Source organism: Pholis gunnellus, assembly GCF_910591455.1.
Source record: "Pholis gunnellus genome assembly, chromosome: 8".
NCBI lineage: Eukaryota > Metazoa > Chordata > Actinopteri > Perciformes > Pholidae > Pholis > Pholis gunnellus.
In genome coordinates, this window is record NC_136534.1 from 197,360 (window position 1) to 269,448 (window position 72,089).

The window sequence follows — 72,089 nt, forward strand, 5'->3', positions numbered from 1 at the left end:
CCAGTTATTAACTGGTTTATGTTGGAGTGCGTAAAGCAGGTGTGTTCAAAATTCAAAACCAGTTAATCTCGCACACCGGCGCTATTTTGAGCCCCGCAGGGTGGGAGTTAGCGGGTCTAACCCTGCACTTGCTGTCGGGGGAATAAGTGTGCCTGCTGGTGCTATGGGCACTCACTTGCCTTGTTAAATGTTTATCCGGGTTTTGTCGTACAACTGTCGTGGCCTGTGTGTGGGCCAGAGAGTAGGGGATAAAGCTCGCCGCATGATTGTTGACAACCTTTTGGAGAATTCTGACATACTATGTTTACAAGAGACATTCTTACCAAAGCAAGACTTGGAAAAACTGAACTCTCTCAATAATAACTTTCATGGTGCTGGGGAGTCTACAACTGACCTTGGCATGGGAACAGTCAGAGGAAGGATACCAGGGGGTGTGGCTATTCTCTGGAATAAGAAGCTTGACTCATTGATAAATGTGGTCAGGCTTGGTGTTGACTGGTGTGTTGCAATACAGTTTACTCATGATGATAAGGAATTCATTATCCTAAATGTTTATACACCTTATGAGTGCAATCACAATGAGGATGAATATCTAAATAGGCTTGCCTTCATCAATTCCTTCATTGAAGATAATACTTCTTCTAGTATATATGTCATTGGGGATATGAATGCAGATATCGCAGACACAAGCTCGTTATTTGCCAATCACATGGCTCAGTTCTGTAAAGACAATCACTTTATATTGTCAAGCGAAGTGCTTTTACCTACAGATAGCTATACATACATTAGTGATGGCTGGACCATTGTATTAGTACAGCTGATGCACATGCTTCATTGGGATGTATGGGCATCCTTTATGGGGCAGCAACAACTGATCATTTACCTTTTGCTATGTCGATAAATGTAAACATCTACCGGCACTATCTAGAAATGGAAATAGTGTCAACACAGAAAAACTTGACTGGTCAACTCTCACTGAAGAGGACGTCTTAGTCTATTCTGCTCGTTCAGACCAATCCTTCAGTAATATTCATCTACCTAGAGATGCAGCTATGTGGACTGACGTTAACTTTAAGGATGTGGTGCATAGGAGAGATCTCTGCGTCATGTATAATGATATAGTAAGTGCTCTGTATAAAGACAGTAAGCCCTACTACAAGCATACAAATAAAACCCATAACATCAGACCTGGTTGGAACAAGTATGTGGCTGAGTATCATGCTGAAGCCTGTGAAGCTTTCACATCATGGGCTATAGCTGGTAGACCCAGACAAGGGCCAGTGCTCGAGTACAAGAAGCTCACCAATGCTAAATATAAGTATGCCATTCACTTCATTTGTACAAATGAGCAATCCATGAGGGCTGACTCCATGGCCAAGAAGCTGCTAAGCAACAACGTTGTTGATTTTTGGAAAGAAGTGAGAGCTCTTAACTGTAAAACATCTTTACCATGCACTGTAGATGGAATTTCAGGAACAGACAACATTGCTGAGTTATGGCGACAGCATTATAGCACCTTATTCAACTGTATCAAAAGTGATTTGTATAAGGTGGACCATTTTAAGAGTAATGACTCAATGGCAATTACGTCATATGAGGTGCACCAAGCTATAAATAGGCTGTCTGAAGGCAAGGCAAGTGGTTTAGACCATATTACTGCTGAACACCTTAAATATGCTAGTCCGAGGTTAGCTTCTCTCCTCGCTATTTGTTTTACTGGCTTCATGATTCACGGCTTGTTACCAGACACAATGCTGTCTGTTCTCTCAGTGTCAGTCATTAAAGTATGGAGCCTAGATCATTACAGGCCCATTGCTTTGGCCAGCGTACTGTCAAAAGTCCTAGAAAGAATCCTGCTGGACAGAATGTATGAGTTTATCAACTCCACAGATAACCAGTTCGGCTTTAAAGCCAAACATGGCACTGACTTGTGTTTATATGCCTCAACGGAAATTGTCATCAAATACAGAGTTTAAAACTCATCCGTTCTTATGTGTTTTATTGATGCCTTCAAAGCTTTTGATCGTGTTAATCATAAAAAGTTGTTTTTCAAACTGAGCCAAAGAGGTGTCCCCACATACATTGTGAGAATTCTGGCTTACTGGTATGCGCCAGACTATGCACGTAAAATGGGGTAAAAGTGTCTCAGCCCCATTTGGGGTTAGCAATGGTGTCCGACAAGTTCTGTTTGATCTATATATTGATGATCTGTCCAAGCAATTGAAAGCCTGTAATACTGGGTGCATGATCGGAAATACTCTGGTTAACCATATCATGTATGCAGATGATCTGGTGATTTTTAGTCCATGTAGCGCTGGTCTTCAGCAGATCCTCACTATATGTACTGTGTATGGTGTGGAACATGACATCAAATACAACGCCAGTAAGAGTGCTATCTTGATCTGTCGAACCAAAGAGGACAAATGTCTAAACTTCCCTGACTTCAAATTGTCTGACTAAAATCTTGGTGTCTGTGATGAAGTAAAATATCTAGGTAATTTTATAACAGAGCACATGACCGATGATAAAGACATTTCTAGGCAATGTCGTAGGATGTATGCACAAGCAATTGTTGAGGCTGAAGTTTCTGGAGGAATCGCAAGGCCGCTGCTGTGTTTACTTCTTTCTGCGCAGGCGCTTCAAAAAGTAACTCGATCCGGTCCAAATTCAAAACAGTATTTAATTAAACGATAACTATAAACTGATGACAATTACAATCTAAAATACACTATCGATAGTATGCTTCTCGAGAGCAGAGACCACGTGCAACTCCACTCACAGGTCCGACCTAGCTGGGTGGCTGAAAAACGGATTTTGCCGTGAACTCCCGCTCGCTCTCTCAAACATTCCTTTTATGTTCTTTGATGGTCGGAAAGCGTCTGAAATCTGTCACAAAACACAAAGGCCGTCTTCCGGGGTCAGTGATTGGTTTCCGATTGATCTGACCCCTCCTTCATCGATCCGCTGGTCATCTCTGTGGCTGGGCTCCCTCTGACATCTCCTCTGACATCACCTCTGACCTGCCCTCTGTCCTGCGGCCGCATGGTCTTTCCCAGGAGTCCTCTCCTGTTGTCTTACGGCAGTCTCTGCTTCTCATCAGTTGTCTCAGCTTCTCCTCACCTGTCTCTGAAAAGCCTCTCCTTGAATAATCCCTAACTTTCCCTGATGGCTATTCTTCACAGTGTTTAAGTCCTCCAGTGTTTATGCTTTCATGATTTCAATACATTCAATGTGTCAATATACTGTAACATATAATATCCTTCATGTAAACATATTACAAACATATAATTCATTCTTTAGTAAATATATTGTGACTCTAACATATTTTACCTTTTATTATTCTGACACTTCTATTCACCACTAAGGGTGCTATAAATTCTACTACTAATACTTTTTAATACTGCAATTCTGCACACAAGTCTTTCACGCAAGTTTGGTCTGTGTACAGATGGAGTGAAGATGTCTCTGTTCAGAGCATATTGTACACCACTCTACTGCACACTTGTGGTCAAACTACAAAAAAAAAGCTTTACAGAGACTTCAAGTAGCTTCTAATGACGCCATGAGAATACTGCTGAAGACACTGTTGACGGCTGCGCCGGTCAGGATATGAAAACACTGACTACCCAAATTTGGTCAACCCCCACCTTTGTGCTGCTCCTGCACTACTCAGCTCAGCCCCCACCTTTTCTGATTTTGGAGCAGCGCTCGTCCCTGTGTCCGCGGCCACGCAGCTAGAGGCAGGTGCTTCCTGCCCACATCCTTTTCTAGCGGAGGACTGAATATAAACAGTGACATTCGTTCTGTCTTCTGTTCAACTTTTGCTCTCTTGCTTAAGCTTTGGACCTCACGATTTAAATAGGTATTACCTATTGTATTGTGATTTCACCCCTCTTTACACTTCTCTAAACTTACATTTCAACCTAACACGACTCACTGGAGGAACTTTTCCTCCAATGGTTTGACTATCCACTTATTTCATACTCGTTGTTTGTCTGTAACACAGAACGATTCTCTGCGGGTACTTCCCATGGTAGGAGTCTATGTGTGACATAACTTGTATGTTATTTGTTTGTCTGTAACACCGAACCGAACGCCGTACACCATAACTTGTATGTTATTTGTTGTTGTGTAACACAGAACGGTTCTCTGCGGGTACTTCCCTTGGTAGGAACCTATGTGTGATATGTGACATAAATTGTTTAATTTTAATTTGTAATAACCTGTATTTTACTTTCATAAAATAAAACCAACAACCTCTGAAATAAGAGGTTGTAAATCCACAAAACGAGGGGAGTCCAGTTTTTAAAAGCACTTTTAAGTGCTTGGTCCACAGCATAACAAGGCACAGAACGCTCCGGGTGGCCTCACTCTCTGACGTCCCTGCGGAGAGTGACTCGGAGACTTCAGACTAAAAGACATAACAAGTAAGTGATCACAACCAGGTTGCAATTTGCGTATGGTAGATCCACCGGTCTTGTATACAATAACTATGATGATGAGATAGGCATGAATTAAATGTTTCGGCATATCTTATCCCATAGTGAAAGGACTTCATAAAGCTTAACCTGTCATCCCACTGCTTCACATAACGTAGCACATGGAGATAAATAGGATTCTAACGCGGGTTATTCAGGGTTACGTGTTAAAGCAGAAAATTATCTGTAGTAAAGTAATCTTGAAGCTGGAGCTTCCCCAGGCAGTATAGAATGTAAGTAAAAAATAAACTTTCAAACACTAAACTGTACGACCAGTAAGCCGACCCAGGGAGCTAGTGGCTGGTAAAACAGCATAGCAGGTTGCATCCCGCTACAACACCGAGATGGAGTAGTGCCAGTGAATGTTTGTGGCTGCACGAGTCAATACTTTCCAAACTGTTTTAAGAAATCTCATGTATAAATTCATTTGTAGACTTAATGACTCTGAAAATGAGACCATATTGGTTTTAACAAACATAAGGTTTAGTAGCACATGCTACCAGTCCAGCTGTGGCGACATTGGTACAGCTGTCTCTTTGTAAGGCATTGCTAGGCCGATGTACTGTTATTGTTTTTGTTTGTAATTTGTATGTATTTGTCTATCTGGACCCTGAGTCTAAAATAAAGTGTATCTATCTAATTATGAGATAAAAAGTCATAATTATGAGATGCTAAGTCATAATGCCAAGTCATATTTATGAGATAGCAATGAAGTCAACAATTAGTAAGTCATCATTTTGAGATACTAAGACATAATTATGAGATGCTAAGTAAGTCATAATTATGAGATGCTAAGCCATTATTTTGAGATGTTAAGTCATAATAATGACCTACAGGATGTTTATTTTTTTCGTCACAGTGAAGAAATGGGCTTCCATACCTTAGTGATCGAGTGGTAACGTCAGAACGCAGCGTAAGCTGCTACATTACGCTACCCTACGTTGCTGACGTGTTGGTAAGGAAGTGGCTGTCGAGCTGTCTGGACCTAGCGTTTCGTCTACGGTAGCCACTAACTCTTAGCACTCCCTCTTCATTGCAAGCCTACTATGAAATCCTCTGATTTGGTACTTCGGTAACTATCTGCTCAAATAACAGAAGACAAACCGAGCCAATTGCACAAGTAGGTGACTCTTAATTAAATCACTGGCAAGCGCTAGCAGGATAGCACAGCAGGCTGTAGTGCTAACTGTAGCCATTAGCTTCAGCTAAACGATGTTGACATCTTCGTTCGCACATGAAATAACTTATGGGTTGTAAAGTAGTTTGCGTTTTCGGACGTTATTGCTGAAAACAGAAAGGTTTATGTTATTCACAAGTGTTATATTTGGTGTTTACCCCATGAAGGCGCTGACAGTGCTCATAATGTTAGCCTAGCTGCTGAGACCCAACTTCAACTTCACCAATTAATTAGTTACAGTAACGCTCCTCTCTACAGACCAGACTACAGCGACACCAAGCAAAGACGGGCCAGTTTCAGTCTGACACAGTTAACGTTATATTCAAGTCTCAGTTCATACAAACTAAATCTGAATTCATATACAGATTAAATCCATGTGACGTATTCCTAAATATTTCTTACACGTCGTTGTCTCTTGCAAAGGCCCGTACAGTGATAGAGTATCATAGGGTAGTACTGTAAATGTTCAGTAGGTAACTTCCAACAAGCATAAGCTAACACAGTGCAACACAACAGGCCTACCTTCTGGAGGGTTCTATAAATAGAATAAAACCCTGAACTAGACAACTGACACTTGCTGTCCACTTTCTAAACCAGATATTGTGATATCAGTAATAATAAGTAGACTTCTGATTTATGTTTCCATTATCTCCAAGCCCTACGTAGGAGTAAAGGCACAACTCGGCTCAAATCATGTGTGTATCATTTGTACTTTAATAATATATTTATTTTTATTGTTGATTCATCTGCTGAGTCTTTTCACATTAATCTGTTGGGCCATGAAACGTCAGAAAACAGTGAAAAAAGTGACATCACTATTTCCCAGTTCCCAATATGGTGTGTGAAGATGTCTTATATTTACTCACCAATAGTTCAAAATCTAAATAAATAAATAAATTCAATTCACCACAGAGAAAAGCAGCAACCAGAGAATGGTTGATATTTCTGTTTGAAAAATGTCTAAAATTTGTTTTGAAAGTAATTTTTTAAAACAGTCATTTAATTTGCTGTTGATTGAGGAATTGATTCCAGAGGAAAGAGGATGTCACAGATAAACTAACACTCTGTTTTCCTCAGGTGTTGTTGATGCAGCAGTTTTATGAAGACGTGTGAGTGACTTGCACAACAACAATGGGGAAGAGGAGGGTGCCAGATCTGTACAGAGCCCCCTTTCCCTTATACTCCATTAAAGTGGACCCTAAAACAGGGCTGGTGATCACAGCAGGGGGAGGGGGGGCTTCCAAGACGGGCATAAAGAATGCTGTGGTAAGTACTGAGGATCAAGTGTTTCAGGGTTTTGGCCAAAACAGTTGTTAGGCTCGGAATTGCGAGTCCACCTTAAAGGTGAGCCCACCTAAAGGGAGTCTGAGCCCAAATTGTTGCTAACTTTGAATCAGCAGGTTTGTGTCTTGAGCACTGCTACGTTCTATGTCGACCACACACCGACACTAACGTTAAGCACACAGCCAAAAAATAAGTAAGAGTTCAAAAACAGGGTGTGTTTGTGTTTTCTGAAAATATATTTTTTCTGTTATTTCAGCTGTTTTCTAAACGCTCTATGCTGTCACATTTTCTTCAATTGCTTTTGTTTTAGTCTATTTTCATGGGTTTTCTTAAGTTGTAGAGTGTTGAGTTTTCAGAACCACCGTAGAATACAGCAGAAGAGGTTATGATAGGATTATATAGGAAATGTGTATCGCACAAGTCATGTTAATGGTACTCAAATTGCAGTGTCAACACTAGAACACGTTTGGTTTGAGTGTATGAATGGGATTCTGGATTCCAGGTGTTATGAGAGTAGCAGCAGTAGCAGACTCTTGACTGTGTGTTTCAGCACTTCCTGGATCTCCGGCTGGTTGGAGATCACCAGTACAGTGCCAGTCTCCTTCACTCCCATGACACGGACACCCGGGCCACCATGAACATGGCTGTAGGTAGTGGTGTGATTGCTGCAGGACAGGACGGGACCTGCTGTCTGATGAAGTTTAAACACTGCTCCCAGAAAGAAGAAGGCAAAGATGCAGCTAAAGATGGTGAGTCTTACTGCTCCAATCTGAAATACAGTATACCTGCTGTCTTGAAAATAAATCAAAAACCTGCTACATATATTGCGTCTATTTGATGGGTTGCTGATTCATTTGTTGATGGAAGTACATATGTGCACATCTTCATTTACTTAGCAGTGCATCGTTTCTCATTAATTATCTCAAGTGTGGCAGCCCACCACAGTTTCATAATTAACTGATGTTGGGATCTGACCATGTGGCCTCAACATGTGCTCTGAAACAAAGAGAATCAGGCCTTCCCTTTTTGCAAGGCAAGGGTTCATCCTGATTTGAGATTGATAAAAACCAAGACACCCACTAGCAAGAAGTTCACATTAAGTCGTGAACTCATCACGCAATGCAACACTGCGGTCTAATTGGATGAGATCAGGGATGCCGAGGCAGGACTTCCGGTTTCATGGCCGGAAGCAGCTCTCTTACAAAACTACCGAGCCCCCTTGAATGCACCGCTTTTTCTTGACCACCTCGGTCCGGTGCACTAAAGCATGCACGCAACGTTTGCTATTTCAAAGAAAATAGCATCGAGAACTGTGTATTTCATACTACTATCGTGTTGAGTTAATTCACCGCTCGCGGAGGCAAAAGTTGTTTCTCATTAGTTCAGAGGTCAGAACCGCGGCTGTGGCAAAGAGTCGCCGGCTGTAGTTCTGTAGCTGAGAGAACAATCTTCCGGACTCCACCACGGCGGGGAGGATCTTCATCTGTTTTTGCAGGACCCTTTTTGTTTTGTTTGCTTTCTCTCTTCTTTTACTAACACACACACACGTATAGCTTTAAGCTAATGTAGCTACGGGGTGCGCTAACGGCTTCAGACACGTGTAGCTAACGAGGTCTCTATTATCCGCCATTGTAGAGCCTCGTGCCATCTGGTGGTCTCACGAGAGACGTCGCCACGTTTCAGATTACGTCATATGTTGTCTGAGCTGTTATCTCGCTCCTTCCCCCTTACACACACACAGCATGCACACACACACCTACATACACACACATACTCCCACCCCCCTTTCCATAGTTGTTGATTTTAGATAGCGTGCTCATAAATGTAGAGTTGTTAGTTTCAGATATTAGTTGACTAGATCATTATTATTGGAATTTAATAAACTCTGTTATACTTTAAAGAGCAGCTGTCTGTGATTACTTTGTGCATGTATTGTGATAATATCTGGATATGTGGCCTGTGCTCAAACTTAAACCTTCACTTTCACTCTGAATGTGTAATAGTACTCAGACTATTGACATTGTGAATGAACACTAATTATGAGACTTAGTTTATCGTTTGGTTATTGGTCCCTGTTCGCAGGGTGGTGACTCGTTATTATTAATAATTCTATTGATGTCAGTAATTTAGTTTTCTTAAATGCTGATAACTCAAACACGCTTCTTTTTGTGCCCATCACTGATATCAAAATATATGTCATCACCATTCATATTTATACAACCAATGTATTTATGATTAAATTATTCACTAAAGCATAGTGTAAAAACAATTGTTACAAGTAAAAGTCCTGCATTCCAAATGTAACTGAAGTGAAAGTACAAAAGTATGAGCATCACCGCTGCGTCTCCTCCCACCACGGCTCCTCCACCACCGTGGAACAGGAACAGCCTGCGGGAGCAGTTTGGGGTGAAGTGTCTTGCCCATGGACACGTCGACATGGACTAGCGGAGCCGGGGATCGAACCTCCCATCCTCTGATTGAAGGACGACCCTGCTCTACCACTGAGCCACATTCGCACCAAGTTGGCTCAGGTTGGGAAGCTTTTAACGGCTTTGCAAGCAGATATGACGGAAATTAAAGAGGCCAACGTTGGGTTAAGAACCGACGTCGACGGAATAATGTTTCTCCTGGATGAAACGGAACATCAAATCTCTCAGTTGGAGGATGATAAACCACCTGCTTAGCTAAAAAGCAGAGAGAAGCACTGAAAGGGAGGAACTGCTTCAGGCCGTTGAAGATGGCGCTTATAGAGACAGACGCCAGAATCTACGGCTCATCGGCCTGAGGAAGAAGCTCCAGAACAGTAAACCATCAGAATGTGTGAGGAAGGTCATGTCCGAAGCTCTCAGGGTTGAATTGGATGGAGCGTAGCTGCAACGAGTGGCTTGACTAGGCCTCTTATATTCGTTTATGGTGGCCTGCCAGGAGTAAATAGAATATAGAAAAAAACATTTTAATCTCATCATGTACAAAATATAGGGTTTGCCCGGCCCCACAAAATTATACAATATATGGAGAAATCAGAATGTAGGAAACAGTTGTAGAATGGTAACAATTATTTTCGTGGGCGTCTGTACGTCGGAGTTGTTGGTATAATGTTGGGATTGCAGTTTGGCTGAAGTATTCTCGCCCCATCGAGACATAAGGTGACCTCTAGTCCCGTGGTTTAATCATGGATGTGACTTCCTTCTCGACTGTCTGTAGCAGGACCGTGTCCTTCAGGGGTGGATTGTTGTTGCGTTCATACTGTCGCTCCACCGCTTCCTTTTCCCGTCATGTGCAGTGTCTCATGCAAATGTCTCTTCGATCGAAGTCTGACCTTTGACTTCACTGTTTCACTGGCGCTACTGACGGCCTCGAGTCCGACACGTTCTGTATTGAGGTGACGGGCGTGGCTAATGTTAGCGCCACTGGAAACAACAGTGGCTACTTAGAATGATTTTAAACCAAAAACAGAGCTCCTCTCCAGGACAGAAGTTCTTCTAGAGAGCATCTCCGGTTTCTCTTTCTTCATCCTCCACCTCTCTTTTCTGTTCTTAAATGTGTAGTAGTGACAGAGCCTCTCCAAGCTGTTCAGACTGTTATGCTGCTAGCTGTCCGCTGTAATGTTACCCAGCATGCCGTTAGGTGTTGTAAATGTGTACCATGGTGTTTTATGCTGTTAAAGAGAGTTAGTTTTGGGTTATAGATTGTTGTTTATGCAGTTCTAACCATAAGTGAGAAGGGTACGCAGTTAGTAGAGTACTCTTTTAATACCATACACCACGTGTATTCAATTAAAGTTCAATGAGATCCAGTTAGAGAGAAGTTCCTCCTGCAAAGGTCCGGAACATCACAGTAATATCTAACTTGCACTATGATTCAGTCCCAAATATATTGAAGTAGCCAACAGTTGTATTAACGTCTGTCAACATTGTCAGATTTCAAATTGAAATGGATGAATTATAAATAATACATAATCTAATACTAAATAAATACTCTCTCACTTCAAGTAAAATAAGGGATGTATTCAAGAATATATTACATAACAGAAAGCTTTTGAAAAGTGTGCATCTTAAAATAAAGTACTTCATTTTTGAATAATGAACTGAAGTGATGTCAATCAAAAAAGCTAAGATATTATATTCTTGTCATCTTCTAATAAGAGTAATTAGTGTGCATGGACTTTGTCTGTGGTTATTAAACCACTTGTTTCAGCTCTGTTCCTCTCTGTTAACATCATTGTTGGTCAGTGAATTCATGTCAGGATTCTGATCATTTTGGGCTCTTAGATTGTTTATTTTCTGTGACTTCATTTCAGATGTGAGTGGGTACGTTTGCTAAAAAGAGTTGTGCTTTTTCTCTTAGTGGAGCTTCACATTACTGCTTTTAATGATCACATGTGAGACATCCTGGTTTTAAACTGCCTGTAGGAAGAATTCACCTCTTAGTAATGGTTAAAGACTCTGGTCTCCCTGACCACTCTTCTCTTTTGGAGAAGGTCATGTGAAATAACTTCTCTGATTCACGTATTCTTTGAGCTCTTTCCTCGTCTCCCCCGTGTGTGTAAATCTCACTCGAGTCGGGAAACTTATCAGAATACACATGTTTGATTGGCTGAGCAGCATCACGTGATGTGATTTACAACGCATGTGATTGGTCGGTGTGTTTCCTGGACCGCTGAGCGAGTGCCGTAAAGGCTGGAAAAGCTGCGGCGGTTAAAATAGAAGCACTCCGTCAAAATGTTATAATCCTCAGTTATCTATCTGTTTTAGGTCCAGGGTCCGGATACAACAGCGGGCCTATTAGTGACCCCTGCCGTACACCCTCCCATCCATAGTGCTTTGCACAGCCATGCTTTAGTCTGGCGGTATATGAAAATTTATATTGTAGGAAATTATAACTGGTATACCGTATTAACATAATACCTCCAGCACTAATTATGTGCACATTGTGTTTATTTATTTTTTTCTATTATTATTGTTTGCTTTGTAGTCATTAAGATTGTAGCGGTTTTTGAATGTGCCATACAAATAGTTTGACTTGACTCTGACTCGACTTTCCTTTATCGATTATTAGTAACATTAACAATCAATCGATCGATGACTCGTAATTTAAAAAACAAGAAACCTTTGCTTGCACCAAACAATACTAAAAGCATTTTTTCCCCCTCAGTTAAAGCTTTATTTCCACAGTAACATATTGCGTGTTCTGTGGCAGCATTGCATAGCCTTTGAAACATAAAAATGTAAACACATTGAATATTATTGAATATCAAATTAAATGGGGAGAAAACATATACAAATCTTCTCAAACATGTAGTTTTATAATGACGCTCAAAACAACTAAATTTAACCCCGCAACAAGGGAATAGAACTTAACAAATATCTCACAACGATCTTATTTCTGCTTTTGTGTTCTTTTTGGGGAAAAAGCATGTTGACATGTTTGACTGTAACACTGGAGCGTTTCCAGGTCACAGTCCGTCCAGAGGCTGAAATCGCTAAGTTGATATTTTTTAAAGGAATCAAGCCCACAATGGTACAGTCCCCTCCTTTGAGGGTCTGGGGGTGAACAACACAACCCGATGTGGTGTGGAGGGGAGGAACGAGTTGGCCCTGCTGGACTGACCCTGCTGACCCGTTCTGGAGCTCCCTGATGGTGACCCAGCCGTGCTTCACTGCCCTTAACTTTGTTGTTATGGTGGTCTTATTGTTATTATTATTCCCTTGTTGTTCTGTTACTGTATTGTCTTTTGTTTTGTAAAAAAATCATGCGTTTCCAATTCTCCATTAAAATGAGTATCATCTGTGCAGCAGGGAACAGTGTGCAGCAAGGGAATGCCAGGCGACGACCTGGAAAAGGAGACAAAGGTGGACAGGATGAAGCTGCAGGGTCTGGAGATATGTCAGAAATGAAGGATGAGACGACTCGTATCTCTGTGACTGGTTTGGCTGAAGTGCTGTCAGATCTGAACCCCCAGGATCCGCTCCAGAAGGTGGTCCGGTTCAGTCCTGACCTCAGCCTTCTGCTGACAGGAGGCACAGACGGACACATACGAGTCTGGGAGGTAAACACTGTCTTGTTGTTCCTTTTACTTTGAGTATCTTTAGACCTGAATCTCTGGATCATAAACTGTTTTAGTTTGATTCATTTGCGAGATGACGACAATGCTTTTGAACTTCAGTGTGGGTGTAAACTGGATGTTGTGGTGTGTTGTAGCCAGTTGGTGGAAATGCTCCTTCCTCTAGTCTGTCCTGCAGTATTAATGATTTTTGAAACAATAAAGCCATTAGTCAGTCCACAGAAAGTGAATCTCACTTTTTGATCAGTGATTAATAGTTGAAACAATTTACCAAGATTCTCCAAAGTTCTCCAGTTTATCTTTGGCACTGTAGCTCATCCACTCAAAGGTTGGAGTTGAAGTGGATGAGCTCCTGGTTGCTCTTTTGCACACAACTCAGCTAATAATTTGACACCGTTGGCCTTTATTTTGGATTGCAGAAAAATAGCTTTCCATAAGCAGTACTTTATATATTAAGTTTTGATAGGTTTAATAAACAAGTGGTCATTCACTATGCATACCAGTGGACTGCAGATTAATTCCACAGTTTAACCATCAAATGTGAAAACGTCGTATTGCCACTGCTATCGGCCCATATTCAGTAAAGATTTACAGCCAGGGGATCAGCATTAATGCTTTCTAGTCGCTGATCTCTGATCATGTTACATTGTGAACAACAATCAGCAGGAGAAGAGCTAATAACGTTAGCAGAACCGGAGCTAACAGCTAACAGTATGATGATGTGTTCAAACGTAATCTTGACATAAATATTTATTAGAGATGAATTATGAGCTATTCAACTTCCTAATACTAGCTCTAATCTTAACTAATCTAAAAGTGAAAATACAATCTTCTCTACAACCTCATTCATTTGAATTGTGTGTTTTCTTTTGTGTGCAGATAACCACTATTGATGCCTATAAAAATGTAAAAGAAAAATACATACATTTAGTATTTTTGATGGAAAAGTAGTCTGGAATCTTGTAGACCAGCAGCTATAACAAACAATGATCTGGATCGGCCGATATTGATCAGCAACGATTGGCAATCGGTATAGGCGGCAAAAAAGAAGTGATCTGGGCATCTCTAGAAGTTATTTTTGCCCACCTTTGTTTTTGGGTTTTCTTCTGATCTGATCCATGACTCAAAACCTTGATACGCGCCGAACTTTGTGAGCTGTTGCACCCGTTACCGGTGGCAGCAACTTGGCGAAAGATTCCCTTAAAGCTCTGCATGTTCCATATACGCCGAAGAAATATATAAATGAATTATCTTTATTTACTTTGCACTTTTACAGCAGTCATCACTAAAACGCATTGCAAACACACATTAAACAGGCAATGTTTTCAAAGGAATATGAGGAAAATGTATGTATGTTTTTATTTTTGGCATAGATTTCTTTTAGGAATAATATAATTTGAAACCAAAACATAGGCTAAATAAGACATGGGATAAAAACATGTTCACCCTTAAAATAACCTTGTTTATTTTCATTGAATAAGAGTGCATTTATGTTTCTAGTAAAACAATACATCAACTATCATTGTTGCATGTCATAAACCTTACAGTAAAGGTGTCAATAAATACATTCAAATAAGGTCTAATGATTCTTGATTACAAAAGTTCTGATCCGTCAGGAATATGTTTGTTTTTAATTATTAATAGCTATTGACGGACTCTGTTGGCTGAAACGCACAAAAAGCCTCTTTCTCCTTGACAATAATATACTACATGTTAACTATGCAATAATTAGGATCAGCTAGCTGGCATTGTCCATGTTTTATTCATCATCATTAGATCATTTTTAGATTATTACGAGTAGCCTTCTTCTACCACTACCAATACCAACATTCCCTGTTAGAGAAAGGGTGAAAAGTAAAGCAGGACAGCGTTTGCCTTGGGCCTCCAAATCACTAACTCCGCCCCTGAAAAACACACCCAGGTTGCTGTTACTCAGTCAGAAACATTGGTCAAATACACTTCGTGGAGGTAATTTCCAAATAGGCGTATTAGTCACTTGTTTTGACAGACCCACAGCAGTTACAAAGTAGAGCGTGATTTAATTACTGGAGGTATTTTGCTGGCGATACCGTTATTAGTGTTATAAGTTAGTATCAGCTATTACACCAGGAAATAGTCTTATTCACGAGGAAAGTCACACCCAAATCACAGCCTACTCACATTTACAGCGGTGAAATACACTCTGGTTTGATTCTGCTTCCAGCTGGCTAGCAGCCCCTGTTGACTCCAGGGAAGTGAAGAAGAGTTCAGTTGTGAAGGGAACTTCAGTCAATGAGCCCTGAAGCTCAGCTGCTGCACGGAGCCATTGTGTTCTTGTTTATTCATCAGACAGACGACATATGTATTGATGTCCTGACTTTTATGGTATGTTCTTAATTCTTCTTCAGTTTCCATCCCTGAAGAAGAAGTTTGACTTCAAAGCACATGAAGGGGAGATTGAAGACTTGGACATGAGTCCAGGGAACAAGGTGAAACATTGACACCTCCTGATGTGGATATTTAATGTAGGTTAGGCACTGACGCTGTGCTCTTGAGCAAGGCACCCTAACCCTTTTGCTCAGGTGTGTGTGGAAAATAAAGCAAGGAACTTTAATTGATTTCCCAATGAAAGTATTTATTTTTCTCATGCAGCACCTGGTGAGTATTGGCCGGGACTTTTCCTGCAGTGTATGGAGTGGCAGCCAGCTGGCTATGGGTCTGAAATGGCTTGAAACCATGCCTCAGATAGCTGAGAAGACTTATCGCTATATGGCTTGCAGGTAAAAGAAAAAGACTTCATCTTCTACGAAAGAACTTTCCAGCAGTTCACCTCACCATATCCATCCGAATGATGTGACAGTGACTATTAATGGATGTATTTTCATGTATTTCAGGTTTGGAAAGGTGGAAGACCAAAAAGACGCCCTGAGACTTTACACAGTTCAGATTCCTCATAAACGAGACAGAAAACCTCCTCCTTGCTACCTCACCAAATGGAATGGCAAGAGCTTTTTGCCCATGCTGACGGCTTCTTGTGGCACTGAGGTCATCTCCAGTCTGGCTGTCAGGTAACTGATCATTTCATGTTATAACATGTTAACTATGGATGCTGAGAAACCCGCCTCAGACACGGGTAAGGTAGGGTTTGGTCTCACTTTCCTTACTCTCTTGTACAGGCACAACTCAGTCACTACTAAGAATGCATAATGGTTTCATACTCAGCCTTAAAGGACCATACTAGTGATTTTTTATGTTTTTAAAAAAATATATATATATATATATATATATTTAAGTTTTCATAACAGATTCAATAGCCTTAACAGTCTGTTGTATAAATAACTCATGGAACAAACATTGCTTCCATGAGATTGTTATGATAGGATTTAAGTCAAAAGGGCCGTTTTGAAGTACAACTATTATTTTAAACGGCTGAACATGCATTAAAAGCCTGACTGTTTGATTTTGGAGGTCAAATGAGGACCCAGCAACCAAAGCCGTTTTTTTTTTTGCACGAGCGGTAGCTGTTTGGAGAGAGCTACAGGGAATAAATAGCAAAGGATTTTTCCCCAGAAGCTGATATTTTATGAAAGAAATGCACCACTTAAGCCCGAGCGCCCTCTTTTTTGAGGTCTGTGGAGAAAGTTTAGCGTCAGAAAAAATGCACTTATCACGAACAAATATAATGATGTTGCACAGCAGATTAAACAGCAGAACCTGGGCTACAAGAATATGTAAGCTGTTTTTACATGCTCAAAACATAACTGAAACAACAACAACTAAATCAATTACCAAATATCAAAATCCATATAGCGCCACCTAGTCAACCCACTCGCCACATTTCTGGCTCAACCGCTGTGGTATTTTATGCAATACGCACACACGATATCTCTAAAGAAAGCAGATTCCGCATCAGCAAGATATGAGCCAAAGAACACCAACAACAGAAATCGCGTCAAACGATAGTTGTAAACTTTCTCTTACCTTTGCTGTTTTTCATCGATATGTTTATTTTCCCGGTAATTCCAGACAGAAATCCGTTAGCTCTACGTCCTGTGTTACACTTAAATCATTCCGGGCGTTTCTACGTTGCTGTGAGTCGAAGCAGGAAGTCTGAGAATTGCTAAAGACTAAAACCTCTCTAATTTAGTTCTGCTTCACATTATCAAAGTCAAACTTTGCAGAGAGACTGTTCACATATTGTGCTATGATTTGGGAGACCTGCAGCTGCATCATTCCAAATAAATAATAAACCTGTAAGTGCTTTTTATTTTTAGGCGAAGCTGAAACGTTTCAATTTGTGCTGTGTCCCATGTTCATTTACTCTTAACCAGTAACATATATATATATATATATATATATATATATATATATATATACTGATATTTACACATCTGAACAAATCTCACAACATTATTAAAATAGACCTTGTGGTTGCAGAGATATCTTTTTTTTAGTATGGGTATGCAATTCGATCAGAGGCCTAAAAAATAGGTCCGTTTTGAACAGGTTAATTAGAAGCCTAATAATGATGGCTTACTTCTGTCACTTTCACGGGTTAGAATGACGAGCGTCGCCGGTAGAAGCTCTCATCAGCTCTCACTACTTGACATACAGTGTACACATCTTTGCCAGCTAATGTTGACACTTCAGCCCCAATAACTGCAGCTATTGTTGAATCTTGGGCTAAGCCAGTGGTTCTCAAACTTTTTCTGTCACGCCCCACTTTGGAGGAAGAAAAATGTTCATGCCTCACCGCCCAACAAAATGGTCCATGTTGAACTATGATTGAAATAACAACATTTTGTGACTCCTATCTGTGCTTTTTCAAATAATAGAATAAAGAAAATTGCAATCACTCTCAAGTAAACCAGATTGCTCCATCAGACAAAAACAAATACATTGTGCAGTCACTTAGTTAGAACAATGCAAATAAAGTTCTATCTGTGCAAAAAATAAATATTTGGCAAAAAATAGCTTATTGTGGCTGCAATTAACCTGTTTTGCACTGAATATCTTTTCACGATAATAACAATAAAGTGCAACCTGTGAAAAACTAAACAAAACGAGTTCAAATATTTGGCAATAAAGAGTTTTACTGAGTTTTACTCTGCATATCTTTTCAAAACAACAATAACGTGCAGCCTGTGCAAAACTAAACAACATGAGTGCAGATATGTGTGATATGCTCACACATACCAGGAGAATTTTATTTTAAATATGAGCTTTAAAATGTAGCATTCTGGTGTACTCTGAGAAGAAAATTAAGTGATAAAACATTTACTTTAAGCAAAAAACTAATTTATTATTCAGCTATTAATCAGTATTTCAGCTCTATTATTATTAACCTTTAATTAAAAATTTGTCATATAAAAACAAAGATAGCAAGAGTAGCGAGAACCATCGCCTGTACAAATAAAGTGATTAGTTTTCATGACTGTACGGCTTCATATTAACTTCTACTGTTACTGTACAGCGGTTAGGATTGTGGCCTCTTCTATTTGCAATTAATATGCATTCAATCCAGTTCAATTATTTAAATTAAAATGATAATCTACTCTGGCTAAGGTAGCTTATCAAGAGTAAAATAATAGCTGTGATTTAACTGCACGTGGGACTGTTAGTACTCTGGCTGTGGTCATCACAGTGAACAGTGTCTGTCAGTGTGATGAGAGGACAGTGAGCCCTTGTTGCTGTACTTCATCTCCTTGGAGCAGAGGCTGCATTTAGCATACCCTGCTTTATCAATGTGTTTAAAATACTGTGACAGCAGGAAGCTGTACTCACGTCTGTTTAGACCTCCACCTTTATTCAGGCCCACCTCCACCTTTATCCAGACCCAGCTCCACCTTTATCCAGACCCACCTCCACCTTTATCCAGACCCACCTCCACCTTTATCCAGACCCACCTCCACCTTTATCCAGGCCCACCTCCACCTTTATCCAGACCCACCTCCACCTTTATCCAGACCCACCTCCACCTTTATCCAGACCCACCTCCACCTTTATCCAGACCCAGCTCCACCTTTATCCAGACCCACCTCCACCTTTATCCAGACCCACCTCCACCTTTATCCAGACCCACCTCCACCTTTATCCAGACCCAGCTCCACCTTTATCCAGACCCACCTCCACCTTTATCCAGACCCACCTCCACCTTTATCCAGACCCACCTCCACCTTTATCCAGACCCAGCTCCACCTTTATCCAGACCCACCTCCACCTTTATCCAGACCCACCTCCACCTTTATCCAGACCCACCTCTACCTTTATCCAGGCCCACCTCCACCTTTATCCAGGCCCAGCTCCACCTTTATCCAGACCCACCTCTACCTTTATCCAGACCCACCTCTACCTTTATCCAGGCCCACCTCCACCTTTATCCAGGCCCACCTCCACCTTTATCCAGGCCCACCTCCACCTTTATCCAGGCCCACCTCCACCTTTATCCAGGCCCACCTCCACCTTTATCCAGGCCCAGCTCCACCTTTATCCAGACCCAGCTCCACCTTTATCCAGACCCACCTCCACCTTTATTCAGGCCCAGCTCCTTCACATCTCAGCCCTGCGTCAAGCTGCGCTACACAAACAGCCTCCTCTCCCTGAAGCTCTTTGACCTCATCATCTCATCAGTATCTGGGCCTTTCATTCTACTTTGAGTTAAAACAAACAACCTGCCACCAGATCCGCCGGTGTTCCGCATGCAGTGGACGTTAACTTAACCCAGCAAGTCTGAACTGTAACGGAACATAACGGAACTTAAACTTTAACGGAGGGAAAGACGCTGTAGACATCGCAACGCTGATTGGCCAAGACTCGACACGTCACATCAAAGATGTTTTATTGTGAAGATCACAACATCACCGTTTCTCCTCGTCTCACGCCAATCTGAGAAACGCTGGCTGGCCACCCCCCCCCCAAAAGAAAAAACCTCTATGGATCTACACGATTCACGTGGATGATATATTTTGATTCAAAATGGTGAATTTCGCTGAAAAGCGACAAGTTTGCAGGTATGAATAAAGTTCTTGAAATAAATAAAAAAATTCTGCACTTCCCCCCTGCGCCCCACCTGCAATACCGCTGCGCCCCATTAGAGTGGCGCGTCCAACAGTTTGAGAATCACTTGGCTAATGAAAAGAAAATGTCCAAACTAAATGCTACAGTTAAAGGTAATTATCAGTGCTGGGCAAGTTATTGCGTTAACTTATTAATTAATCAACGCCGGCAATTATTTTATCGTGCATTAATGCAGTTTTTTTAATTATTATTAAGCGGACATTTTTAACACAAGAACCGGCCTGCCGACCGGCCGGCAACGAGTGGTGAACAGTTGTTTGTGTTGCTGAACAGCTGTTTGTGTTGCGTCTCTTCCTGTTTCCTTCACCTACATTCCCCTGGGTCCTAAGTCCCTCCATGTACAGCTTCTTATCACCCTCTATGTACCAACGTACATTTAGAACAAATACCACACATATTACACAGTAATCAGCATTGCATATGTCTGACCAAAATACCAAAAAAGCAAAAAATAAATGATTCATTTAAATTTTTTTACAATTTTTAAAGTGTTTTTGTTTGGAATTTGTATAATAAGCATATAATTTAGATATCGCTACTGAGAATTTAACAAACATAAAAAAGAAGAAATAAAATATGACGTAGATAGGTTTGCAGTTTTCAAGGTGTATATTTCAAATTGCATCTATTACACACATGAAGATAAAGTTGTGAACACCGGCTGAATATCTATTATCAGAATCATTATAACTGTATTTTAACTGCTACTGTGTAAAGGGAATACTGCTGTTAAAAATAACCTTATTTGTTTAAAGTGTTTGCAAACCAAATGTTATTGCACTTTTGCTCATATAGCAGTATGTAACTTTTAAAATAAAAGTGTGCAATGCACTACTTTTTAATTAATTATAACATTTTGCGCATAACAATGCGATTAATCAAGATTAATCGCAAAAAATCATGTGATTAATCGTGATTTAAAAATTGTAATCATTCCCAGCTCTAGTAATTATTAATGAATTAGGTTAATATTCATCACCCCTTGCGAAGGTCATTAGTACAGAGACAAGCGAGAGCATCTTTGTCCATGAGGAAGGGCAAACTGCACAGTTCAGCTAGCCAGGCTGGTCAGTGTTTAGAGTCTTGTTCGGGCTATGGCAAAAACTGGACTTCCCCATCCAATCCTAGAGTCCAACCCTTAATAATCTGCTGTAGCACGTACATACTTCTAAGTATTCTGGTACACATACACACCATGGTATATGCCAGTCTCTCTGTTACATTTCTATCCACCTTCTATCACATAAATGGTATTGTGGGAGTAACTTATTTTTATCCCTGTACTTTAAAGTGGACCTTTCAGCTGGAAATCCTGCCATTGACAAAGTGATGTGCAACTTCATAGCTGTCCTAGGACGTTGAGTTATTGGGTTACTATACACATTAACAAAAGTTTGGGTCATGAGAATGGATTTCAAACACTACGACTTCCAGAGATTGTACTTTGATGCCAACATGTAGGCAGACGTGAAGCAGCCAACACTTTTTAACAACTCTTTTGGATTGAAGGGGTCGGCAACCTTTACCATCCAAAGAGCCATTTTGCCTTATTTTTCACCAAATAAAATGTGTCTGGAGCCGCAAAAGCTATTTGATATCAGTTCATAAAGTTTTGTACATAGTTATATATACAAAAACTATAGTTTGTTGTATTTGTCAAATTATAGAACAAAAATAAAGACAATTCTTGACATTTTATTGCTATTTTACCTGTTTTTGATTTATCCATTGATAGTTTACCGAGGGTTAATGTTGCGCCAATACTTATGATAATAATAAAATAATAAACACAGGGCTCCGTAATCTGCACCAAGATGGCAGCAACTTTATTCACTTCTCCCACACTTCACCAGAACCTCTTTTTCTCCTTCCGTCTCATCCTCCACAATAAAAGCCCCAAACACATAGACAGGAACACTGCTTCCTAGAGAGCTCTTAACGTGCTCAACATAATATCTTACAATAGTTTACCGAGGGCGGAGGTCTGCAAATCATATATGATTAGCCACCTGCAGGGAAAGGCGCTTGACAGCGACGTAATAGGATGTGACGGAGATTTTAGTTGACAAACTATTAAAACATTTTTTATTTTGGCGGCGTGTCCAGCGAGGTTATCAGCCCCACGGAGCGGCCGTCTGAAGTCACGGTTAGCAGCTTTGAGGAGGACGGACACAAAACAAAGGACTTTCCTTTTCTTATTATTGTTTCTTAACTATTATGAAGTCCACACATATAAACTATAAAGGAACTAAACATTGATTAATTCGTTCAGAATAAACAGTGACAAATGAAATCATACATTAACATCAATGTGGTCACATTTTTGGGTGTGCCACATTCAGTTATCATGCTCCTCATCTGTGGAGGCAGACACATTCACCATATTTAAGAGTAGGCTTAAGACTTTCCTTTTTGATAATGCTTATAGTTAGGGCTGGCTCAGGTTTATAGTTAGGGCTGGTTCAGGTTTATAGTTAGGGCTGGTTCAGGTTTATAGTTAAGGCTGGCTCAGGTTTATAGTTAGGGCTGGTTCAGGTTTATAGTTAGGGCTGGTTCAGGTTTATAGTTAGGGCTGGTTCAGGTTTATAGTTAGGGCTGGTTCAGGTTTATAGTTAGGGCTGGTTTAGGTTTATAGTTAGGGCTGGTTTAGGTTTATAGTTAGGGCTGGCTCAGGTTTATAGTTAGGGCTGGTTCAGGTTTATAGTTAGGGCTGGTTCAGGTTTATAGTTAGGGCTGGTTCAGGTTTATAGCTAGGGCTGGCTCAGGTTTATAGTTAGGGCTGGTTCAGGTTTATAGTTAGGGCTGGTTCAGGTTTATAGTTAGGGCTGGTTCAGGTTTATAGTTAGGGCTGGCTCAGGTTTATAGTTAGGACTGGTTCAGGTTTATAGCTAGGGCTGGTTCAGGTTTATAGTTAGGGCTGGTTCAGGTTTATAGTTAGGGCTGGTTCAGGTTTATAGCTAGGGCTGGTTCAGGTTTATAGCTAGGGCTGGTTCAGGTTTATAGCTAGGGCTGGTTCAGGTTTATAGTTAGGGCTGGTTCAGGTTTATAGTTAGGGCTGGTTCAGGTTTATAGTTAGGGCTGGCTCAGGTTTATAGTTAGGGCTGGTTCAGGTTTATAGCTAGGGCTGGTTCAGGTTTATAGCTAGGGCTGGTTCAGGTTTATAGTTAGGGCTGGTTCAGGTTTATAGCTAGGGCTGGCTCAGGTTTATAGTTAGGGCCTTGGACCAGCCCCTAGATATGCTGCTATAAGCCTAGACTGCTGGGGGACTTCCTAGGATACACTGAGCTCCTCTCTCTTCTTCTCTCTCTCCTTCTGTATGAAGTCATGTCCCATTAATGGACATTACTGACTTTGCTTCTTCCCCGGAGTCTTTGAGCTTTCTCGCCTCGCAGGTTTCCATAGATCGTGGTTCTATCTGGACCCTGGCCCTGCCTAAAACCCACTGATACTAATATTAATATTATTAGTCAGTCTTATTTATATTACTGTTACTGATACATTACTGCTTTTATCATTATTATTCTACTATATCCACTATATTTGTCTTTGTAGTTGTAATTTTTCTATCATTCTGCTTACTGCTCTCATTATATGAATCTTTTATGTCATATGCATTCAGCAGCAGTAGTAATTGTAGTAGCAGATGTCATAAATTAAAAACTCCTATCTCTGTATTTAAGAGATTAAGATTTTATATTGCCAGAAAACAGATTAAAACCTAAAAAATTCAAAAACTGTAAAAGACTTAAAAAAGCTGAATCATGCCATAATAGTTAAGTCTTGTATTCTGTTTAAAGGTTAAATGAAGTCTGTAGCTGAAAGTATGTGGAAGCAGTAGCATTTCAAAGTACAGTATGTTTAAGCAGATTTGAAGATTTTCTCCATTGAGTGCCATAGCAGAGATGTCCTTTAAGAGCTGAATACTTAGATTGTTGCAGAAGTAGTTTAGTCCAATCAGCTTTCAGACTAGTGTAATTGTGCAAAACCAGTGGCGTGGTCCTTGAAAGGCAAGTCTAATTTTGATCTATAGTGTTTACCTCACTATGCAATTAAGAAAAAAAAGAAGTATTTTTCAGTTAAATAGTAGGGGAAGGATGGTCTTGTATCCTACTATGCATTGTTGTCTTAAAGCACTTTAGCGTATGTAATTTTGTTCGGAAAAGTTAATCAGACATTTTATAATAAAACTATTATACACTGCCTGGCCAAAAAAAAAGTCGCCACCTGGATTTAACTAAGCAAATAGGTACGAGCCTCCTATTGGATAATTACTGCATGGGCGATTATCTTTCAGCTGGCAAGTTATTTAACCCCAACTGGTGCAATGAGTTGCTTCTCATTTCTTAAACAACCATGTCGAAAGACACTTATTCCAAGATGACAATGCCAGGAATCATCGGGCTCAAATTGTGAAAGAGTAGTTCAGGGAGCATGAGACATCATTTTCACACATGGATTGGCCACCACAGAGTCCAGACCTTAACCCAATTGAGAATCTATGGGATGTGCTGGAGAAGGCTTTGCACAGCGGTCAGACTCTACCATCATCAATACAAGATCTTGGTGAGAAATTAATGCAACACTGGATGGAAATAAATCTTGTGACATTGCAGAAGCTTATCGAAACAATGCCACAGCGAATGCGTGTCGTAATCAAAGCTAAAGGCGGTCCAACGAAATATTAGTGTGTGACCTTCTCTTTTTTGGTGGAGACTTTTTTTTTGGCCAGGCAGTGTATTTCTTGCAGTAGGGCTGTAGTCAACCAAAGAAAATATTGGTCCTCTGAAATTCTACCTGCTCTTCAAACAATTGATTGTTGGATGGGAGAAAATCAACCAAGGGACCAGAGCGTGTCAAGATGTTAACTTGAACCTTTTCTTTGACAGTGACTCTGGAACATTTCTTGGCCTTGGAACTGTGACGGGTTCAGTGGCTATCTACATCGCTTTCTCCCTCCAGGTAAAGACAGTATGGACACACATCTCAAACTAAGGAACACGAATCAACCAAGGAGCCCTGATGTATGATGATAACTTGTACTTACTCTTTGTGTGTGTAGAAGCTGTATTATGTACAGGAGTCCCATGGCATTGTTGTGACAGACCTGGCCTTCCTGCCTGACTCTCTGAAAGGCAAAAATATCAAAGGGAATAATGAAACAGCCATGTTGAGTGTAGCTGTGGACAGCCGCTGTCAGGTACATACTGTCCCCAACCGAAGTAAGTCCTGCATCATCATCCAATGAACACACTTAGCCCATGTATCATAACTACAGACCTTGTCACCTTATCTTTTGTCCCTTTGTTTTCCATCTTCTTTAGGATCCTTTTCTATCTGGCTCGTGCTGTTCCTCTGTGGCCTTGTGGTGATGGGAGTCGTTCTCCTCCTACAGTACCTCTTTCCAGGGTTTATTTAAATCATGCAAGTGTTGCCACAGGTTAGGGTTGATGAAGGTTGGATACATCTTCACATCAGCTGTCCTCAGTCCAACACCCTAACGTCCCAGTGCTGCATCACAACTCCAAGTTGAGCCAGTGAAAGCTCTTCAGGCTGCAGCCCTGACTCTGAACAGCTGACATTGTCCTCCTCAGCACTTACTCAGGGTTGTTCTTTTCAGACCCGTTAACCCAGTGGAGTCAAAAAGGACAGACTGTGGTATTTTATTTGCTTTGATCTCTATCAATTATTCTTAATCTTTGTTGGATTCACGTTGAGTTGAAGGGCTCAGGTTTATGAATATTAAAGGGTGGGGTCTTTTTATTGACATTATTTAAGGAAACATGTAAAATATAGAAATGATTGACACATAATGTGTCTGTTTTTGCTTTTTGTTTACACACAGACACTTTGAATTAGCCATTAGCCTCCTTGATTAACTGCTTTTTCGTTCTTTTATTCACTGGTGAGCAGCAGAGACTAGATTTAACAGTCTATTATAATCTACAGATTATTTGATATTATTACAAGAAAATAGAAATGACAAGTGAAGTTGCTATACTGTAAGCTCAGAAAAACCAGGGAGGCGTGTAAACTTAATGAAAGAGTCATTCTAGCAAAAGAGGGCACTCCCTTATTTTTTGAAGACATTTGAATGAAACATTCTGCTTGAAAATGTTGCCCAGCAAATGTACAAAGATGTGAATGCCCATATTATTGTAACTAACACGGTGAAATAATGGAAGAAATAAAATATTAATAAGAAAGCTAGCAAAAAAACTAAACACATTTTGTCTTTATGATTTATGCTTCATGATCCCATCACTCTCTGGTCAGGATTAACTTTACTGTAATTAAAAAAACAAACCAAATAACTGATTTGTTTGGCCAGAAATAAATTGTGAACACAACATCATCAACATCCCCTTTGAAGCTGAGCTCAAAAAAGTTTTGTTTTTCAAGAATATATATTTCTTTCAGTGTTGGGGTGAGTGGATGCCTTTTTCTGTCATTTATGTTTGAAAAGCATATACAAAACAACTCACTCCAGTTTCCCTCACGTTTTACAAACCTTTCACTTTTTACATACACCGAAATAATTTATATTTAAAAGGATTTTCAATGACACTGAAATATACAAAAAAATAAAATAATCTAAAGATACAAATTAACACTAAACACCCATTACTAATGAGGATATTCCCAACGTCACCCAGGCTGCGGTCAAAAAGTCTTTAGCTTAGGAAGGTTCCTGACTGAGACGAGAGAAGAGCTGGTCCAACTCTCTCCATGCTAAGGAAAGGAGCTGCAATGCTTCCTTTCTGGATAAAGGAAGCAGGATAAAAAAAAAAGTTCTTTCCTATGATTTCCTCAAAGCTCTATGTAAATCACAAACTTTTTTAAGTTCTTTCTTTGACTACAATTGAAAGCCCCCAGTCAGCATTTTTCCAATGAAGACATTTAAAAGAATTCAAATATTGTCACTGGTGAGAAGACGTTCAACAGTAATAGTGAAAGTTCTTTCACAGACTATTTGAAGACGTTGATTAAACGCTCACATTAAGACCGTATTTGACCTGGATTTGCCACAGTTACATTTTGGAGCCTAACTAAGAAACCACATCCACATTTCTCACATGAAAGCCAATATTGCAAATCCTGGTATAAACGTGAACATTTAATCAACCTCTTCAAATACTCTGTAAAAGAAATTTCAATTTCAAACCACTTTTGAAAGTTAATCATAACCTTTTAAACTTAAAAAATGCTCCCAATCAGTTTGCAGGGCCCAGTGAAGGTGTGGAACACCGTTCTGCCTCTTTGTTCTCGGATACAGCTCAGGTTTGCAAGGTCACAGCTGTCACGATTCAAGCAGTTATTAGAAAATAACAAGTACTATGCACATATACTTCTGTATTATTGTAATTTGGAGAAGTAGATTTTTTTGGATAAATATTTGCGTTATGTTTTCTCCTAAATTTGTCACTATTAACAGAGTGATTGCTGTCCAGCCTGGAAGGCCGGTTTCTCTGCAAATGATCTGCACTTGAGATACTAAGTTTTCTCAGGTATATTTTAAAGATTGAAACAATCATATGTTCTCCATAACGCATAAGTTATGGTTTTCAACTGGTTTTCTTCGATATGGGTTTTAATATCATGTCCCTTACCCAGTTAGAGGAATCTATGTTCTGTTTTTTAGTATTGGCTAAGTAGTTGTACGAGTACCAGAAATCACCAGGCCGCCAAGTGGCTATTAACCTCTTTATAATACCCATATTTTCCCCATATACTGTGTGAGGCCACCTGGTTGTCTCTGAAACAAGCAGTCGGTAAATGAGTTCCTTGGTGTTGTTTCTAACAGTGATGTAAGGAAGAGATATGCTCCCTTCTTTGGACATATTCCATTCTCCAAGGAGCCCTAACACTTGATTACTCCAGTATTTCTCCATTTTTTATTCAAAAGGAGTGCCGGATTTGTTTTGATTCTGTTTTATACAGCTCATCAGGTTTTTTAGCCATGGCTTATTCGCTTCTTGTCCTGGGTACCAGTTTAATTTCTGGCATTCCCAGGTCGTTAACTGGCTACTGTGGATGCTAGTACAGTTGCTAAAAGTTGTTCTGTGTGGTCTCTGGGCTGAGGCTAATCCTGTCACTGTGTATCCTTCTACATGGATATCAGAGCCGGTCAGAGTTTGATTAGCCTGGTCAGTCTGTGCATTTTAGCATCGGGTCTAATTTTCCTTGTTCATAGCCAAATGTGTGAGTCACGCATGATTTCTTTCGTGTAGGGGAGTCACTTCAGCCCCATATCTGCAACAGGGTCATCCATTGCCAATTAGATGCATGCAGATGGAGTTTTTTTTTAAGATTTCACCCTGAGGCGTACGGCCTATCCAGTCAGAGCTGGTGCCATTTGGTTTAGTCAGGTTTAACTCAGAAGTGTTGAGTTTTGTTCCCACAGTGTTCTGTTAGTATGGCCTGTAGCTGATGTGTTAGTGGTTTGTAAGAAGCTTTCCCTCCTTTGTCTGCCACACATACATGTGGGTCATAATGTTTCAAAGTTTGAGGGGGGGAGTTGCAAATACTGTGTTGCGTCTGCACGAGGATCCTCGTCATTCCGCGTCTGATCGGGGGCTGTGGGAGTTGGCAGTGGGGTATCTAGCCTACTTTGTCGAGGAGATTCTGATCTATTTCTCCTACGGGGTGAAGTGTGAGGAGAATGAGGTCGGAATAATAAAAATATGAGCAATAATAATAATGGGGCAAGGATAGTACTTAAACAGCCTATCTACGTTTTTCCACAGCTGCCAGGTGTCTGGGATGAAATCACCTAACTGCGTGTCTTTATGAGGTTTCATCCCCTTTTCTGTTTTACAGGAGTCAACTTCTCCTGCATTTGTCGTCTCTTTGGCAGGCTATTTCTTTCTGACCTCTCCTTGCCATCTTTATCAGTCTGTCTGTGTTTTTTTTTTTCTAACTCTGTGGTCAAGGTCTATGAATCCTTGCTTGTTCTTTACTATTGTTGTTTCACAGATTACACAATGTCCCGGGATTTATTCACTCCAGGTGAGATAATCAGTGGGATTCACCCTCATCTTCGTTTCCCCCCTGTCCTCTGTGTGACCACACATAGGCAGTGCAGTCTGGTGAGAGGGTGGTAAATTGAATAATCTGAACCCTCAGCCATTACTTTTTCCGAAGTTGATACAGATGTGTTGGACCGATTCGTTTTAGATTCACAATATTACCGTTTTGGAGAATCACTTCGTCTGTGCCGTCGCAAGTTGTTTGTGTTGGCTGCCCTGGTTGCTTATTTCCTCTGTTTACCATACTATCCCTTCTCTTAATAAAGGGGGGTTATGGTTAGATTTGTCAGGGATGTAAGCAACTAGTTTAGACATAAATACGTTCTAATTTTAATTTCAGGTTTATATTTTATTGAGTAGATTATTTCACATCCTATTTGTCATGTCAAGTGACAAACTGTGCAACTGGTAGCTATAGGCTTACATTAGCTATATATTTTGGTGACTTTGTGCTCTTGTGTGTCAAGATTCATGTCACATAATCTGGTAAAAGCTTCTGCAGAACTGCAGAGATGCTGAGCTGCAGAGATGCTGAGCTCGCAGAGAGCTGCAGAGAGCTGCAGAGAGCTGCTGTGCACCTCCTGAACAATGTTGCTATGCGTCAGGCACCGCGAACACCGCAGAGGTTTGATTGTACCTCTGAGCGCTGATATGGGCTGAGATAAGTCCCTCACATCCTGTTACAACACAGGACCCCATCATCTCTTTCAGCCATGGAATTGTTTTGGGACAAACGTATATGGAACTATTGAATCACGCCTATCAAATACATAAGAACGTCTGACAAAGGATTTGAAAACTGCAGGTCCAAATGAAAAAGATATCAATAATTGTGGGGCAATTAAAAAAAAAAAAGGTCTATCTAGTTTTAGGTAATGTTTAGTCATTAAGCAGTGGTGTAGTGCAGGATATATATAGACCATATTCCTACTCAATAAGTCAAAGGTGTACAGCGTATATACAGAGTTACGTGTTGTGTCTCAGCCGCTCTGTTTGTTCCCCTGTGGTTTTCACTGTCTCTCTCGCCCTCTCTGTGTGTGTGTATGTGTCTGTGTGTCAGTGGGCGTGGCTTTGCTGCTTCCACTCTGCTCAGCACAGCTGATCCCCCTCACTCTGCCAACACACCTGCCATCCATCTACTCATCAAGCATACAGTTTAAAAGCACTGTTCCTCCAATCACTCCTGGTCAGATAGTTACCGCTATCGGTAGAGTGTGGCTGTTTTGTTTTATAGATTTTATTTATTTATCACTCAATCACATTCTTCCTTGTTTCTTTGGCTGTTGAGTTACTTAAAAACACAGCCCTTTGAAATGTCATACCTGAGCTCAGTTCCTTCTAGATTGAGTTTAGAATTGAAAGGAAACTTATTGTTACAAACTCATTTTACTCCAGAATGATAGCAGATAACTTCAGAGTGTCACTTACCTTTATAATGTTATATATCCCCCCCCCCCCCACCACCCTCCAAACCCAAATTGATTCAAATGTGTTACTTTGTAGATTATGTTATTACATTGCAGGTGCATATCTTGTGTCTGTTCCCTTTGTGCACCATATGTGATCACTCCTGTGCTGTTTTACTATTTCACTGTTTCTAGGCTCCCCATGCCCCTACAAAGACCAGCAGGTGTCTCTGTGGGAACCTGCGCAAATGTCGTGGGAACACAGACAGTTCTCGTGACAGTGTCGAGGTCCCCCTTGAACTCTGTCACCAGTGTCCCATAAAAAATACACACAAACATGGCCTTCACAGTTTCAAGATTCCCTGAAACCACAATTTTCCTTAATTTGACCCACACTGGTAGATCTAAAATCCATCTCAATAGATACGGGTCAAATTTGACCCGAAACAGCCTCAGTGTACAAAAATGTGTAGCAAATGCACAAAACTATAACATTTTAAAATATTTTCATTTTTGTGTATTTTGAGTCACTTTAGTGAAAGTCATCAAATTTCAGGCTAAAATAATGACGTTTAGGGTATTTATCCTGCTGTCAAAGGTCCAATGCTCACTTACAACACTTTTAACTTTTATTCGACAAATAACTCATTGTGCAATTTAAATGAATTGTCAATGCCTCTTTTGAATATGAGTAGCTGGCTAACATCCATTTGACAAAGGTCTATTAGGCACTCACTGAAGTCTACAGCATCTCAAATAGTGATTTATATGATATGAGCTACAATTTCAATCAGGGAAGAAGAAGTTTTCACTCTGGATTTTAGTCTAGCTGGTAGATTGTAACACGAGTCACATGTCCTGAGATCATTCTAACAACAAGGACAGGCTAGTCAGGATGACTATAATCATTTTTTACTGAGGTCAGAATTATTTAAACTCACTTTAGAACAGAACTTCTTGACAAGCCTGACCTAAGTCTGTCTTAACCTGTAATTAGTATCACTCAGAGGAAAATTATATTTCTACTTTCTTCAAATGTACATAGTAGATTCCACCCTTACCTCTACAGCTGCAGTATTCTAACCTGGATTGGATGCGAGGACGCCATCTTGTCTCTGCTGTAGTTTGTTAAAGGCAAGGCCTAAAGACACAGAAACCACATCTAGAAAGCTATTACAGCACCTCACAAGCTTCAGTGTGTGGTTAGTAGATGGGCTCTCCAGGTTAGTCCTGTCGCCTGGATCCTATGGCTGCCCATAAGCATTTCATTTCCAAAGATAGACATCAAATCTGTATATCATCCAACGCTAAGGAGAAATACTAGCCGTCATGCATGACTTGTTTTAGCTTTCCCTCAACATGAATTTGAATTTCAAAAAACGGGACAGAGAGACTGTTCAAAAAATGTTTAGCCATGTTATCCTCCCTCTACCGCACATTGCTTCACTGTTTCGCCATCTGACAAGGGCTTCTTTACTTTAGCAAGCTCCAGGGAAACAGCATAAGATGCCTTGAGAGAGGATGTATGTAGTCGTGGCTTCAGTTAAAAGGCTTTGCTGACGGTATATTTTTCCTTTCAGGTCAGCAATGATAGCGGCTCTAGCAGCTCTTGTGTACATGTCATATTTATCTGTGTGCGTGGTGTTGTAGTGATGGCTCAAGTTGAAATCCTTAATGGCTGATTTTGTTTCCACGCACACTAAACACAAGGGTTTGTTTTTAAATTCCCCAAAAAGATGCATTTCTCTTGGTCAAATTTTCTTTGTTGGCCGCTCATGTCTCTATTCGTCGTGTGTTGCAGCGAGACCAAGACGAGACCGTGTGCAAAGCAAGGGAGCGGTCTCTGTCAGTGGACAGTATAATTACAACTGGCATCCGTTTAAATGTGGTCAAATGTACTGCTTATGCTTAAAACCAACAATTGATATTTGGAAATAATAATAATTCAAAGTAAACAGCCCATTGTCACAAAATTGCTAACAATTGATTGCAGACCATCTTAGAGTCCCTCAGATAATACCAGGACGTTTAGATATCATTTCAAAGCAATGCCATATTTAATTATTTTCAGATCAAGCCGCATGTTGTTTTTATACTTTACCTCCTATCTGTGTCCTTGTAATACTAAATATTGTTAGAGTATGTCAATATGATGGTTTACATGTCTCAAATGTCAGAAATCTTAAACGTTTGAGTGGCATAAAGAGTGATTATTGTTGTATTGCTGTCCTGTATTCTTTAAGTTTAGGGTTCTGTGTTTTTTGCAGACACTATTTAATCCCACTGAAGTAATTGAGTGCATTTTTGAATTCATAATTATTTTCATGTATGAAAGTACAGTTTCCCCCCTTTTTTATAATTATTTTTATTCCAAAAAGGGGTAGGTAGTGTACAATATATCTCAGTAGTCGTAGTATACTTTGCAGAATTCCCAAATTACAAAGACATTTGTAAAAAAACAAAAGAATTAAAGTATTAATGACATACTAAAATACGATATAAGTACAATTAAAACCTGTTGAACCATAACCCTATTTTTTAGGCCTCTGCTCGAAAATTGCATACCCATACTAAAGAGTATATCTCGGCAACTACAAGGTGTATTTCAATAATTGTGGTGTTGTAATAAAGGGAACACTTGTGAGATTTGTTCAGATGCGTAAATATCAATATATATATATGTTACTGGTTAAGAGTAAATGCAGATGGCACACAGCATAAATTGAAAAGTTTCAGGTTCGCCTAATAAAAAAGCACTTTTTATTGTTGTTTATTTGGAATGATGCAGCTGCAGGTTTCCCAAATCATAGCACAACATGTGAACAGTCTCTCTGCAAAGTTTGACTTTGATAAAGTGAAGCAGAACAGAATTAGAGGTTTTAGTACAGAGAGGTCAGGCGAGGTCACCCAAATGGTCATTTTGGAACCATCTTTTCCATTTAAATTTTCTATACTATATAACTATATATTTCACTTGTTTTGTCACTAATGGTATTCAATACATCCAAATACAGCAGTTTGTCTTTATTTTGAGAGCCAGAATCCTCTCTGAGTCCTCTCTGTGTGTCTCTGTGTACATGATTTTTTTTCGATTCCAGTCCTCTGTGTGTACGCAGGGCTCTATCTCAGCAGCCCATTGGTCGATTTCAATGAATGACCCCTCTTTCGAAGCATTAGAGCCAATAGAATTGAGCTATAGCCACGTGGAAAAGATTGACAGCACTGTTAGCCAGTCAGAATCAACAAAGCGCCGTCTCTCATGAAGCGTAAAAGCCGATACGCCGAAAGTCAAATCCTACCCGCTGCTCCCCTGATTTAGATTACACCAGTGGTGGGCCGTCAGGGCCTGCAAAGACTTCGCTGCTGGTCTAAACAAAATCACAGTCTTCCTCAGTTGCTCTACTTCCAGTGCAGCTTGTTGTAAGTAGAGCTTTTATCCAACCAGATTTCACCTCTGTGTCTCTAGGTAAGAGGAGAGGCCCCAGGCCTGCAGACTCACCACTGCTTCCATGTGCAGTTTAAGTGAATGGGGACGATATTGTTGATTGTCATAGTGTTCAACCAATCAGATCTTTAGTTTGACATGTTGGGCGTATGCTGGCCTACAACTACGTCAGCATTACGTACAGCTCAGTTTTCAGGAGCAGCTCTGCAGTGAGGTGCAGCGTGTGCTGTGATTGGTCAGTGGGCGAGCACGTGACTATTGTGAAACGAAACTTACTGCAGAGGCTTAGGATACATGCCAAATCTCTTAATTGCATCCCGTTTCCCTCACTTGGCTCCTTTCCTTGCGTCTTAGTCCCTCCCACCAGGGAAGCATGGAGAGACGCAAGGAAACCATTCGAGGAGAGAGGAAACGAGGAAATATATTTTAAGAGACATGAGACGCCCTTTCCTCAGTTGCGTCACGTCAAGCGACGTCTGTTTCTGATGACGACGGACGCACAACTGGATCAGCTGTCAGTCGGCTTTAACAGCTGGAGAGACTTTTGAGAAGTTTGTGTCTGTTCACATGATCACTGTACTTAATAATAGTAACTAATAAAGACAGTAATCATGATTCTAGAGGTGTTGTCTCTCTGTAGCCTGTTAACAAACTGTGTCTGTTCTGTTTATAAGATCAGGATCGATTTCTACCGGCGGAATGCGTTCGTATTATTTATGCAAATGTCTGTAGGTTTTGAAATTCAGATTGTGACATCGACATTAAATAACCCAGAATATAATTATTGTTTCTCTTAAATGATAAAACTCATCAAACCCGACACTCAGGAATGATCCGCCTCACGTGACTGAATGAAATGATGAATGATGTAAAAAGCTCTGACTAATTGTTTCCATAATAAAAGTTATTGAGGGAAATATCAGAGGTACAGAGCTAACATATTAGAATGTTGCTAACTGTATTGAGAATAAAGTGACTATCAGTGTCATATTAATGGTATGTAGATTACTGAAGGAGCTGTCCCCATGTTACCATGATGACACACTATGTCAGACCAGTTGCACACTTACCGAAGTGACGTAGCAGGTCAACATATTACTGATCGCATATAAACGTGAGACAATTGTCAGAAAGTTATTACCATAGTTATGCTGTGAAATGTTTCAAAGCTGGTAATTAGGGCCCGAGCACCGACAACGTCCGCGAGGTCCCTATTGTATCTGTAGGAATTATTATTATACCCTATGATGAAAAAACGTTTAAGGGTATCTGACATGTCCCCAACCTCCCCATATTTGGCGAGCATATCAGGACTGCGGAACATTTTGATATTTTATGGATCCAATGCTCGAGCATACAAAATTACTCGCTAGCGCCACCTAGATAATGGAAAGGCAAGCCCCGACAGCCCGTATGTCCAAATTACTTAAGATTTTACAGACATGAGCAACTGAATGAGTTCTACAAAAAATCCTCTTGGGACCCTAAGCTCCGCCTACCAAAATCTTCCACCATTTTGAATTTTGTAAAAAAAAAAAAAAAAATCACTTCTCCTAGACCCTGGGTCTGATTGGTACCAAACTTGCTGTGAATCATTATTGGATATATATCATCAACAGTTATGAAAAGTTTGTTGATATCTTATTGCATTAAGACTATATGGACCAATGAATTTCATGAGGAGTTGGCCTTCTACAGCAATATATATAACTTCAAAACCATGTGGCTTATCATCACGAAATCTGTAGCATATGTTCACATTGTGTCCTGTAACATACCCTCAAATTTCTATTCCATACAACCTCTAGGGGGCGATGCAGTAATACTCCCATTTCTTTGCATTTTGAGGCATTTTTCATTGTTTTCAGGCATTGTACTTTAACGAACTCCTCCCACAGAATTTATACAATCAACTTCAAATTTGGTCAAGATGATCTAAAGACATTAATGATGAAAAGTTACTGAAATGGTGTACTGACATTGAACGACCTTCGTTTTATGTGGCGCCCATGTCAGGCACATTTCGTGACGTTCGCCATGAAAGAGGAAGTTGTTGTAACTTCAAGGTACTTTATTCAATCTGCCCCAAATGTGTTATGCATGATGCTGGTCCAGGCCTGAGCACATTTCCATGCCAACATTTTCACAACGGCATAGCGCCACCTACTGGCAAAAGGAAATGACAAGTTTTATACTTTGATGTATTCCGACTAGGAAGTTTCCCAGATCAGTCTAAAATTTGGTAAGGTAAGCCGTAAGACATGATGATGCTTCATCGTGAATATTGTGAGTTGTCGTTAAACGCTGTTGCCGTGGCAACGCGTCATTCGCCATGAAAAATGAAGCTTATTTTTCTGTGGCTTAGGATGCTCAACGAGCCTTGGAACTTTGCACAGGTGTCATAGGTGATGGAAATAAATATTTCATATGGCCTTTTGGCTTGACACTTTCAAATTGCCTCGATAGCGCCCCCTACAAATATTCAAAAATGCAGCCCCAGCGCTACGTTTGACCTACATATATGCAATTTGGTAGGCACGTGTATCATATGAAGACTTAAAAATAAAAGGTCTTGCGACCATGCTCTAAAATTAAGGGAAAGTCGGCCATTTCGATTTTTGTGTGAATTTTCCCATGCTTTCTAGTCGCTATACTTTAATGAACTCCTCCTAGGGACTTTGTCAGATCCACTTAAAATTTTGGCCGGATTATCCAAAGACTGTTGCAATTAAAACTTACTAAAAGTTTTACGTTTGCTGGAATGGCGTAGCCGTGGCATGGCGGCTATTTTAAGTGATTCGCCGTTAAACAAGCTGATGTAACTCCACTGGACTTGCTCAAATCTGTCCCAAACTTGCCATACTTGATAATAGTCATGGCCTGAGGATGTCTATGAGCCAATTTCCACTTAAAGTCATAGTGCCACCTACTGGCAACAGGAAGACAGCGTTATGTGACACACTGAATTGGATTTACACGATGTGGTCTATACTTGATATAGAGCAACATAATGCATGTTTGCGCATGTTCTCTAGCGCCACATAGTGGATACAGGAACTGGTGAAATATTTGCACTACATAATTTCCAGTGTCACACAGTCCAAGCATTAAAAATACGTCTACCTTGTGGGCTCGCTGTCTGATGGTCGCAGATGTTTATGGCCGCTTCTGCCGGCATTCCGCCAGTACCCCCGACGTGCGGGAGGATAAGAGGGCCCGTACATCGCTGCTTGCAGCTTTAATTATTTTTCTGATTTTTATTTTTCCTCTTTGGGAGCTTTTTGGGGATACTTGCCATGCATGAAAACTCGCCAAATTTTGCAGACTTGTCAGGTCTGGCGAAAATAGAGGTGTGATATAGGTGCCATAAACGTGTGGAAAAAAATGGCTCTCTAGCGCCCCCAACAAGGCGGCCCGGCGACGCCCCTCGGCCAGTTTGTCCGATTGACTTGAAATTCAACACACATGTCCAAATCCACTAGATCTAAAAAAAAAGGCTCTCAGAACCCAAAGCTCCGCCTACTTGATTTTCCGCCATCTTGAATTTAGTGTAAAACACATCTTTGCGAACTCCTCCTACACGCTGGCTCCGATTGCTACCAAATTTGCTGTGGATCATTATTGGATGTAGATCATTCAGATTTATCAAAAGCTTTTTCATATCTCTTTGCGTTGAAAAGATATGGACCAATGAACTTCCTAGGGGCGTGGCTTAATATCAATACACATAACTTCTCAACTCATTGTCGAAAATTCACCAAACTTTCAGCATATGTGCACATCGCATACCATAACCTACCCTGAGATTTTTGTTGCATTCAACCAATAGGGGGTGCTACAGTAAACCCGCAAATTTGTGATTTTGGCACTTTTTGCATTTTTCTGCCTTCGTAATTTGTCGATGCTCTTAAGACCTTTGTGATTAAAAATTATTAAAAGCTAGAGTTTTCGTCAAAGAACCTTGACGTGGCTTGGCAGGCATTTTGCATCATTTTTATGAAAAATCAAGTTGTTATAACTCTAAGGTACATTAACCAATCCACACAAAACGTCTTGTGCATGATGCCACTTCAAGCATGAACACACACAAATTAGAACAATTTCAATAACTCATAGCGCCACCTACTGGCTGAAGGCAATGTTTTTTTTTATACTTTCATTTATTCCTCCTAGCCAGGTGACCCGATTAGTCTCAAATTGTGCTAAGATGGCCTTAAGACATTGATGAAGAATCGCCATACGTATTGTGAGTTTTCGTTGAACGCTGTTGCCGTGGCGACGTATCGTTCGCCATGAAAAATTGAAGTTGTTATAACTCCAAGGTACAATATCCAATTTGCACAAAACTTCTTATGCATGATGCCACTTCAAGCCTGAACATACATGAATTGAAAAAATTCAAAAAACTCATAGCGCCACCTACTGGCTGAAGGAAATATGGTTCAGTAGGTTGGGATGCTCAAAAATTCATGGTACTTTGCACAAGTGTCAAAGGCATTGGAAGAAATATATGGAATGATTTTTGGCCTTCCATCCATCCATCCATCCATTTTCCTCCGCTTATCCGGGGTCGGGTCGCGGTGGCAGCAGGCCAAGCAGGCTGACCCAGACTTCCCTCTCGCCCGCAACATTTTCCAGCTCATACTGGGGGATCCCGAGGCGTTCCCAGGATAGCTGGGAGATATAATCCCTCCAGCGTGTTCTGGGTCTTCCCCGGGGTCTCCTCCCAGTTGGGCGTGCCCGATAAACCTCCAATGGGAGGCGTCCAGGAGGCATCCTAATTAGATGCCCGAACCACCTCAGCTGACTGTAGCGGCTCGACTCCAAGTTCCCTCCTGATGTCCGAGCTCCTTACCTTATCTCTAAGGCTGAGCCCGGCCACCCTACGGAGGAAACTCATTTCGGCCGCTTGTACCCGCGACCTTGTCCTTTCGGACACGACCCAGAGTTCGTGACCATAGGTGAGGGTAGGAACATAGACCGACCAGTAAATTGAGAGCTTTGCCTTCAGGCTCAGCTCTCTCTTCACCAAGACGGTCCGGTGCAGCGGCTGCTTTACTGCTGCAGCCGCACCGATCCGCCTGTCGACCTCCCGCTCCATCTTACCCTCACTCGTGAACAAGACCCCGAGATACTTGAACTCCTTCACTTGAGGTAGGCACTCTGTCCCCACCTGGAGGGAGCAATCCACCGGTTTCCGGCAGAGCACCATGGCCTCGGATTTGGAGGTGCTAACTCTCATCCCCGCCGCTTCACACTCTGCTGCAAACCGCCCCAATGAATGCTGGAGGTCAAGATCCGAGGAGGCCAACAGGACCACATCGTCTGCAAATAGCAGAGAGGTGATCCCGAGACCCCCGAACCTGACGTTCTCCACCGCCCGGCTGCGCCTAGAAATCCTGTCCATGAAAGTCACGAACAGGACCGGTGACAAAGGGCAGCCCTGGCGGAGGCCAACACCCACCGGGAACGTGTCTGACTTATTGCAGAGAATGCGGACACAGCTCCTACTGCAGTCGTACAGAGACCGGATCGCCCGTTGTAACGGGTCCGGCACCCCATATTCCCGCAGCACCCCCCACAAGAACCCCTGAGGGACCCAGTCGAAAGCCTTTTCCAAGTCCACAAAACACATGTAGACTGGTTGGGCAAACTCCCAGAACCCCTCCAGTAGTCTTGCGAGGGTGAAGAGCTGGTCCACTGTTCCACGGCCGGGACGGAATCCGCACTGCTCCTCTTGAATCCGAGGTTCGACAAACGGTCAGAGCCTCCTTTCCAGCACCCTGGCATAAGCTTTCCCCAGGAGGCTGAGTAGTGTGACACCCCGATAATTCGAGCACACTCTCCGGTCTCTCCAGTCCATGGGCACTGATCCCGACCCCCATGCGACACTGAAGAGGCGTGTCAGCCAAGACAGCCCAACAGTGTCCAGCGCCTTCAGCATCTCAGGGCGGATCTCATCCACCCCCGGCGCCTTGCCACCAAGGAGCTTTTTGACTACCGTAGCGACCTCTACCAGGGATATGGGTGAGCCCCCCAGGTCTTCAGGCGCTGCCTCCTCTGCAGAGGACATGTTGGTCGGGTTTAGGAGTTCCTCAAAGTGTTCTTTCAACCGCCCGACGATGTCCCCCGTCCAGGTCAACAGTTCCCCCCCCCTGCTGAGAACAGCCTGGGGTAGGCCCTGCTTTCCCTTCCTGAGCCGTCGGATGGTTTGCCAGAACCTCCTTGAGGCCAACCGAAAGTCCTTCTCCATGGCCTCCCCGAACTCCTCCCATGCCCGAGTTTTAGCACCCGCGACCACCGCAGCTGCAGTCCTTCTGGCCTCCCGGTACCTCTCAGCTGCTTCAGGAGACCCCTGGGCCAGACAGGCCCTGAAGGCCTCCTTCTTCAGCTTGACGGCTTCCCTCACCTCCGGTGTCCACCACCGGGTTCTCGGGTTGCCGCCACGACAGGCACCGATGACCTTCCGGCCACAGCTCCTAGCGGCCGCGTCCACAATAGAGGCTTTGAACATGGTCCATTCGGATTCCATGTCCCCAACCTCCCTCGGGATGTGTGAGAAGTTCTTCCGGAGGTGGGAGTAAAAGACCTCCCGGACAGGGTCCTCCGCCAGACGTTCCCAGTTCACCCTCACTATACGTTTGGGCTTGCCGGGTCTTTCCAACCGGTTCCCCTGCCATCTGATCCAACTCACCACCAGATGGTGATCAGTTGACAGCTCTGCTCCTCTCTTCACCCGAGTGTCCAAGACATACGGCCGCAGATCAGATGATACGATTACAAAGTCGATCATTGATCTCCGGCCTAAGGTGTTCTGGTACCAGGTACACTTATGAACCACCTTATGTTCGAACATGGTGTTCATTATGGCCAAACCATGGCTAGCACAGAAGTCCAATAACGAGACACCACTCGGGTTCAGATCGGGCAAGCCGTTCCTCCCAATCACCCCCCGCCAGGTTTCTCCGTCATTGCCCACGTGCGCGTTGAAGTCCCCCAGGAGAACTATGGAGTCGGCAGGCGGCGCCCTTTCCAGGACCCCTCCCACCGACTCCAAGAAGGCCGGATACTCTGAACTGCTGTTTGGTGCATAAGCACAAACCACAGTCAGAGCCTTGCTCCCCGCAACCCGTAGGAGCATGGAGGCAACCCTCTCGTTCTCTGGGGAGAACTCCAACACAGCGGCGCTCAGCCGGGGGCTCGTGAGTATCCCCACTCCCGCCCGGCGCCTCTCACCTTGGGCAACTCTGGAAAAGGACAAAGTCCAACCCTTCTCCAGGAGCTTGGTTCCAGAGCCAGTACTGTGTGTGGAGGTGAGTCCAACTATATCTAGCTGGTATCGCTCCACCTCCTGCACCAGCTCCGGCTCTTTCCCCGCTAGTGAGGTGACGTTCCACGTCCCTAGAGCTAGTCTATGCTGCCGGCAATCGGCTCGCCCAGGCCTCCGGCCTGACCTGCCGCCCGGTCTGCATTGCACCCGACCCCGATGCTCGTCCCTGCGGGTGGTGGGTCCACAGGGTGGCTGCTCCATGTTGTTTCTTCGGGCTGAGCCCGACCGGGCCCCATGGGCGAAGGCCCGGCCACCAGACGCTCGCCGACGAGCTCCCCTCCTGGGTCTGGCTCCGGGAGGGTGCCCCGGTTTCCCTGGTCCGGGCGAGGTGGCTGAAGTCCGTGGGCTGCTTATCATTGGGGTTCTTTTGAACCGCTCTTAGTCTGGGCTCTCCCCTGAGACCTGTTTGCCTTGGGAGACCCTACCAGGGGCTACTGCCCCGGACAACATAGCTCCCAGGATCACTGAGCCACGCAAACTCCTCCACCACGGTAAGGTGGCGATTCGCGGAGGACTGGCGATTCGCGGAGGACTGGCGATTCGCGGAGGAAGATTTTTGGCCTTGTCCGATTTTTGGCCTTGTCCGTTTTAAATTGCCTCTGTAGCGCCCCCTACAATATTTCAAAAGACCAGCCCCAGCACTACGTTTGAGCTACATGTACGGAACTTGGTAGGCACATGTATCCTGTGGAGACTTAAATATAAGTCTCCTGGCACCATGCTCTAAAACCTACCGAAGTCGGCCATTATCATTTCGGTGTCATTTTTCCATAGCGTCGGACTATTTGCAAAGTGTAATTTCCGGCATCAGGCGGTCCACGCGGGATCGACGACGTCTCGCTCGCGGACGCGCGGTTCGACGGTAGCGGACGTTCTCCAACGCGCAGGCCGGAACCCGCCGGCACCCCGACGCGGCGGGGGAGGCGAGGGCCCGTTCATCGCTGCTCGCAGCTTTAATTATGTTTGAATCACTTTACAAATGCTGGAGAGAATATTGTTTAAGTCATGATGTCCTCTGTCTACTCAAATAAAGTTTGATTCAAACAGATAAATGCATTGTGTTGATTACAGTGAGTATTTATTACCTGTAGTAATGGACCGCGGACCATTTGGGGTTCCATCGAGAAAGTTTAGCGTACAGAGTGTCGTATAATGCACTTTTAAGGAACGAAATATAATAATGTTATACACGTTATATACCCAGTTAAAGAAAACAGTCTGGGCAACAATATCATGTCAGCCATTTTTACATGCTCCAAACACAATTCTACACAACTAATATTTCAACTAGAAGATTTACCACTATATCACGTATCTATGCACTCTGGTCTCAGCTAACAACACAAAGCTAAAAGCTAACACGGACAACCAATACATCAGTAAGCAAGAGAATTCGACACAGATTCCAGAGATATCTTCAACATTTCTCTCCGTGAAACCATTACAGAGCTATGAGCAAACAAGCGCCAGAACCACAAACCGCTTTATCAATAATAATCATAAATGCACCTCACCGTGAGCTGATTTCGTGAAGAGGACGGATAAATTCCCAGTTATTCCCATTCAAATATGCATTCGACGTATATCCTGTTTGTCATTGAACTGTTTCCGGGAAGAAAGGGGGGTCTATCTAATTTAGGGGAGTAGGGGGTAGGGATTTCACTTTCAGCGTATTGGATTTTACGCTTTGCGAGGGATGGCGCATTTTTGATTCTGACTGGCTAAGAGTGCTGTTAATCTGTCCCACGTGTCCCCAGCTCAATTCTATAGGCTCTTACGCGTCGAAGGAGGGTTAATTGACTGAAATCGACCAATGAGCTGGTGACATAGGCCTGCATAGACATAGAGAAACTGCAGCCAGACGAGAAAACTCCATGGATCACAGACACCAAATGGGCTCAGAGAGGGTTCTAGCTCTCAAAATGAAGCCAAACTGTTGTATTTGGATATATTGAACACTATTAGTGATAAAACAAGTGAAAAATATAGTTATATAGTTTAGAAAATTACAATGGAACAGCTGGTTCCAAAATGACAATAAATACACAGGGAAGGAAGAGGGGTAATTGGGAACAGGTGAAGCTGATCAGGGCAGGGGAAGGTAATTACATTATCACAGGACACAAGAGGTAGGAAACTACAATATAAAACAGGAAACAAATTGAATCAAAACCAGGATGGTGACAAAACCATGTGCTGCCATGTCAAGGGATTTGTGTTAAGCTAGGTTTGCTTTGTATTTAGTTACGGTTGGTGTCCATCTTGGTTAACCCTTGTGTGTTATTTGGTTTGGCTAAGCCAGTGTATATGTTTCTTAATGTGTCATTGTGGGAGGTCACTTTGTTCAGTTAACTAAATTTGTTTAGTTGCTTTGATATTAAGTAATTTTGGGTTGAGTTACTTCTTGTATAGGCCTCGTTATGACATTCTTGGTTAACTTGTTTTTTGGTTTATATTGTCTTTATGGGTAAAGACAACTCCTGTTTCCTGCTTGCGTCACTGCTTGTCCATGACATTGATAATAGGATTTGCATAAACACTTTTTTCAGAAGGGTTTGATTTATCACTTCAATAGTATTATTAAAACGTGTTTACATCGAGCCTTGTGCTGTCTGAGGTTAGATTATTTGAAGTACTGTATTAAAAACATGGCCTGTAGTCAGTAGAAATTGTTGTGTGTATATACATTATATAATTAAAGGTGTGTGCGTAAATGGCCGGCAGTTATAAAGCGCTTTTTACAAAAGCGCTTTCCAATGTATGTTTTACATTTACACACCCCTCCATACATTTATGGTGAAGGCTACCATGCAAGATCCCAACCTACTTAGTAGCAATTAGGAGTTCAGTGTCTTTACTCGAGGATACTTTGACACACTCTCCGGAGGAGCCAGTGATTGAACCATGAACCTCTATTTTGCCTACACAAATGTATATAAAGTTACGCAAATCACACAAAGTGATGTCTAACTTGCTCAGGTGATTTCTGTCCATCTTCGTCTGTCAAGCTTTCACTCTCCTAGAACTGCAAAGGAAATGGTGGCATTTTTTACTTAGAAAAACTACCATATTTTGCGTTAAAGATTAAGGGCCCCAAAATGTAACAGATGTTACACAGTATATACATTTATGACTTGCTAAAGTGATTTATTTCCATCTTCGTCTGTCAAGCTTTCACTATCCAGGGTCTGCAGAAGAGATGGCTATCTGGCTTGTTCTTTAACATAGAAAATATTAATATATATCAAGATCAATCATATATCAAGCTTTAAAAGTAAGGAATTCTGAAAAGTGAACATTCTAACAAAGAAAACAAAAATCCAAATATGGAATTTATAAATGATTCTGTGACCATGTCTACACTGTAGAACAATGAAAGTGCCATAACTCCCAAAAAGCCTATATAAGTGTAAAATGCCACGGAAATCAATTGTTTGAAATCAATTGTCATAATTTCATATCCGGAAATATATGACTAAATGGTTTCTGTGTTTTTGCAAGACAATCATTTGACATTGTAGTTTCTGCTGTTTTAGCCATGAGTCCTAACTGTCCCTGCTTTCTTCAAGCTTCTTTGTGTTTGTAAGCATGAAGGCAAATTAATGTCAAAATAGCACAAATGAGATCCACGCGTGCATATCAAACAACTGCGTGCGTATATTGCAAACACTTTCGCGCGATTATCACTGCTGATAGAGGTGGTTTTCACTCTGCCACTGAACAACACTACTCCACTATATCTCTATAGTGTACTATATAATGTACTTTTTACTCAACTGCATCTCAGAGGTAAATATTTGACAGGTTTTGTTAACTTTTCAGACTGTAGAGGCTGATGAGATACAAAGTATGTTTGCATTTTGAAATACAATTATTCAGTTGTGTTTCATTTGTAAATAAACTGGAGTCAAGTTGCAGACATGGATTTAAATTCACTCTACTCTGAAATCATTCTATTGCAATATGTGTTCGATAGTCAAACCTCTTGTAAAAAACAGCTCAAAAAAGCTCTTTGATCTTAATTGATTAAACCATTATGTGATCATATTTAGTCAAACTGTTGTGTTTCCAGAAGTTAACAGATAAAATGTAGATGTATATACTATAGAATTGGACACGTTTAAGGATCTGGATCCAGGGTTGGGAACCACCGTTTGTATATTATCTGTTTGCCAAAGTTTCCTAAATCACTAACAAATAATTAGTGGATAAAAAATGATACTAATACCATACTGATGAAACAATCCACTACGAGTAAAATTCCTGCATTCAAAACCTTAGTGAAGTATGTTAATATCAGCAAAATGTACTTTAACTACCAAAAGTAAAAGTACGTGTTCAGTCAAATGTACCCTGTCAGTGTTTTACTATTAAATCTGATGTTTTAGGATATATATTGCTGCATTAACGTGTATGCTGCATGTTTTTAACTCCTTTATATACTGTTGGTTAGTTTACTCTAAATCAATGCATCCTATTCTCTAAGATCATCGTAGGTTTGGAGTGTCAGTAAATAACATTATTTACCTCTGAGATGTAGTGGAGTATAAAGTACAATATATTCCCCCTGAAAGTTATTTACCTCTAAAATGTAGTGTTCAGTGGCGGACTCTCTGATTGAAGGACGACCCGCTCCACCCCTGAGCCACACAGCCGCCCCTTGGCTGCTCTCTTCTAGCTTTTATGGCTTCACATCAAAGCCCTCTTCCTGCAGCCTTGCCAGAGAGAGACACATAACTCAAGCAACATGAAAGTGTGCCCGAGTGAATTCTTTTATGGACCATTTTTTATGCACAATACCGTTGGCCCAGTGTGGCGCTGTGCTCTCAGCTGCTTTTAACCCCCAGAAGACTTTGGGTATAAAAGCACTTTATTTTCTACATCAAATAATGGTGGAATGTAATTCAGTAAGGCTCTCTGGCATTGTGGATTGCTTTCAAATATTTATTCTCCAATAGAGCATCTATTTTCATTTAATGTCAACACACATGTAGGCATGATTTACTCTTCCTCCTCTCTTGTGTCTTTAACCTCTTTACTATGCATGTGGCACCTATTCACCTCGATGACACATTTATTCATGTTAATACATATATTAACCCTGGAACTTAATAGCTCGTGTGTGTTTCAGCACGATTTATGCTCATGTTAAAAACATTCTGCACTTTTAAAATCTTTTCCACAAATCAGCGTCTGTAGATGTTGAGAATAAAGTAATAATATTATATAAATAAAAATCTACCTGCTCCATAAAACCAAAACTAACAGAAAACACTTGTGATCAATCATACACCTCACCATTGTGTGGCTTATTGTCCACACAAATATTAATTTCAGCATCTCTGATAAAGTGCCGGCTAAATCCACTTTATAATCAACATTCAAACCTCAGAGGAGAGGGCTGGACTTTATGCTACTGACACTAAATTATCATCATCTGTTACTCCGAGATAACAAGTTATCAGTACAGAATGGCACAACAGAGTATAGTATTGATTCAATATTCAATAGTTGTCAAGATATCTTCTAATACAGTGCTTGTATAGCTCATCATCGTATAGTTTTTTGTGTGTAAAATCGCTGCACTGAACCCGACTGTACTAGAGTCTCTGTGATGGACACACACTCTGTCATCTCCAGTCACCTCATAGCTGTCTTATTGATGGCTGTCAGTCTCCAGCTGTTTCACATCATTCACATTTTAGGAAACATTTACTGAGGTCAGGACCTCTATGACCTCATAGCTAGCTACGACCATGATCTCACACCATAAGTATGTGTGTGTAAACGGTAAATAGACTGTACTTATATAGTGCCTTTCTAGACACTACATGCCATTCACATCCATTCATACACTGATGGCTACCATGCAAGGTACCACCTGCCCATGAGGACTAACTAACTAACCATTCACGCATCCACCGTAGGAACCCATTATCTTCCGATTGTTCACTCTAAGGATAGGCCAGTGGTTCTCAAACTTTTTCTGTCACGCCCCACTTTGGAGGAAGAAAAATGTTCATGCCTCACCGCCCAACAAAATGGTCCATGTTGAACTATGATTGAAATAACAACATTTTGTGACTCCTATCTGTGCTTTTTCAAATAATAGAATAAAGAAAATTGCAATCACTCTCAAGTAAACCAGATTGCTCCATCAGACAAAAACAAATACATTGTGCAGTCACTTAGTTAGAACAATGCAAATAAAGTTCTATCTGTGCAAAAAATAAATATTTGGCAAAAAATAGCTTATTGTGGCTGCAATTAACCTGTTTTGCACTGAATATCTTTTCACGATAATAACAATAAAGTGCAACCTGTGAAAAACTAAACAAAACGAGTTCAAATATTTGGCAATAAAGAGTTTTACTGAGTTTTACTCTGCATATCTTTTCAAAACAACAATAACGTGCAGCCTGTGCAAAACTAAACAACATGAGTGCAGATATGTGTGATATGCTCACACATACCAGGAGAATTTTATTTTAAATATGAGCTTTAAAATGTAGCATTCTGGTGTACTCTGAGAAGAAAATTAAGTGATAAAACATTTACTTTAAGCAAAAAACTAATTTATTATTCAGCTATTAATCAGTATTTCAGCTCTATTATTATTAACCTTTAATTAAAAAAGTTTGTCATATAAAAACAAAGATAGCAAGAGTAGCGAGAACCATCGCCTGTACAAATAAAGTGATTAGTTTTCATTACTGTATGTCTTCATATTAACTTCTGTTACTGTACAGCTGTTAGGATTGTGGCCAATCTTCTATTTGCAATTAATATGCATTCAATCCAGTTCAATTATTTAAATGAAAATGATAATCTACTCTGGCTAAGGTAGCTTATCAAGAGTAAAATAATAGCTGTGATTAAAACCTTTTGAACACTAGGCCTATTTTGAGACCTCTGCTCGAAAATGTCATACCCACACTCTAAGGGGCTTATCTCACTAACTACAAGGTCTATTTGAATAATTTCAATGGAATTATAACACTAACACTTGTGATAGTTTTTTTTATATATGTACATTTCAGTGTATATGTTACTAATTAATTCTGAATGAATATAACACACAGCTCAAATAAAAAAATGTCAGGTTCGCCTGAAAGAAAAATATATTTTATTGATTTGAAATGATGCTGTCCTTGGCTTAAACTCTCTCAAATCATATCACAACATGTCATTAGTCATTTAAAAAAAACAATTGGCTTTGATAGAGTGAAGTATGCCTGAGAAATCAATGCCGGTATACAGGTCAGCTGAGTCAATTCTGATTTTGGAAGCAGCCGATATAGCTCTTATTGTACTTTTAAATACTATATAACTATTTATTTCACTTTTTTTTATCACTAATAGTGTTCAATCTATCTAATGCAGCAGTTTGGCATCATTTTGAGAGCCTGTGCTATATAAAAACCTGTAAAATATGGCAAATTTTCATCAGAATTTAAGTTTTACGGGATGTATTTGAACCTAACACAGCCTGTGATTGGCCGATTTGCGCAATTCCCACAGTTCTGAATCCGGGAGACTCTGGGCATTGTAGTCATTCGTTCTTTGAGTTGTTTCACCGAATTTTAAGCCAATAAAATAATCGAAAACTGTGATCCGCCCCCATGGGTCAAACCCATTGGCCAAAATTATTATTCATTCGTCATAGTACGTCGTAGAGACTCAGCTGTTTTCATAGTAAAGAGAGAGACCAGCTGAGAATGCAGGAAGTGGATTCAATTTCTTTCGGGCCGATTTTCTTCCAGAAAAACATCTAAAAGGTACGAAGCGTTTCAATGTTTATGCTGTTAGGCTGTGTTTGGTTCGGGGTAGAATAATTGTAACTTTTTAACGGTTAAAAGTATAAATATTCTGAAGCAATACTTCGATGTAGTTTGTTATGCTGCTCCACGTGAATATTCTCTTTGTCTGAAAAGTGCCGTAGATCGCGGCTGGGACCGATAATGGAGAACATTGCTCGCCTTCTCCTGGTGAGAAATAGGTGAAATTGTGGTAGTACTTGTAGTACCTTGAAGTACTTTGTGTATATATATTTTTTTGAGTGATTAAAATAGGTTACATGGTCCATTTGATCAGAATCTCTTCATCATGTACGTTTTTTAAATATTTTTAAATATTTCATTCGTTCTCAAAAGTGATGTGTGCACTCTTTGCCCCCTTAAAAGTTTAACTGCACGTGGGACCAGAAGTCCACTGGCTGTTGTCATCACAGTGAACAGTGTCTCTCAGTGTGATGAGAGGACAGTGAGCCCTTGTTGCTGTACTTTATCTCCTTGGAGCAGAGGCTGCATTTAGCATACCCTGCTTTATCAATGTGTTTAAAATACTGTGACAGCAGAAAGCTGTACTCACGTCTGTTTAGACCTCCACCTTTATCCAGACCCACCTCCACCTTTATCCAGACCCACCTCCACCTTTATCCAGGCCCACCTCCACCTTTATCCAGACCCACCTCCACCTTTATCCAGGCCCACCTCCACCTTTATCCAGACCCACCTCCACCTTTATCCAGGCCCACCTCCACCTTTATCCAGACCCACCTCCACCTTTATCCAGACCCACCTCCACCTTTATCCAGGCTCACCTCCACCTTTATCCAGGCCCACCTCCACCTTTATCCAGGCCCACCTCCACCTTTATCCAGGCCCACCTCCACCTTTATCCAGACCCACCTCCACTTTATCCAGACCCACCTCCACCTTTATCCAGGCCCACCTCCACCTTTATCCAGGCCCACCTCCACCTTTATTCAGGCTCACCTCCACCTTTATCCAGGCCCACCTCCACCTTTATCCAGGCCCACCTCCACCTTTATCCAGACCCACCTCCACCTTTATCCAGGCCCACCTCCACCTTTATTCAGGCTCACCTCCACCTTTTTCCAGGCCCACCTCCACCTTTATCCAGGCCCACCTCCACCTTTATCCAGACCCACCTCCACTTTTATCCAGACCCACCTCCACCTTTATCCAGACCCACCTCCACCTTTATCCAGGCCCACCTCCACCTTTATCCAGACCCACCTCCACCTTTATCCAGACCCATCTCCACCTTTATTCAGGCCCACCTCCACCTTTATCCAGACCCACCTCCACCTTTATCCAGGCCCACCTCCACCTTTATCCAGGCCCACCTCCACCTTTATCCAGACCCATCTCCACCTTTATTCAGGCTCAGCTCCTTCACATCTCAGCCCTGCGTCAAGCTGCGCTACACAAACAGCCTCCTCCTGAAGCTCTTTGACCTCATCACCTCATCAGTATCTGGGCCTTTCATTCTACTTTGAGTTAAAACAAACAACCTGCCACCAGATCCGCCGGTGTTCCGCATCCAGTGGACGTTAACTTAACCCAGCAAGTCTGAACTGTAACAGAACATAACGGAACTTAAACTGTAACGGAGGGAAAGATGCACGCTGTAGACATCGTAACGCTGATTGGCCAAGACTCGACACGTCACATCAAAGATGTTTTTTTGTGAAGATCACAACATCACCTTTTCTCCTCGTCTCACGCCAATCTGAGAAACACTGGCTGGCCAGTTGACCCCCCCCCCCAAAAAAAAAAACGTTGGATCTACACGATTCACGTGGATGCAGGTATGAATAAAGTTCTTAAAATAAAAACATTCTGCATTTCCCCTGCAATACCGCTGCGCCCCACAGTTTGAGAACCACTAGGATAGGCGAATGAGTTTGCTTAAATATTGCAAGGGACAATTCTTTTCTCCCAAAATATTGATAACGTACCCTACAATTTACATGCAAACCTATTCCCTTGGTGTGATTCTTTCTACCTACAGCATAGGAGCAGACGTTTTTGATTTGCAGGAATGCTCACAGGAGGCCAAGGAATTTTCTGGCAAAACAGTTTTATTCTCAGGCCTCACTTTGATGTGGATGGATGTATTCTCCAGTCTTTCTCTTACTGAGAAAATTAGAAGCATACATGTCAGCTCAAGGGTCAACAGGGACAACAGATGATACAGTGCAGTTTCACTTAACAGTGATCAAGAAATACATTATCCTCTTTATGGCCTTGTTTTAGCCATGAGTAGCCCTCTCAAAACTTCTTTCTCAGTAACCCTCATGCCCCATGTCCTTCCCCATGCCTCCTCCCATGAACACTGGTGCCTTTCTGCCAGTCATCCTGCTGCTGCTGCATGAAGGTGATGGGAATGGATTTCATCTCACTGCACTGGTCCAGGGAAGGTTTGGCTCGTTAGCTCATAGCGGATGAGGTCAGATGCGGGGTAGAGGAAGCTAATCCTAGAACAGCACTCAAGGACAAATGTCTCTCTTTCGGGTGTTAGAGAAGCACCTGCTCTCCCTGGGCTCTGCTTTAACCAAAACACAGTGCTGCTGTGGTGGGCCTAACTTCACATCAGTTTCCATTACACAAGAAATAAAAAGGCTATGTTTTCTGAGCGGTGAGCTGTGAACTTTCAAGGGTATTTCAGGAAGACAAAAGTAGTATATAGATGGTTCCTCTGCGCGTGCACGTTTGGTGAACAATTTTTAAAATGTATTTTATTCGTAGGCTGAAGGATTCCCCTGCTTTAGTTAGCACCACTTGCTGCCCGGCAATGACAGGAATAGAAAGGAGCCTGGAGAGAAGCAGCAGGTCTGCCTTCAAATTCTCGAAATCTCCTGCAGCTGTTGTGCTGACAATAGGTGTGTGTGTGTGTGAAACCTATTTACTCATGCTGTAGAGCAGAGGTCCTGTGAGGAATTTAAGTTTAAAAGCGCTCCTAGCATGGATCTTATGTGTTACAATATGTTTACTTGAAGAAGGTTTAAACTAAAAGGAGTTACTGAATGTATTGTGCACTGTGAGAGAAACCAGAGAATTAATGACACCGCCATAAAGTAATAAAGATCAGAGAGAGGGGGATGTTGCTGAAGGTTTCTGAGCACATTCTTCAAGGAGGGAGGAATGGGTCAAGAAGATGACCGTCTGAAGTCCGAAGGGTTCGGCCAAACACTGAGCTGATCGATTGGCTGAGAAACGTGAAACATGATACTTTTGAGAGACTCAGCAGGAACAAAGGATCTTCGAATTGCAGAATATCCTCAGACCTCCTCCTGGCCATGGGGCAGCCATACCTGTCTGTCGTGTGGCCCGAACGGGGCCTCATATTTCATGGATTTATATGTTTGTTTTGTTATTGATAGTTTGATTTGGTTTGTAACTGTTTTGTAACTGTTTGTTGGATAATAAATCCATTTGATTTTAATTTAAACCTGCTGTTCTGTTTTGGTGGCGATTGAGGAGGACATGGCTTGGGGGTTGGGCGAGTTCTCTCCGTGAACAGGAGCTTTTGTTTCCCAACAGTCCCCAACATTTATTGCGCGACGGACCGGTTTCATGTTAGACAACATTTTCACGGACCGGCCTTCAAGGTGTGGAGGATTAACACGACTAAATAAAATGATGATCAGCATGAAAACAAATATAAAATGCATAAATAAATACAACTCACAATAACGCTGAATCAGTGGAGCCCTGAGCTTGTTTCTCTGCAACGAGATGGTCCCATCTGGGGGTAATGGGAGACAATGACACCCGAAGTGTGTTCCTTATGTCCAGTCTACTCCGTAATTTTGTTTTGATTGCTGTCACTGCAGAAAATCCCGCTTCACAAAGATGTTGGAAATGGAAGCAGGGTTTTCAGTGCTTTTGTGGCGATCTCAGGATACTCAGCCTTGATTTTAATTCAAAACACCAGCAGAGTTGTTGTCTCAAACATACTTTTAAGGCCACCGTCATTTGCAATCTCCAGCAGCTGATCTTCCTCTGTCACCACATATTCTGCAGAGCGGGCTTGGCGCGTGAGAAATACTCCTGATATTTAATTAGACTCCTGATATTGTCTGTTAAATGAAGCTTTCTTTTTCTTAGAAGTTGTCGGCTCTTCTTCTGTCTCCTTAGTGGCCTTTTTCCCTTTGCAAAGAAGCTCTCCAAAAGTGTTTTACTCATTTTCGCTAGTTTGTGGGCTTAATTTTTGAGGTAACGTATCATGTGACCGAGACAAGCATCTTGACATGTCAAGAGCCACAGGCGGATGAAATTGTGAGAGAATCCGGTTATTTTTCAAAATAAAACTTCTTTCAGACTCTGATAATCAATAAAACGGAAATAATATAATATTTATTCTTTCTGTGCAACCCGGTACCAAATGACTCACGGATCGGTTCCGGTATCCAACAGAGGGCGTAGGCATCGTTGTACAGCCACTAACAGGGGACGGAGTAACAAACAGGGGACATTTTTGAAGTCCCCTGATGGTCATGCCTTAAATCAAGCTAAGATCATGTCCAAAACCCTCTGGTAGATTTTTTAAATTTTAGCCAAGTGGGGACTTGCACGTCTGTGAGTGTTAAAGTCCATGAGCAGCACTGATCCTATAGGCTGGGGCAGGGATTTTAACGACTCATTCACACACGTCGTTTTAAACACTCCTCCATAGTGTGAATGGCTTGCAGCCCCAAGCCTGTCTTTCAGACTGTGGAGGGGCTAACAGGTGTTGAGGCTGAAGCTTCTGGAGGAATCGCAAGGCCGCTGCTGTGTTTACTTCTTTCTGCGCAGGCGCTTCAAAAAGTAACTCGATCCGGTCCAAATTCAAAACAGTATTTAATTAAACGATAACTGTAAACTGATGACAATTACAATCTAAAATACACTATCGATAGTATGCTTCTCGAGAGCAGAGACCACGTGCAACTCCACTCACAGGTCCGACCTAGCTGGGTGGCTGAAAAACGGATTTTGCCGTGAACTCCCGCTCGCTCTCTCAAACATTCCTTTTATGTTCTTTGATGGTCGGAAAGCGTCTGAAATCTGTCGCAAAACACAAAGGCCGTCTTCCGGGGTCAGTGATTGGTTTCCGATTGATCTGACCCCTCCTTCATCGATCCGCTGGTCATCTCTGTGGCTGGGCTCCCTCTGACATCTCCTCTGACCTGCCCTCTGTCCTGCGGCCGCATGGTCTTTCCCAGGAGTCCTCTCCTGTTGTCTTACGGCAGTCTCTGCTTCTCATCAGTTGTCTCAGCTTCTCCTCACCTGTCTCTGAAAAGCCTCTCCTTGAATAATCCCTAACTTTCCCTGATGGCTATTCTTCACAGTGTTTAAGTCCTCCAGTGTTTATGCATTCATGATTTCAATACATTCAATGTGTCAATATACTGTAACATATAATATCCTTCATGTAAACATATTACAAACATATAATTCATTCTTTAGTAAATATATTGTGACCCTTTAACATATTTTACATTTTATTATTGTGACACCTCTATTCACCACTAAGGGTGCTATAAATTCTACTAAATAATGCTTTTAATTCTGTAATTCTCCACACAGGCCACTTAGTGAAGACACCAGTCTCTTGAAACTTGTTTGTTTTAGAAAAATGGTAACAAAATAATCAACTTTAGTGGATATCTTAAGTTTTATTTTTGGCACTGTATTAATTTAAATGGCTACCCAGAAGGCAGGAGAGCAACGTGTATTTTAGAATCTAAAAGAATGGAAGAAAATACAAAAACAACCAGGGTTAAATTAAGACTATAATACTTAAGTACCTAAATACTTAATAAGATTCTTTCTTTTCAGTTTTAGTTCACTAAAAACTGATTTGTCATCAGCCTTTCCAAAATACCTGCCTGACCGGTTTGCACAAGCACTGGATGTAAATCAACTTTTCAATATACTAGTGTGCTCAGTCTACACGTATGGGAATGCAGTTTGTTTGGATTCACATTACAGTAAAAAGGTCCACACTTGTACTGTAAGGAATGACAGAGGTCCACCGTTGGTTGGTAAATAGTGACACGAGTTCCCTCTTAGATAGCATGGAGTCACATTAAAACTCCACGTATGAAAATAAATAAGCTAAATTAATAGTACTTGTGAAAACAATTATCTAAACTAAATAATTCTATATTATTCTTCAAACATGTTATGTTTTTGAAAAATATACATAAAGGCACAGCTGTAGTGTATGGTGTAACAATTTTAAATCTCAACACTATTAAAATGAAGCGTTACCCAGAAGGCAAGGAAGTAATGAGAACATTTAGATCCTTTCGTTTCACTTTTAATAAATTGCTGAAACAAATATTTATTATTAGACTTTGCCCTTGAACAGTTTTTACTTGGACTTTCCCTTGGACAGTTTTTACAAGCACTGAATTTCAAACAATTTTACAATGCATCTATGTCCTCAAGCTTTATTTATTGGAATTATTTTTGTGGAGTCATAGTACAGGAAGAAAAAGGTCCACACTTGTATTGTATGGAATGACAAGAGGTCCACAGTTGGCTGCTACATAATGACACAAGTTCCCTCTTAGATAGCATGGAGCGACATCCAGGAGGTGTCGTGAAAACACAATGACAGCCAATTATGATATATGGTTTTGGCTGTAGTGTAGTTTTTGTATTCCTTGCCTACATTTAAAAGTAATGATTTTGTTCTCATTAATACAATATGTGTCACATGAAGTATTTATTGGCGAAAAGAGAACACATATTTGAGGGCTGTCAAATGATGCAGCATTGTCAAAATCAGAATCAGCATCGGCTTTAATGGCCAAGTAACTGCACTCAATGGACATGCACAATAAAGCTGATCAAAGATAAACAAATAGTAAATAATTTGACTACTATAATAAACATTTGGCTAATGTGTATAGGGATAATGAAATAAATAAATGAATATGTATATTTGTCTTTGTAGATATAAATCAACAACAGTTCTGTTCTAAACAGTAATACAGTAACAATGGAACTGAGTATTGTCAACTGAAATTACAAATTTGCCTCAGAGGGCTTTACAATATGTACAAATACGACATCCTCTGACCTTTGACGATCACATCGGAACAGAAAAAACTCCCCAAAAAACCTTTAACGGGGAGAAAAGAGGAAGAAACCTTAGCGAGAACAACAGAGGAGGATCCTCTATCAGGATGGACAGAAGTGTGATAGATGTTATGTGTACAGAATGAACAACATAACAGAATTATTAAATCATTAAATGCATATGACAGAAATTATTTATATAATGAGAGTAGTAAGCAGAAGGAAAAATTACGACTAATAATAACAGCAGCAGTGGCTGTAGTAGAATAACAATAACAAAAGCAGTAATGATATCGGCAATAGCAACGCCTGTATAGAATGATTTTAGTCCCTCTTTGCCTGTACAAAATGACATTGGTTCCCTGTTAAATGTTATTGAACGAAGCTTAAACTTTTAGTTTTCAATATTTGCATAGATGAACTACCAATTATTTGACACTTACACTGATGCTCCGTTTACATGAACCCCAATAAGATTATGCCAATACAGCATAAAACATCCATAACAAAATACATTGTATTGAAAACATAACTGAAAAAATGACTTTAGTGAGAGCCCAGCATTTCTTCAGTGAATACAGGTGAAGAAAGACACCCCATATGTCTTTACCTTCTTTTCTGTGTGCTCATCACAGCAGGAAGCAATGGTTTCCTAAAACAAATGACATTTACAATATGAAATTAATCATTTTAAGTATGTAAGTTTTAAACGTTTACATTCATTTTGACAGTTGACAGTTTTTATCATCCTCCACACCCATTTCTTATGCTGCACCATGTAAGGGTCACTTTACATTTGAGGTTCCAACCATATGCTTTAAAGGAATTTATGCCAGTTTGCAAAGCATATTTACACGATTAATAAGGGTGAAAAGAAGTCCTCACCAGTTAAATGATGAAATCCCTGAGTGGCATGTAACAAAATGTGAAAATATAAATGTATAGATATAAATACATGTCTCCATCTCCACTTCTTCCAACAACGAACAGAACTGTCGGTGGTTTAATTAACCCCTTTGACATTAATTCGTTCACTATCTGAATAACAAGGTTCATCACCTCCATACATTCCGGGGGAAATGTTTGAGCGCACAGTGCTTCCTGGTGTAAGATGCAGTGAAACAACAGCAGCTTTCGATCGAGTGACTTCTGAAGTAAAGTCACAAATCCCTTCTGTGCTCCTCTCATACTGGGTGCCCCATCAGTAGCCACTGACACCATGCGGGTCCTGTTTATTTCTTTAGCTTTTAAACAATTCACAACAGCCTCACAAGTGCCCTCCCCCGTGTTTGTCCTTTTAGCGGTATTAATTGATTTCTTCCTGCGGCCCATCAGAGTTCATATATCTGTATAACAGTGCTGTCTGCTCAATGTCGTTTACATCTCTTGACTCATCACAGGCGATTGAGAATGCTGCAGCTGAATTGATGTCCTCAATTTGCTGACTGGTGATGTTTGTTGCCATTTGAATGGCCCTGTCCTTAATGGTCTTTGCAGAGAGAGGCAGATCTCAGATTTTTTTAACAATTTCCCCTTTGTTTTTGAAGTCCGAGAATAGTTGCTCAGATACTTTAATGAATGTATTCTCCACCTGTGAACGGCTTTCCACGCCTTACTATCTCATGAGCTGCCACAAAACTAGCAGCAGTAGTTGAGTTTGGAAACTTGATCCACTTTGTGAAAGTATATTTACTTTGCTCAGTTTGCTGCAGCAGTTGAGATATCGCTCTTTTTCCTTTATTTCCAGCTTGATACTTTGTTTGTTCTGAAAGTGTCTTTCAACATTAGATTTTTTGTTGTTTGCTAATTTCTCGTTACATATCAAGCCAGCATCGTTGGCAGTGAAAGCAAATCAATACGTCCACGCAGAATTAAATTCTCTATTTTCGTCCGGGACTTTTCTTTTTTTGGATTCATCCATTGATAGTTTACCGAGGGCGGGGGTCCTCAATTACGACGAGCCACCTGTAGGGAAAGGCGCTTGACGGCGACGTAATAGGCTGTGACGCACATTTTAGTTGACAAAATATTTAAATGTTTTTTTACTTTCCATGACACTGTATCACCTCAAACTCCAATATAAGAGGTGTTCCCTTTGAAAGAGTGTCCACTGTGCAACATTTCTTTGTCAAAGCCTCAGGGGGAGGGGCGCAACAGAGGGGCTAAAGAGCCGCATGCGGCTCCGGAGCCGCAGGTTGCCGGCCCTGGGCTAGCACAATGACTGAAAGCAGGGGAAACGGAGGGTGGAATTTTTTTTAATTATTACAGACATTGACTAAAACATCATTGTATAAAATAAACATTTACATAAACTGTTCAGGGGATGTTTTCTCTGACGAAGAAACTGAATTGAACTGTGGTGTAGTTGTGTGTGTGGTTAACGTTCCAGGTTGTGGTCATAACTGCGGAAGACTGCTGGGAGTTCAGGAAAAGGAGTTTAAGGGAGGGGGGTGGGGGCAGAAAGAAGTCCTGTAGATGGACCTAGTGATTAATGTGCATTAGGGCTGGCAGACTCATTACTCACACTCATACCTCTAACAGGAGAGAAACAGGCTGAACGCGCCAATTTCCACTACCCCTTCGTTATTTTCCATCTGAAAATGTGTTGAAGACATTCCAGTGCTGTGGAAAATGTGTGTGCTAAGTGAACAAACAGACATGGATTAAATTCCAAAGTCATTTACCCTAGAACATGATCCTGAGATGGGGGGATCTCGGGTCAAAGAGGTATTGACTGGAGTACAGTGTATATATATATATATATATATATATAAAAATATATATCCAACACTCATCATAATGTTGGGAACAAAAAGGAGCGTGTTTGGGTCATCAGCATTTAAGAAAACTAAATTATTGACATCAATAGAATTATTAATGTCAGTAAAATTATTAATGATTATTAATAATAGCGAGTCACCACCCTGCGAACAGGGACCAATAACCAAACGATAAACTAAGTCTCATAATTAGTGTTCACTCACAATGTCAATAGTCTGAGTACTATTACACATTCAGAGTGAAAGTGAAGGTTTAAGTTCGAGCAACAGACCACATATCCAGATATTATCACAATACATACACAAAATAATCACAGAGTTTATTGCGTTCTAATAATAATGATCTAGTCAACTAATATCTAAACTAACAACAAAACTATACATTAATGTGCACGCTATCTAAAATCAACAAACTATGGTAAAGAGTGTGTGTGTGTGTGTGTGTGTGCACATGTAGTGTGTGTGTGCGTAGGGGGAGGAGCGAGGGGACAACTGGGGCAGCATATGACGTAATCTGGGACGTGGCGACGTCTCCCACCAGACCACAAAGATGGCACGATGACTCAAAATGGCGGATAGCCAAAAAGGAGACCCGTTGCCTCTACACGTGCCTGTAGCCGTTAGCTCAACCGTAGCTGCATTAGCTTAAAGCTATATGTGTGTGTGTGTGTGTGTGTGTTAGTAAAAGAAGAGAGAAAACAAAAGATAAAACCTCTAAAAACAAAAGATTAAGATTACCCCGTGCTGCGTTGGAGTACAGAAGATTGCTCTCTCAGCCAGGGGAGCACAGCCGGCGGTTCTGACCTCCTGAACTGATGAGAAGCAACTTCGACCTCACGAGCGGGGCATGATCTCAACACGATTTCAGTATCATGAAATACACAGTAACTTCTAGACGACGCTAGCGATCTCAGCGATCGTTAGTGTCGATTTTTTCCACCACCCCTACATTCCTAGGGAAGCCATGGATCAGAAAACATAATACAACACAGCCTCCGCCTTCTCCTTAGCAGAAAGCAGCTTGGAGAGGAATGAAATTTACAATTTTAGAGGGAAGAAGAGCTAGGAGCAGATTTAGGGTCAAATGGGACAAAGCATCCGGCTTGAGGTTCTTAAAGCCTGGGCAATATGATAAAGTGAAATGAAAATGGTTAAAGAAGAGGACCCACCTGGCCGACCAGATGTGCTCCAGGTACTTGTAGTCTGTCCACACCAGAAAAGGTTGCTCAGCTCCCTTCAGTCAATACTGCCACTCCTCCAGTGCGATCTTCACCGGCAACAGTTCTCAGTTAACCACATCGTAATTGGATTCAGCAGAAGAGAGTTTAAGGGACAGGAAGGCACAGGGATGGACCTTGTTGTCTGACAGACACCACTGTGACAGGACAGCCCTGATACCCTCATTTGAAGCATCCACCTCCACGATGAACTGCTCTTGGGGGGTCTGGGATAACGAGGATGGGTGCAGAGGTGAAGCTCTCCCTCAGCTGGCAAAAAGCCTGATAGGCCTGGGAAGTAAGAGCACGCAAAGGGGCATCAAAAGCAGCCTAGGGACCGTTGAACTAATTTTCGGCTGGTAGGCGTGGGCTACTCGGCAACTGCACTGACCTTGGAAGAATAATAAATCCAAGAAAGGACATGATGGATATGAGTCTCTTTATCGGGGGAGAAGATGAGTATGTCGTCCAGGTACACAAACACAGATTTGTTGAGGAAGTCCCGGAGTACGTTGGTGGATATGAGAGGGTGTGGGTACCTGTTCTTGATGCTAATTTCGTAAGACCGCAGTAGTCAATGCAGGGACGAAGAGACTGTTAGGTAAATAAATGTAATCAGAGCTTTATGTGCTAATTAGCGGAGTTGCGAGTTACAGGTTATGAAGGTTTAAAACTCCAAGCGGGGCGCTCTAGCACTCGCCTGTACAAAGGAATGAGAAAACTGTAACTCTGAAGGACACGCTTGGGCAACTATACACTGATATCAAATCTTGGAGTAAACTGCCAGCTGAGAACAGTACGTACCACAGCTTGGGATAGCAAAACGTAGATTACACACTTTGGAGCCTGTTAGGCTAGGCTTTCACAACATACACACACACACTGATGACGCATCGAAGGAGGATCCCGGACGAGAGCCGGTGCGAGCGGATATGCTCAGTGCTCCAACCAGGCCGTCGCTCTGCTAAAATCGATCCCGCCTGCACCTTGACTTTGACCAATGGCTCCTCTAAGGAGAACCTACAAAATTTACCGCGCTGCCGTGTCCAAGTGCCTTTTCACGTTGCTCTCAATCGGAGAGGAACTGTTAGGACCGTGCACGTTTAACTGCTCGGCTAATATCTCTGTGATAAATAAAACTATTGCTTGAATCTAAGTAAACGCCTCGAACTCAATTCGTTAAGTTGTTTTTACACAACAAGACTTTTCCACAAAGAAGAATCCAGCACCAGCACGAGAATCTGAAGGCCGGATGATGCCTGCCTTAAGGTGTGTTCACACCAAACGCGATGAACGCGATGAACGCGGCGTGATTACATACAAAGTCTATGTACAGACGCGATGAATGCGATGGCGCGGCGCGTTTGGCGCGGCGCGTTTGACGCCCCACAGTCAAGGCAGCGCTTACCACTAAGGCTGTGTGGATGAAGCAAGAAGAACCTCGGATAACAACACACACTGAGGGAGAGCGACTTCATTCTCTGCTCAGATAGACATTACTTGACTATATCTTTACATAGCAAATAGTTGTTTGCTGCTACATTAATGTTCAGAATGTAAAATACAGCTCCTTTAATGTCAACCATGGTCTTTTCCTCAACCCAACTCAGTGTAAACCTAACTTCGTGGGAAGATGGAAATGTATTTTTGCAAGGACACCTATTCATATTATTTTGAAAGGATAGTTTGCATGTAACGAGCAGTGCTTGACAAGATGGGAGTGATGTGTTGGTGGGGGTTGTATGAGAGGGTGCGTCTTCCAATATGTCTTACCAATGCTCTGGCAGCATTTCAAAGGTGGATGGAAGGAGTGCTCGAGGGTCTCAGTATGAATGCTGCTCTCCTTATTTAAAAGATGTGCTTTTTTATTCCAGAGAGTTTGATGAGCATGTGTAAGACTGAGCCAAGTTTTCTGTCACATGAGAGAACATGGTGCTTGGTCGAGTTTGGTGTCTGGTTAGGGAGTTCAGGTGGATCCCAAAGAACAGGAGGCTGTGTTGCAGCTGAGAAAGGGGGAACTCAGGACTATCGAGAAGGTCAGAGCACTGCTAGGTTTTCAAGGCTACTATCATTTTACATTGAGGACCTTGCTCAGCTAGCAAAGCCTCCGTTTGAGCTACTACAAAACCCAGGTTTAGCCAGGGGGAGACCCATCATGCCTAAACCAAAAATCCAAAACCAAGATCACAGAGTAGAAATAATGGATAATAATTGCCCTCAAAAACACCAGTTCAGTGGACTCCTGAACATTCTGCTCTTGTTTTCAGGTTTATGGACATACTGACCAACCCACCATACTTGCTTACCAAGATTTCAACTTACCGTTACCACTACACACTGATGCACCCGACGAAGGTCTAGCCGCAGTGCTTTACTAGCAGCAGGGAGGTAAACTATGAGTCAAAGGATATGGATCCAGAATGCTGTCTCCAGGGGCCGTTATTTCAAAATGATCCCACAGGATTTTTCAGGTTGGATTGGATTAAACTCTGATCGGAAAATTGGTTATTTAAAAGAAGATCGGAGGAGAAATCTTTACCTGCGACAGTGGAGTGGAGGACTGAGGACGGACGGAGCTGGGCGCTGGAGCTCTTCGCGGTGCTGGTGCCGGTGCTGAATCGGAGGGGACAGTGAGCCATGGGACAGCTGGAGAGCTGTAGGAGGCTCCACAGCCAGGGGAGGGAAGTCTAGAAGATCGTATTTGTTCTCCAGTTGGGCACAGACACAAGCTCAGGAGAGTCCAGGGCGACCTGAAGGTGAAGATCAGGGAGTGCAAGAACACCTACAGGAGGAAGCTGGAGGCCAAACTCCAGCAGAACAACGTGAGGGAGGTGTGGACCGGGATGAAGCAGATTACTGGCTTCAAGGTTGGAGGAAAACAACCAGGGGGCTCCCTGGAGAGGGCCAACGAGCTAAACTCTTTCTTCAATAGGTTTAGCTCACAGCCCTCATCTGTCTCCTCCACACACCACACCTCCCAAACACCTCCCCCTCTGTCCCCCCTGGTGAGCTGCATGGACTCAGAGCCCTCCACTTCAAAGGGCTCTTCCACCACTGACACCATGACCACCCCCTCCCCCCTCTCTGTGACGACTGACCAGGTTAGGAGACAGCTAGAGAGACTCCACAAAGGCAAGGCTGCAGGACCTGATGGCATCAGCCCCAGGGTCCTGAAGACCTGCACCATCCAGCTATCTGATGTCCTTCAACACCTATACAACCTGAGCCTGAAGCGGGAGAAAGTCGTCAAGGAAGACGTCGTGCCTGGTCCCTGTACCAAAGAAGACGACCCCATCTGGCCTCAACGACTACCGACCGGTTGCCCTCACATCTCATGTGATGAAGGTGCTGGAGAGGCTGGTCTTGGCCCACCTCCGGCCGCAGATGAGATCCTCACTGGACCCTCTGCAATTTGCTTACCAGCCTCGTGTGGGAGTGGACGATGCCATCACCTACCTGCTGCAACGAGCTCAGTTGCACCTGGATGGAACCGGTGGCTCTGTGAGAATCACTTTCTTTGATTTCTCCAGTGCATTCAACAGCATCCAACCAGTGCTGCTGAGTGAGAAGCTGCAGGTGGTGGGGGTTAACGCATCCACTGTCTCCTGGATCACTGACTACCTCACAGGCAGACCACAGTTTGTCCGACTGGGCAGTGTGCTGTCTGATACGGTGGTCAGTGATACTGGAGCCTCACAGGGAACTGTTCTGTCTCCCTTCCTGTTCACCTTATACACCACTGACTTCCAGTACAACTCGGGGTCATTTGACCTTTTTCATTTGTTGCTGCATAAGTAATTTCAGTCTTTCTGGATCCTTTTTGACTTGACTGACTTTTGCCCAACAGGTGGATCAAAGTTTCCTTGGCTCTCAAAATCCATGCAACTGCTCTCTTCAGTCTGTCCCAACTTGAGTAATACTGAAGCAGTTTGTTCACAGAGTCAGCATTTTTCTCAGCTAGGATTGTATACACAGTGATGTTCCTGACCTCTGGATCTTCTTGCTGGTCTTGCGTCTCCTTATCTGGTCTCTGTGGCCATTAACTTTCTGGCCACTACAGAAACTGTGGTCCTTTTATCCTCATATCATTTTCTGATGAAGATTCCTAATCTTCAAGTTAGGAACTCTGATGAAAGTTCCTAACTTTCATGCCTCTGGTGGCTTGATCAGCAGGATTCTGTTATGTTCTGACATACCTCCACTGTGACGGTTTGGTAGCCTCTTGAATGAGAGTAATCCTGTTTGCCACAATAGTTTTGAAGCGAGCCGTCCGATTGTTAATGTATCTCAGAACTGTCCTACTGTCAGTCCAGAAGATGGACGGCTAAAGTGGGATTTGCAACTCTTCTTGTAGCATTTTGTCCACTTTCACTGCGATGACTGCTGCAGTTAATTTGAGTCTTGGAATAGTGACCTGTTTAAGCGGGGCCACTCTAGACTTCCCCATCACAAAGGAACTGTCACGGGGCATGGTGGAGGACTCAGACGCAGACCAGGCAGAGTAGCATGCAACATATATTTATTTACAGGAAACCAAGACAGGAGACTCACAGGACACGACAGGGAATCCACGGACGAGACAAGAGACAAGGGGGGGGAATCCAGCAGGACGAGACAGGGCAAGCAGATGGGGAAACCGGGAACAGGACAAGTCGAATGGGCGGGTAGACATGGCTGGACTGCCAGAATTGTTCCGGACACAGGTGCTCGGGGGGGCGGCCGGACTGCCGGAATTGCTGGGGAGACTGGGGGTCCGGAGGACGGAACTTTAGAGACTGGGGGTCCGGGGGACTGGGCTCTAGAGGCTGGAGATCAGACGGGGGACTGGGCTCTAGAGGCTGGAGATCAAACGGGGAACAGGGCTCTAGAGGCTGGAGATCAGACGGGGAACAGGGCTCTAGAGGCTGGAGATCAGACGGGGAACAGGGCTCTAGAGGCTGGAGATCAGACGGGGAACAGGGCTCTAGAGGCTGGAGATCAGACGGGGAACAGGGCTCTAGAGACTGGAGATCAAACGGGGAACAGGGCTCTAGAGGCTGGAGATCAGATGGGGAACAGGGCTCTAGAGGCTGGAGATCAGACGGGGAACAGGACTCTAGACCCGGGGGCTCCGGCGGACGGCCGGACTTCAGGACTTGCTTCCGATGCAGGGACTACGGTGGACGGCCGGACTTGCTTCCGACGCGGGGGTTCTGGCGGACTGCCGGGCTGGACAGGCTGGGGCTCGGAGGAGCCGGGCTGGACAGGCTGGCTGGGGCTCGGACGAACAGGGCTGGACAGGCTGGGGCTCGGACGAACAGGGCTGGACAGGCTGGGATCGCTGGCGTTCGGCAGGGGGCTCCAGAAATGGTGATCGCTGCTCCTCGGAGACTGCAGCGGCGGCTGGATCTGGGGCCCGCTGCTGCTCGGAGACGGCCGGAACTGGTGATCGCTGCTCCTCGGAGGCGGCGGCGGCAGGGACTGGAGGTTGTTGCTCCTCGGAGGCGGCGGCAAGGACTGGAGGTCGCTGCTCCTCGGAGGCAGGGGCTGGAGGTCCCTGCTCCTCAGAGGCGGCGGCCAGAGCTGGAGGTCGCTGCTGCTCGGAGACTGCGGTGGCCGGGGCTGGAGGTCGCTGCTGCTCGGATACTGCGAGGCTCAATCAATGCCGGCTAAGAATAGGCTCAACTCATTGGCGGCTCAGAGGCGACAGCGGCCTGGTCCGGGAGTGGCTGACGCTGTTGTCAAGCCGTTGTCAAGGCATCGTCAGTTGTGCACTGGAACAGAAGAGTTCTAAAACAGTGGAGACCGTCACAGACAACATTGACGCTGCTATCAGGGCTGTTCTAAATCAATTAAAAGTACACATCACATCTAACAGCACTCTGCTATGAACGCATTGATTCAAAGGCGAGATGTTTTTTGCGTTCTCCCCACTGGTTTTGAGAAGAGTCATCTACCAACTTGTATTTCTGGTGGGCTTCTCTTGAAGTTATCAGTCGGAATAAGCAAATACTGTGATTGATGAATGACACATGATTTGGATATTTTAGGAAAAGTTGACTATTTACTTCACTCCACTCTTAAAACACCTGCGCAAATGCTGACATGGCAACACATCACCTGTCGACTGCCGAATGGAAATGGAAAAGTGTGTAACGAAATGATAATTCTGTCTGATATCACGAAATTGTTTGTTTATTATTTTCAGAAACATTCTGCAAAGGCTTTCATTTGGTCTTGTGGTCCGATTTATTAGGGAGTGAACTCTTGAGGCAATCCAACTTTCCCTGACATCTTGAAGAGGGCTCTGCTACATCATCATCTGATAAAGAATAGGCATACAGTGTTGTATGAGTAACATCTTTTAAAAAGTGATATCTACTGGAAAATTCTAGAGGGGCATGTTATTCTAAATGGCTGATCTGATATTTACCATTTTGGTCATCTGGCTGTTTTTTTGCTGTCCCAAAACCCAGCTTCTGGCGCAGAGAATCTAGTGTCTGAAGAGGGATCTGACTCGCATTGGACTCCAGGTCTTTAATCACATAGTGGTCAGCATCAGTCAACACAAAGCGATGCCAAAAACTACAAAAACAGACAAGTGAGAGGAAAAGGATGCAGTGAGATGAGCTTTTAGGTTTCATTTTCTATTGATCCCCTACTGGGATATGTAATTTAACTAAAAATTAAAGCATTATAGTATACGTATATATAGTTTAATGCATCTAGGAAGACATGTGTTACACTAGCAACATGAGTTATACTGTACATTGCTACCTTTTCCTGGGAGAAAAGATCTCACAGTTTTTGAATGAAAATATTCCTTTTAGAAATCCAGATATTATAACAGATGAATAAATACAGACTGTGAATATTACCCTCCACAGTGGCTACAATAGCAAAGTCTGCAGGTGAGTCCACTCTAGAGCCCGGCTTGAGGATGCAGGTTTTTTTCAGGAACTTGCCACTGATGATACCACAAGAGGCTGCATTTGTATACTGATTACGTCACAGCAGCTGCGACGAGGCTGTCCCATTTCAAAGACTCCTTCATATGCAGCCGAGAAATGCAGCGTTCTTTTCCCAGATTCGGTGGACACAACTGATAGATCCTTCGTGGCCCAACATATCTCAAGATGCATTGCGTGTTAATGAAGATTTGATTTTAATCAACATGGCGACGAGTGAAGCGGCAGCATTCACTTTTAAATGTAAGTATTGTGTTTTAACTCGAATATCACCGATAGAAATGTTAAAACAAGGGACCTTATAACATAAAATGATCGGTTAAGTTACGCGACGTTAGTATCTGACAAGCTAGCTAACGTTACTGGGAGACTCTTCACCGGGGCCAAACATTCAGCAACATCTGATTTATTCCATGGGTAAAACAATTAACAGTTAGCTGTGCTTAGCTTAACTGTTCGCCCGGTTAGCTAGTTAGCTTAACATAAAGACTTACCTTCATAGTCAAATAAATACTGTTCAAAAAAGAACTCGTATCCTTTCTCTAGTTTCAAACTTTATGTTAGTGAAAATATGTCGGCGATTCTGTTGACATCGGTCTCTGTAGTTTTCGGCAGGTTGTGGAGAGACTTCGTGAACATCATGTTTACTGTAATGTCTTTTTTTACTAGATTTCATCCGGTGGTAGAAAACCGAAATTAAACCTCCACTACTTTTGTCTATTTCCACTCTCGGAACAGGCTCATTGGAAGATCAGTGGTTAAATCCTCGTCTCCGTCTCCTGTGAATATGTCCTTGGGCAAGATACTGAACCCAGAGTTGCTCCCAAAGGCTGTGCCATAAGTGTGTGAGATCCTGACAGGTCCTTATATGGCAGCTTCTGCCATTAGGGGTTGAATATGTGTGTGAATGTTGCAATTTCCTAATCCAAAATGCCTACCTTTATGGGAGCAACTCCTCTAAATCTGCCCCTTCACCCTTTATATTCTCTTTTTTCCCCTTTAGCAATCCTCACACTTCAAAAGTCCAGAGGCAACACACTGTAGTTGGGATAGGTGTTTGTGTCCACTCAGGAGTTAGATTTATAGTAATGTCTTTATGTCATTCATTGCATCATTCTGGTCATTCTACTAGATCATTATATACATTTGATACAGTATTATATATAATCTAATTACAGATTGCATTAGAGGTGGTGCCTTTGCTTACCGTCTGGGCCAGTGTGTGTATTTTTGTGTACACACTGGCGACACAGTAGCCTTCTCTGTTGATGTAACATAAATGAACAGACCTCCTCTGTGTGGAATTTCTAAGTTGCAGCATTTATACCAGGTTTGGGGGACAGCATGGCTCAGAGGTCCTTTGATCTTTTGGCCATTTCACTGAATGGAGGCCCCCTTTGAGATCCCCTCCACCATCCACCACCACACTGAGCCTCTGCTCTCCCCCTGAGTGAAGGAGTGTGTGCCTGGGTGTGCAGGGAAACACGGTTGTTCCGTATTACTATGGCAGTGTAATCTCTGTGTATGTTTGAGAGGTATAAGGCCTTGATTCTACAAACACATGGTACATTGTGTTGAAATAAATGGAGCCCAAGCATGAGAGTGATTCGACCCCTTTGACCTCGTCGATTACTGATGAAAATAAAAACACCTGTTTAGCATTAAATACTCAGCAGGAAGTCTTCTGTCAAAACTAAGAACATTTGTTTTTAAACAAGACTACAGCTTGTAACGAAATCTACAGCAAAAGACAAACAAACAAATAAAATAAAAAGAAACATCTCAAACAAAACAACGGTAGCATAAAATTACATTTACAATGGTCTGATCCGATAGGATAAAACATGCAGGTTAGGTTAGCTGTCATCAGATAATGGATGGATGTTTGAGACACATTTTTAAATGAAACACAGTGCCACAAGCCAATCAGATATCCCGTGCCACCTCCCGCCATGCATAGAGTGCACAGTTAATTACCCAGAGTTAACCTCATTAGCCAGTGTTTCACCCAAATTACTTTGCTTAGCAAAATCCAAACATTATTTCCAATTATTTTTAAAAGTGTCTTGGTCACCCTTAACCATATACAGTATGTTATATTTTCCATTGTAAGGCAAGACAACATTTTTTTAAGCAATTTGCCAAGACTAGGTCTGATCATGGGCAAGAGGAAATTACCACATGTTCACTCTAAAAAGGCCAGAGAAATGTACCAGCTCTGGACTCATTAAATTGACCACTTATATGAAGCTTACGTGGACCAGGACAATTTACCATAGGTCCACCTTAGATGAGTCAGATAAATAATTAACCAGTTCTACATTATCAGCACACCAGCCAACCTTTAGATACCAAGCGAGGACCATTTGGGGTTCCAGCGAGACAGTTTAGCAAAGAGTGTCGTAGAATGCACTTTTCAGAAATGAATATAAAGAATGCTACATACATGTTATATACCAGATTAATCAGCAACATCTGTGCAACACTACCATGTAACTCACACACTCCAAACACAATTATACACAACTAATACAAGCAACTAGAAGATGTACCACAATATCACGTATTTGTCGCCATGACTCTGCAAACTAATACACAACTAATACAAGCAACTAGAAGATGTACCACAATATCACGTATTTGTCGCCATGACTCTGCAAACTACCACTCCTGAGAAAGCTACGAACAAAGAAGCTAACGGCTACACAGCCGAGCAATACATCGCAGAGCATGAGAATTTGACAGAGAATCCAGAGATATCTTCAGAATTTCTCTCCGTAAAACCAGTACAGAGCTGTGAGCAAACAAACGCCAGAACAACAAACCGCTTCACCGAAAAAAAATTCAAGCAGGACCTTACCTTTACGTTGAATCGTGAAAAGACCGGCATAATTCCCCGTCAGACTTTTGGCGAATGGAATTTTAGTCTCGGGGTGCAAGGCGTTTTTTCGATTTTTACTGGCTAAAGACTCTGTCAATCAACACCAGGCTTTCACTACCACATTCGTACGACTCTGACGCGTCTAAAATTGTGTCATTTTCTAAAATTGACCAATCATAAGGCTTGCTGAGCTCCCAACACAAACATGAAGACTGGAGCTCAGACGAGAATCATCCATGGTTTACAGCCTTAGAGAGGATTCTGGCTCTCAAAATGATGCCACACTGCTGTATTAGGTTAGATTGAACACTATTAGTGATAAAACAAGTGAAATATATAGTTATATAGTTTATAAAAATACAATGGAACAGCTGCAACAGCTGGTTCCAAAATGAGAATTTGGCTTGACCTCGCGTGACCCTTCGTACTGAAACATTACATTACAGTCATTTAGCAGACGCTTTTATCCAAAGCGACTTACAATAAGTGTATTCAACATCGGTATTCAAGAGAAATACTAGTCACCAGAAGTCATAGGTGCATCTCCTTTGTTAAACAAGCATCTAAGAGCATAAACCAGAGCAAACGTACAGTGCAGAAACAAACAAAAACAATAAGTGCAACGAACTAACACGAATACAATAAGTGCAACAAACTAATATGAATACAATAAGTGCTGTGTGGAAGGCTCAGGGTAGTACTTCTTGAAGAGGTGGGTTTTCAGCCTGCGCCGAAAGATGGGCAGTGACTCTGCTGTCCTGACGTCAGAGGGGAGTTCATTCCACCATTGTGGGGCCAGGACAGAAAACAGCCGTGACCGGGTCGATCGGCCGCAGGGACCTCTGAGCGACGGGGCAACCAATCGCCCCGAGGCAGCAGAGCGAAGTGGTCCGGCGGGGGTGTAGGGCTTGACCATGGCCTGGAGATAGGAAGGAGCTGTTCCTTTCACTGCCCTGTAGGCTAGCACCAGAGTCTTAAACTGGATGCGAGCTCTTACAGGGAGCCAGTGTAGAGCACGGAGATGGGAATTTGTGTGGCAGAACTTGGGGCGATCGAACACCAGGCGAGCTGCAGCTCTATAACTTTGGCCTACTTCACTTTATCAAAGCCAAATATTTTTTTGAGACTACTGACATGACTACTGGTATGATTTGGGAGAGTTTTTAGGCTAGCCAGGGCCTCATTTCATGAACAAAATATCAATAAAAGTGCTTTTTTTTCCAGGCGAACCTGAACATTTTCAATTTCAGCTGTGTGCCATCTTCATTTAGTATTAACCAGTAACATATACACTGATATTTACACATCTGATCAAATCTCACAAGTGTTTCTGTTATTAGAATATCAAAATATTTAAAATAGACCTTGTAGTTACAGAACTACAGTCTTTCTGGTATGGGTATGCAATTTTCGAGCAGAGGCCTAAAAATAGGGCTAGGTTTTATTAGGTTATTAAACCACCCCAAACCTATTACTAAAGCAGTTCTACATAGCAACAAACAATGACTGCATTTGCAATTAATTTCCATTTATTAATTTCAAATGATAAAATCAACATGCTCATCAAAAATAGCCAGCAGGGCGCTTTTTGAATCATCATTTTCTTGATAGTAATACCTGATGCTTTTACCTTGTTTACAGACAAATAAACTTGAACACAACCTGCAAACACATTAACACAAAAACCAAGAAACATTTGGTAAATGGTAAATGGACTGTACTTGTATATCACTTTTCTAGTCTTCCGACCACTCAAAGCGCTTTTACACTATGCTAGATTTCCCGATCACATCCCTGAAGATAACTCGTCATGTGAACTCAGCTATTCATCTAATCAGCTATTCCTTGCTGATTGTGGGGCTTTCAAAGTTAACAACAGAAATAAGTAGAAACACCATGTCCGACAACGGTTCAGAGGCGCTCTGCACTGCTGAATTGCTCGCGGCCAGTTAGGACTCTCCTATGGAAAACAATGCAATCAAACAGATTTTGTTGCAGACGCTCACTTGTGTAAAATTCAGTTTACAGTCTATGGTTGGAACACGGACACCGTCATCTCATTGAGACATGCAGTCATGCAGAAAACTGATGAAACGTGTTGGCAACAATAGGGAAT

General features: G+C 42.1%; 1 protein-coding gene across 1 annotated transcript; it reads left to right on the top strand.

Annotated features, from left to right (window-relative positions):
• Positions 1 to 5,390: 5,390 nt before the first annotated feature.
• Positions 5,391 to 26,266, top strand: preb (prolactin regulatory element binding). The gene is made up of 10 exons (XM_079165499.1): positions 5,391 to 5,598; positions 6,733 to 6,921; positions 7,490 to 7,688; positions 12,735 to 12,988; positions 15,391 to 15,471; positions 15,635 to 15,762; positions 15,877 to 16,050; positions 24,946 to 25,018; positions 25,119 to 25,278; positions 25,381 to 26,266. Exons 2-10 carry the CDS (start codon positions 6,787 to 6,789, stop codon positions 25,473 to 25,475), a joined length of 1,299 nt encoding a protein of 432 aa, XP_079021625.1. The 5' UTR covers positions 5,391 to 5,598; positions 6,733 to 6,786; the 3' UTR covers positions 25,476 to 26,266.
• Positions 26,267 to 72,089: the final 45,823 nt, after the last annotated feature.

Bases quoted from the DNA above. Each gene is read 5' to 3' on its own strand.
- preb (XM_079165499.1), top strand. From the start codon at position 6,787: ATGGGGAAGAGGAGGGTGCCAGATCTGTACAGAGCCCCCTTTCCCTTA. The intron at 6,922-7,489 runs GTAAGTACTGAG...TGTGTGTTTCAG, and splicing joins CGGGCATAAAGAATGCTGTG to CACTTCCTGGATCTCCGGCT. The intron at 15,763-15,876 runs GTAAAAGAAAAA...CATGTATTTCAG, and splicing joins TATCGCTATATGGCTTGCAG to GTTTGGAAAGGTGGAAGACC.